Raw genomic sequence first — 72,089 nt, forward strand, 5'->3', positions numbered from 1 at the left:
CCTGTTTGTTTTTTTCTTCTTCTTTCATATTCACTCTCTATCTCCCATACTCGCTTCCTGTTCCTCTCTATAATCTATATCTCTCAACAAACAGAGCACTCTCTGTGTTGATCTCCATTCCTCTATTCCTCTCTGTGTTTCACCTTCTCATTCTCGCCCATCTCCCTGTTCATCTCACTTTCTATCTTTCTGTATCTTTCACTCTATCAATCCCGCACTCTCACTCTCTCTCTCTCTTTGCCTCTCAACCTCTCTGTCTCTTGTCTCTCAACTCCCTCTGTTTCCCACACTCTCTCTATCATACTCTACCTCCTTCACTCACCCTCTATCATACTCTACCTCCCTCACTCTTTCTCTCTGTATCTCTCTCTCTCTCTATCTGTATCCTTCTCTAACTCTCTATCTAAATCTCTCTCTCACTCTCTCTTGGTCTCACTCTCTCGGCCCCACCCTCTTTCTCTATCTATCTCAATCTCTTGGCAGCAAAAAAAAAGAGAGAAAAAAGGAAGAAGAAAGCGGGTCAGATCGCTGCGTCGGCAAGATTTTCAGATTTTTCGGTTCTCAGATTCGGCAGGAACTCCATCACAGGTTGGTACACTGTTCTCAGATTTTTCCAAGATTGTTTGGTATTTTTTATGTATTTTGCATGATTTTCAAGTATTTAATTGAATTTAAATGAATATTATATGTGTGTGCTAAAAATCATGATCTGCATGAGTGTTTCAAATCCGTTTCGTCCCGAAATTTAATACAATGTTCCACTTAAATAGACTAAAATAACTGTCGGATCGGATCGGACATTGGATCAAAGGTTTTCAAAAATTTGAGTGAAGAGTGGTATTTTATTTAAAATAATGGCTGAATAATTACGAAATTCGAAAAAATAGCCATCTCAGGATGATCTATTTTTTGGAATTTTAAATTTTTCTTGTGTTCATCACATCAGAACAAGGTTGGAGGACATTTTCTCGAGTCGTAATTTTCTCGAAAATCGTGTTTAAAAATAGAAAACTCTTTAAAAATATCTTTTCGACGAAGAAAAATAAAATATATACTAAACGAATTCCAAAATTAATGAGATTTCGTGGGAAATAATATGATACTGATACATTCTACCATGAATTTTTGAGAATTTTTAGAATTTGTTTGGTATATTATTTTATGCTTTCTTTGAAAATTATCAGATTTTGGGGGAATTTTTACTGACATCAGACCACAGATAAAATTCTTAAAATTTTTACAGTAGTCTTAAATTCCATATTTATTGTTTCTGTAAAATTTTCAATTGGTTTGGATCTTGTTTCCTATGGGATGTAGTGTTAATTCATAATCTAGGCTGAAAATTGAAAAATCCGAAATTGATAGTATATAGTTTCTACAATTCATGAAAATCTCACCGCATGCTATATTTACTCATATCTTATTTCTGTAGAAACTTCATTGAATTTAGATTTCTATTTCTAGTAGTTTCTGTGTTATTTTGGCAATCTGATCAATTAATTGTTAAATCAAAATTAAATATGAGCTTCATGTAAAAATCTGTAAAAATCTTTTAGTAAGCTACATTTCATCATATCTTGCTGCTGTAGAAGTTTCAACTCATTTTGAATTCGTTTTCAACAGTTTCACTTGTAAAATCACTCATATGTTTAAAATTGATAAAATTCATTGAAAATCCGAAATCAATCGAAAATCATCTGAAAATCTCTAAAGAACCTTAAATCTCTGTCACATATTAACTCCTTAATCCATTGAAACAGAAATCTTAGGATCTTTAGATTTCCCTGGAAAAATGGCCAGTGCATCTATAATCGTATCCCAATTGCAACCGATTTTTGACAATTTGAATATTTAAGCTATAGCACGTTGTTGGCTCCGAGGTTACTGTCCACGGAAATCCTGAGATATGCCAGGCAATAAAGTGCTATAACCTAAGTATTAAATTGCACAAGAAAAGAGCGCACGATTCCCTTCCTTGGATGCTATCCTGCGCCGAAATTGGTGAACCCTAGAACCATTGGTAATCCTTGAATGTCCAGAAACCGAAAATCCTTGAAATCTGAAATTAACTAACTTCAAGAGCTTAAATTGATTTGTCTCGTATCTTTGGGAACCGTTGGATCACGGTTTCTGTCATAAGAACCCTTAGAGCCCAATTTAGGAACACTGGTGTCGTGTCTTGTCCTAAGTTTTAGGGAGTCTTAGGTTTTAGGAAGTCCTAGAGTTAGGAGTCCAGCCTCATCACGGACGCTTGCTATGGATAGCAACCGTGTCATAGGTCCAGTTACACTAGTCACCCAATCTTTCCCTAGGACAAGCCTAGTTACCTAGGATGTAGGTTAACCTGCATTAGTCTAAGGGACAACTTGCATTTAGATGAGAATCATATAGCATCTTAGATGAAATCTTAAGATAATAAAATTCTCAACTTGAATTAAATAACTTCTCCTAAAACTGTTGAAATAGTCACTCCAGTCTAGATCGGTGTCTTAGTCGAGTTAGGCATAAGTAGCTTAGCTTAGGTGTACCGAACTACGTCGACTCTGATCCCAGTGAGGCTTGGGTACGTAGGCAGCTTGGATGTCTGATGGCATACCAACCGCGAGTCGGCACCACAACAAATTGTGGTGTTTTGTATATTAATTTTCTTGTAAATGCTTAATCAAATCACTTAGGATTTTCCATGAAATTAGAATTTTAGGAGAACTGTCACTTAGATTGAATCCAGACAAATAAAGAAATCAAGATACACATTTAGGATTCACATTGAAATTAGATCATAGGATACATGTCCCGTAGTTAGCACATTAACATAGAGTTGAATGAGCCATTTAAAATAAATTTAAAAGAGTTAGCTTTTGGAATCGAAGACCGATTATCGGGCAGGAATGGTGCATGTGGTGGATAACTCACCATACCTTCCATTCTCGTAACCAGGTAGCGAGTCTAGATTTCTGGTTAATCATGGGTCCTAGATCCCACATCTAGGTGGCGACTCTGTCAGTCTCTTTTGTGTGGAATTCGGATTGCCTTAGTGATCCCAAGTTCACATAAAAGATGAATTAAAATCAATAATAAAAATGCACACGCCAATCGCGTGGGTACGAGAGACCAAGAGAGAGCGTGGCGGCACGCGCCCCACCCCTCTCGCGGGATCGGGTCCCACAGTTACACTTAAACGTTTACAGACTTCAGGGATAAAAAATGTTTTTTATTAGGTGAAAAGATGTCTGTTAGAGGGAATGGGCGGGAGGGGTAATTTGGTCCTCAAAAAAGTTGTGAACAGTGAAAGCACTTCACTTTGGTCGTTTTCAACTCTCCACTGCTTTATCGTGAATAGTACAAGAAAAAGCTTTTTTTAGGTCATTTTCCCTATATTGTATCTTAACACCATGCGCTCAAAGAACTCCTTGAAGAATGATCAAATGTCAACCTATACTGAGTCCAGCAACATTGGAAGAACACTAAGCAAAATCCATATGGGCCGAAGCACGATCTCTACTTAAATAAAACAATTCATCACTTCCAGCCTTGGTCGTTCACCACCTTGTAACTCATAAAAGTGCAGGTAACATTTTACAATTCCTTGATGATGTCTTCGTTATTCCCAAATCTAGATCCATCTACCCGAATAGCGCTAATATGATTCCCTCTTGCGCTAATATGATTCGCTCTTCTCTTGGCACTAACGATCCCATGAAAATAAGTTGTATTCTTGTCTTCCTTTTCTAACCATTTGGCCCTTGATCTCTGCCTTCATTGAATCTCCTCTTGAATTAACAAGCCATTGTAATCATCTTTTATCGCCACCATTCTCTAACTTTCCTCCTATTCAATCGGTCCCACCACTTCCCTGTGGATGAATTTCTGCATATGATACAAGAGAGTAGCTTTCATGAGAGTCGCCTTTTTACTATTCCCCTTCACCCATTTTTTCAGCTTATATTTGATGTAACGAAGCTTATTATGGATAACATCAGCCGCCCCTGAAAGTGTAGTCCCATTCTACCACTCCTCCCATCTCTCAAGCATTTTGTGGAACTCAAGCGAGGAATGGTCAAAGTGAAAAGGAGGGGGCCCCAAGATTGTAGCCGGGGTCAAGAACTATAGGAGACTGGTCTGAGATAGTTCTAAGAAGTGCAAACTTGTATACATAGGGATCCTGCTTAACCAACCTGGACATATCAGGAATCAATCGATTCTACTTGTACTCTTGTTTGTAGACCAAGTGAATTACGCTTCACTGAGAGGAAGATAAATTAGTTCATGCATGCCTATGGAATTTGAGAAAGCCTCCATGTCAGGAGTAGTCCTACTTCCAAACTTTTCTTCAACGAATTTGGTGACATTGAAATCCCCTCCAATGAACCATGGGTAAGGATACCTGTGCCTAGTACCATTCAATTATTCTCACATCCGAGGACAATCCGCCGCTAGATTAGGCCCGTACACTCCTGTGAAGGACTATACCCATCCATCTTCTAACTTCCTTAAAACCATAATCACTGAAAATAAGCCCTGAAGCTCATGAACTAGATCGAAAATTGAGCTATCCCAAATCATTAGAATTCCTCCCACCATTCCCACATCATTAAGAGCAACACAATCCCAACTGATTCTACACCCCATATTTGGTATTCTGAAAACGGACAATTTGGGGTTTTAGGGAAGAGAGATAATTTTTCACCTGGACTTGTTTTTTCTTGGGCGTCCAACCCCCGAATGTTCCAACTTAGGATCTTCACGGATCACCATTTGGCCTAGGATTACCCTTAGAAGTTCTCAAATCTTCTCTTCCTCCACCTTTGCTGTTGGATCTACTAGCTGTAGGACCATAAAGATTTACCGAGGATTGTAAGTAAACCATTTCCCAGTGTTATCTTCTTGATGTATCTAGATGATTTTCCTCCAGAGGATCTCTCATTTCCTTCTCTCAAATTTCTGTACCGAGGAAGCTTTTCTTTAATTCTACTTAATGTCATGAAAAAGATAACCCCATTGTTCTGATAATTTGATACACATGGTTTTTCAACAGTTCCTTCAACCCCTCTTCCAAGTCTACCCAATTAAAAGAGTAGTTGTCTTCCTCATTAACTGCAACCAACTCTAATTGTTGAACTTAATTTCCACTAACTTCTGAATCCTAATGAAAAATTCTCATTGACCTCTTCCCACTCTGTATTTCCTTTTCTGCACGACTTTCGACTGGCACTAAAGTCTTGGTTTTCTTAGAATTCTTTGTCACTATCTTCTTAATTTTCCATAGTGTTTGGATCTGACAGAACTTCCTCTTGTGAAAAAGAGTCAATCAGCCCACTGTGAGCTTCATTCCCCCAACCTACAAACACCCAAGAGCAGAGAAAAATCCATAATGACTTCCCGAGGTAGGAGATTGGGGCCTCTAATGGTTGAGGAGGATCTCAGAATTGAGTCTGGATTGGATGAAGATTTGGATGTCACAGGAGACAACTGCATCAACGGCTCGGGAGAGGCCTCCTTTGCTAGGGACACATGATTTGAATGGGAAATATCCGAATGAGCATGTTGAAGACTATGGATGGGAGTCAGTTGGACAGCCCTCAAGATGAAGCTTCATGACTGAATGGGAACAATACAAGATTACCTACACTTTTAGGGGCCGTTTGGATACGCGGATTTTAGAATCTTGGATATCCTCAAAATTCCGAATGGAAGAAGAAAGAAGAAGGAGATCATCAGTCGTTTTGGTGGGACCTTCTTTTTTTCTCTCTAATTCACATTGGGAACTTTCGCACGCATTTTCTTAATTATTATTTTAAGTGGCGAAGGAGACTCCACCCCTTCATTTCCTTGCAGACATGTCCAAGGATCTGGTGAGGGCAATGATGGGTGATAAGAGCGGTCTAGATGAGGGTGGCAAGCTCCTGCTGCGATTGGAGATTAACCCCAATGGTTGCTTCGATTTGAGGCAATTAAGATCGAGGGTGCCAGTGGGAGCAATGTCGAACGTGTGGGCCACTACGTTTGGAGATTAACCGCAATGGTGGCTTCCTCCGATCAAGATCGGGGGTGCTAGTGGGAGCAACGGAGAAGGAGTGGGCATTACAGAATGATTGGTAACATGGGTTCCTTGTTGGATATTTTTAAAATATTTTATTTTTTAAAATAGAAAAATGTGTTTTTTTCAAACTGACACTTCTTTTTGTGGTATCTCCAATAAAAAAACACTTGTGTTGCCAGAAGATGTTATTTTTAAAAATGAAAGGGTACCTTAATTTGAATGGGTGCCTTCATATCCTTTCGTCTTCTATAAAAAGAATGGTTGATGTCTCATTTTAATGTCTTTCTCCTCTTTTCCTCTTCTATATTTCTTGTTTTATGAAGGGCACAATGGTTGCTTTGAACTTGGGGTGTAGCCCTTGCTCTTAGTTTAGACATTTTATCCTCGAGACTTATTTCCATAGTAGCCATCTGCATAAGTGAGGAAATTAAAGTCTTTCTTTGGGTCTGTTCTGTTGCTTTCCTTGGATTGGAATCTGTCGGAGGTGATGTGGCAAAAAATGAAAAGAAAAGAAAAAGAAATTGAAAACGAAATTAGAAAAGTGTCGTTCTCTTGTTGAGAAGAAGGGTTTTGGACAAAAAAACAGAGGCCATAATTTTCAACCTCTAGCTATTTCAGTGGGTCTTGTATTTGCTTCAAGCTCCAACTATTCTGGTGAGCATCTTGTTGCAAAAGGGTATTGGGCAAAATAGGGGCCCCCATCTTCAAGCTCCAGCTCTTCCGGTAGAAAACAGGGCCCATCATCTTCAACCTCCCGATATTCCGATGGGTATCAGATTTTCAAGGTTTACAGACCTATGGAAGGTAGAACAGATCCTTTGCTATTGACAGACATAGCAAATGCTAAAAAGGGTTCTGTTTTTAGGCAGATGAGATGGTGAGGTCATTCCTACAGACCTACTTACAAAGACGAAATGGCATAGCAAACCAAACAAATCCATTTTCCCACATTCCTTACACCAAGACGAAATGGCAGAGAGAGAGAGAGAGAGAGAGTTCAGATTTTCGATTTTCAAGAGAAAATATGTCTTTTCCGCTCTTATTGGACGGAAAGATGGCTGTTAATTTTAAGTTAACACGTCAGCCAAGATGGAATCCACATAAAATCCCTTCGATATTACTTTTGTTCAACGGAATGCCCAAAAATTGTCTTTTATGAAAAAAGGGGCATTTTCCTTTTCTTTTCCCACTGAAGTTATGCAAAAAAAGACCCAAAGAAAGCTTCGGCTTGCCTTGCCTACTTCTCTTTCCTATTCTGTTTTTTTGTTCTAATAGTTTGTCCGTCCATCATACCAATTTGTCCCAACATTCTTGACGATTAAAAATATCTTCAAGGAAAACAACTGCCCATTCCGAATCTGTAAACTCATAATTTCTATCTTAAGGGGTTTTTCTAAAAGATTCGCGATATCACTAGGAAGACGTTTAAAATACCACACATGAGTCACTGGACATGCCAGTTTGATGTATCCCATTTGATATCTATCTAGATGTGATCCAAGCGGGTTCAAGTGCCTGAGGAGCGTATCTACCGAAACAAATATGATTGCCTCGATAATATATTCCCTTCATTCTTCCTCTATGTTGTTTATGGAATCTGATTCTTTTGGGGTTATAGTTGATGGTTGTTTCTCAACCCCATCTCTACCGCAGAACCGGGACTAAATAATGACCTGAGGTAGTGTTTTGGCCATGATTGGGGTTTGTTGGGACCCGGGTAGAACTTGCCCTCAAAAGCTAGCTGTTAAGGGAAGGGAACCCATTCCCTTGTAAGCCCATCCACATCGTTACACTTTTCCGATGTGGGACTATTTTGCGCTTTCACGTGGAACCCCCCAACAATCTCCCCCTCCACGTGGAAGCACCGTGGACAATCTCGCCCCTCCACGCGACAGGAACGTGGGAACTACGAGATCTTCCCCGAGGGTTTTTTCCATCCTCGGAGGCATACCTGGGTTACGGAGATCTTCCCTGAGGGATATTTCCATCCTCGGAGACAAAACCGGGGTTACCACGTGCCCGGCTCTGATACCACTTGTTGGGACCCCGGTAGAACTCGCCCTCAAAAGCTAGCTGTTTAGGGGAGGGAACCCATTCCCTTATAAGCCCATCCACATTGTTACACTTTTCCGATGTGGGACTATTTTGCGCTTTCACGTGGAAGCCCCCAACAGGGTTTGCATAGTTGGTGGTGAATGATAGTGCCCGGCGACTGACTACTTGGTTTTAGGGATTGTCGGTTTTTAATGAGAAAGGATGCGAGAGAATAACATGAAGAGGAGTTTGGAGTTGTAGCGGTGTGATCGATGGGGGTCTTGTGGTCATGATAGTTGGAAACCTCTGATGCCATGAAAAGTAATGGATTTGATTAATGTTAGTTAGACAATAATTAGTACTTATATAAAATGCTTATGGATAAAGGAGAAATTATATGATGCCCGACCGTCAAGTCACGTGAAGGTGGTACTTCAAAAGTACCACCCTTGATATTTGATCCAACAGCAGCATCTTAAAAGTGGGCTGCTGTTGGATCACATATCAAGGGCGTGCCGTTTTGACGGTACTTGGCGGTCGGGCACCATATAAAACTCTGGATAATGATGGTAAACGATAAATATAAGGATAAGAACCAATTGCCTAATCTACTGCAAGGGCCTCTCATCTAAGTCATCAAATACTTATGATCAAATGGTTGAGATATCACACTAACACCCTCTCCTTCTCTCACCACGTGATAAAGTAATATTGCATGGGACAAAATTTATGGTTGTCAAATATGGCCTTCCCATATTTTTTTTCACTGTTTCTTAGGATTTCTCATGGTTTTTTTTCTACTGGTCATATTGTCAAGTCTCTCACTCTCTCCCCACCCTCCTTTTTCGTAATGGGGTAATATCTTTTCACCATTACCAAACATGCACTTAACATTTGTCCATAGAGAGGAAAAGAAGAACTTGGGATAATTTGCTATGTTTTAATATTTGGTCATCGAATGCAACACCACCGTGTTACTGTGTATACACCTCACAACATTTACACATATTTATGCGTATTTCAATACCTAGACCGAGGACTCAATTACTAATGCTTATAATATTACACATCAGTAATTAGCTGGTAGTGTGGGACCCACACTACACTATGGCCCCATTAGCTAGTAGTGTGGGACCCACACTACACTAGGGCCCCACCCTTCAAATATTCAGTGAAGACGAGTGCGACCAACCCCAACATTGCAAATCTTCCATTCCACATCTCAGCATCTGATGTCATCACACCTTCCGATTTGGACTGCACAGTCACTCCCTTAAATAGAGGTATCAAAGAGGCTATAGACAGCAAGACGGTGGACCCCACAAACCACGTCAAGCCTCCATTCGCCAACTGGGACACCACGTCATCACCTCTAGCCAGCTCAGCTCCCAATGCTGCAACAAACCCGATCATAGCCAGTCTCCCATTGATTCTCTCTGGCGCGGGCCCACTGAAAGCCAACAGGTCAGAAAATTTGGTGCTGACCTGTCAAAACATAAGTCAGTCAGCTTGTGCATCTCAGGCCCCTCTAGTGCAAAAAAGAGTAGTCATAGATCCATTAAAAGGGCTGTCCCAAATAAAATAAACGGCGAATATATCACTTCCCTTTTATGACTGTTAATATTTATATAATTCCCAAAAAGATATCAACCCCCCTAACAAAACAAACTTTTCGAAAAATGAGAGTGCCGCTGTCAAAATATATGGGTGCCAATATAATTTCCCGGTGTAAATGTAGTCCAACTTGTGCCAATATATGGATTCATTTGTTTGTAATGGTTGTGGGTTTTAAGTCCCATTTCCCTTCCTTTTCATGGACTTGAGAAATTATCATAAGATTCTTAAAGTCATCATGAAAAACTAGTTTTTTTTTTCCGGGAATGGTGACGAAGGTGTCTTCCTGTTTTAATATGTGACTTATTAAATATAATTGATATTTTTGCTGAAAATTGGATTTTTAGTGACAAAAATCATAAAAAGCAAGTTTCGAAGGTGCTTTTGCAAATCAAAATAATACGGATAAATAATGAAATAAATAAAACACCTTTGGAGTTGGAGTTGGTGAAGGTGTCTGTGATGATGAGCGAGGCGATCGACCCTGCCACGTCAAGAAAGTAATATTCAGTTAAAAATCCAACAACAAAATAAAATTGTTGAATAATAATAATAATAATAATAAGAGTGTTGGTAGCAAAATGAGAATTCCATTTGAAAAAAAAAATGAGAGCCTCTCTCGTGACATGTGTCCAACAAGACGCAATAAGACAGAATGGGCATAAATCCTCACAAAAGTGAAAAATTAATTTGAAATTAACCAAATAATCGGTTAATTTCACCATCTTCTTTATTTTCTAAATGGGTCCTGCTTTAGAAGTGTTTTCCTAATAATAATAAGCGATTTGGTAGGCAATTTCACGCCTCACTTTTGCTACCTCGGATGAATTAAATGAACAAGACAAAATCTGTTAAAAAGTGAGTATGTGTGGGTCTCCTTTTCTGCAAAGGTGGCCTTTAAAATGGCTTTATGTAGAATTAACCAACAAATCGTTAATAATAACAATAAGGGAAATGATTTCTGCACTCCAATGTTTTTTATAAACAGGTGCTCCAATTTTTATCGTGTATTATTTAAAGGACTATCAGAGGAATATTACGGTTTTCAAAAAGCTCTTTAAGACCTTTAAATACTACAAGACAAAAAGTGGAACGCATGTTTATCAAAACAATGGAGCGCTGAATTCATTTCCCTAACAATAATACCAAAATTTTCATTGTTGCTAAAGAACATGAGATAAATATTTACTTGTGCGTTGCAACGAATATGTGACACATAAGCAGCTCTTTGCTGAGGACCGGACGAGACAAGTGGCAAAGAGGCGGCCATGAGGGATTGCAGAGTTGCTGACATGGCCATCTGTAATGGGATTCGTTCAAAGATTCGAGTGAAGAAATGAGAGTGAGAAGGAAGCAAAATATCAAACACTATGGAAGTAGAGAGCTTCTTTCCATTTTCAGAGAGAGTTCAGGGTTTTTTATAGCGGGAATTATGGCTGTTTCCGTGTCCACGTCATGTCTTATTTCCTCCATGAGTTTGAAGTCACGTGGGCATGCACCGGCTGTTCCACTAACGTGGGCAAAGGGAACTCCGTGAGTGAAAAGGAAAATCAAGTTTTGTGATTATAATTTTTGGCTTTTTTCCCGAGGCCACGTCGTGGTTCGTTCTCTCCTTTGGTTTTGTAGTCATGTGGATTCCAATCTATTCACATGCACCAGTTTGGTCCAAAGTGCGCTCGTCGGTCAGGGCAATTGTGTGGTGTGTGTGAGTGGAGCATGCGGGCATGCCAACCTCTCTCGAGGCAAGAAACCGGAAACTCAGATTCGAGGGGTTCAACGATCGCAACATTTCTGTCCCATGGATTGGATTTCAAGCGATCGAGAAGAAGAGGGGAACGATATTTCTTCCTTGGACTCCTCTGCATTTTGCATAGATGAAAAGGACCTTTTTGGTACAAAGCGACACTAAATGTAGGGGTGTTGACACGCACAGAACACGAGCAACTCGCGACTAGTGAATCCGCGCAGAATGCAAACGACTCTCAGGGTTGATAGGCTATTCGACTCAGACTAAATGATAGAACGACAAAAACAAAACATCAGTGCGAGGGATTGTTGGATTTTTAAAGTATTTTAAATAAGACAAAGTTTTGTTAAAAGACAAGTCTTATTAAAGACGAAGTCAAATGTAAACAATTGCTTTTGCTAGACTTTAAAATTGGAGGGAAGATTCAAATTAAAGTTTCCCTCTTTGTTTTTGAAAAATAAGAATCTTTTGTTTAAAAGGGGACTTAAACCCAAGACCTTGTAGTGTGTGTGATTGTTGTGCTCTATAAACCAAGGCAAAATAAATAGTCCCACATAGGAACTTGTGAGAAATCTTCTCATCCATATAAGATGGAGAGTTGGAGAGAAAGGCTTGGGCCTTCAAGGGGCCTTAGAATTTATTGGGTCTTGGGCTTTTAGAAGAGCACAAGCCAATGTGTAAATAACACATGCACGCGTGCCTTGCCAGGCCGTGGCCTGAGGTCCGGCTTCGGGTTTAAATAAAAATTATCTTTTCTATTAAACAAAACAGTTATATTTTTACCCCATGTTTTGTTAAGGACACCCCATTAATTACAAATCCGTTTCAAATTACAACGGTCACAAATATAACTTTCGGAGAGAAAAACATTTTGTCTTTAATGGTGTCTCTTCCAACAGACACTTCTCTGTACGTTTTCTCTCCTTTGATGGCTCTTCTCAACGGACACATTGAAACACACAAATTCCTTATGTTTTCTACTTCTTGCAAAAACTCTGCTTCTGTTTGTTCTTCCTCTGTTCCATTCCCATTTAAGCACAGTTCCGTTGGTGATTCTAAGTGGACCAGTCAGCGAGTGCACGTGGACTTGAGCCAATTTTTGCTGTTTTATCATGGAGCGTCGATTCGCAGATCTCGGTTGCACTGGTAGGGGACGGATACGATTCTTAAGGAGAGTGATCAGTGACACGACTCAGCCTTATTCTTTTCAATCTGATTTTCAAAGGATTCTCTACCAAACAGATAAGTTCTATTTTATTTCTGGTTTTCAAACAGATTTTTCGCTTCAAGTTGCGGACTTTTGGGATCGAATAGACCATAGATCAAATCCTTTATTTATTTTTTCCAGCAGTCTTAAGAATCGTATTTCAAATATGATCCTATGGCTTCTGATAATCCAAACCCAAGTTTTGTTCTTCCCATCTTTGATGAGAATTCCAATCCAAATTCTGTCGTTCGAACACCTGTTGGGAACAAAATTCTCAATACTGTTCCTAATTTTTCCAAAATCGAACGACTAACTGGTTTGAATTACAAAAGGTGGAAACAACAGATCTTGTTTGCTTTGTAACAAATTGGTGTTGCTTTGTCCTTACCCAACCAAAACTAAATGAATATACTGCTGATTGAGATAATGTAGATTATATTTGCAAAAACCATTTGTTGAATGGTTTGTCCAATGAACTTTATAATGTCTACTATTCCTATGAACATGCTGCTGATCTCTGGAATGCCATAATAACTAAGTATGAATTAGAGGATCCTAGAAATAGAAAATATGTGATAGGTAATTTTCTGGACTTTGCTATGGAAGATATGAAACCTATTTTTGCCCAAATTGATGAGTATCAGTTCCTTATTGGTGAATTGCCTAAGGAAGGTATGAAGTTACCTGATACATTCATGGCTGGTTCTCTCATTGAGAAACTGACATTGTCTTGGAAAGATTTTAAAATCGGAATGAAACACAAGACAAAGGAATAGACCTTAGACCAAGTGGTTGTTCAGGTTAAAATTGAAGAGAAAAATAGACTTAAGGATAAGAAACTAAAGGCCAAAGAGTATACCTCTAAGGCAAACATTGTTGAAACCAAGAATGATGGGTCTAAGAATCTGAAACCTAAGAAGGATAAGAACTTCAAAAAATTTGGACCTAAGAAGAAATGAGTCTGTTTTGAATGTGGAAAACCTGGACACTACAAGAAGGATTGTCGACACCGAAAGACTGGTCCGTTCAGTGTTAAGGTTAGTACCTAGGCAGATATGATTACAGCAGTTGTGACGAAGGTGAACTTGGTGAAAAATCCAAAAGAGTGGGTGCTGGATACAGGTGCTACCAAGCACATATGTAGAGACCGAAGTTCCTTTCTACAACTTCACTACAGTTGATGGAGGAGATCAGATCTATATGGGCAACTCATAGACCTCGAAAGTCATGGGCAAAGGCAAGGTCCTACTGAAGTTAACTTCAGGAAAGATACTTGCATTGCAGGAAGTGCTGCATGTGCCGGATATACTGTGGAACTTGGTGTCTGGCGCGCTCCTTTTGAAGCAGACAAGGCTATCCTTAGTAAAAATAATGTGTTTGTAGGAAAGGGCTATAACGCCAATGGTCTGTTTGTACTGAATGTACTTGAAATAATGAATGAAAAATCTTCTTCTTCTGCTTACATAGTTGAGTCTTTTGATATATGGCATGGTAGATTAGGTCATAGAAGTGCACCTTATATTAAAAGACTATGTAACTTACGTTTAATAAATGAGAAAATTGAACCTACTAAAGGAAAATGTGTGTTTGATAAATTAAATAACCGCAACTGCACGGATCGTGTAAATACGGGTCGAACTCAGGGAAGAGAAATCTAGTTGTCAATCCTATTCTTGTACCGATTAGAATACTAGCTATGATATAATGTTGCCTAGCAAAATCTCAGGATTTCCGTGGACTTGACCTCGGAGTCAACACTATATATAAGCGTGCATTCTATTCCATCTAAGAATCGAATTCAACTAAGATCTTTTTTATTTAAAATCCTAATTTAGGCAAAGTGTACCAAAATTCTAATGATCTTTATTAACTACTTATCTAATCTAATTAGAAAACCAAATTCTAAGGGCTTAAGTAAATTGAAAAATTGCAAAAGTAATTTGGAATAGTGTAAAAACTTTAATTTAATATAAGAGAATAATTAAGGTTAGAATCCACCATAGGTTTGGATAAAATTGATTAATTAAAACAATCATTTGAAATAGGTTGAAAATCCAACTAAACAGTCAATAAATAATAAGATCTAAAATATGTCATTATTTATGAGTATTTAATCGAATTAACCCTCTAATTTATATTACTTATATAGAATTTAATCTTTATCAATCAACAATCATCCATACGAAAGGGGAAAGCCAATGGCATGGATGATTGGGATTTGTACAAAAACAAAACCCTACATAATTTGTTATATAATCTACTTGTTTTAATTACTTCTCTTTCTCCTTCCCCATGGCTTCATCTAAACCCTAAGTATAGTAGGTTTAGCTACTCATGAAGAAGAGGAAAGAAACACAGAAAATAGAGAGGAGAATTGGAATTGCCATTAAATAAACAAAGAAAGCTCTACTTTAATTGAATTTGAAACAAAAATACATTGAACTAATTCTTGGAAAAAAAAACAAAAATAAAAGAACACTTAGTCTTTTCGCAATGATTGAATCCTTGGCCGAGAGATATGACGATGCCGGAACATAAACTTGAAGAAGAATAGTGTTGAACCAAATTTCCAAGTAGGAGAGATCTTTGTTGATGAAAATTTCAAGTATTACAAACTAGAGAACCAAAAAACATATGAAAGAGTGAGAGAGCTTGAGAGTGGTAGAGAAGTAGAGAGAATGGAGAGAGTGAATGCTTAGAAGGATCGGCCCCCTTGATTTATTAGAAAAAATATGTATATAGAGCAATGGCTCTTTTCTTCCATGAAGCTATTTTGGGTCAGTTTGCCACCATCATTGCTTATTTTGATACCTTCCTTTTCTAACATTTAATCCTTGCCATTCATTTCAACCACATAGATGGTGGGTTGTGATGGATATTGGATGACTAAGCAGCTTTCCTTTCTCACATCTAAATATTGCTATTCGTTTTCAATTTCTTTTATGCCCATCCATTTTATAGAAAGCACAAAATGGTAATAGCACTGATAATAGTATGTTGCTGCTCTTTTAAAACATGGGCATCCTAGATTTCAAAATTTTGTAATATCTTCTACTTTACACTTGCATCTCATAAAAGCCATGTTTCCAAAAAAAAAAACGATACCTGCTTCTTATAATGGAACGTGGACAAATTCCCCAAATTTAAGAAATATGCCCCGTCACCATATTCCAATAAAACCAGCCGAACCATCTTTCTCAGCCAATCAGCCCATTAATTCAATTTGATTTCCTTAAGATGATCCAGACCATCCAATTTAATGGATTACAAAGTAAATTGGATGCACCCCTTACCTCCTTTTCATGGGCTGATCTCAACCGTTCACTTATTGGGTGGTGGATCGTAACTTAAATCATTATTATGGAGATTTAAACTATATCAAGATGGGTAAATATATATATATATATATATATATATATATATATATATATATATATATATGAGAAAACGGTTCCTACACATATGTGTAGATAAGTTATCTACACACTACCTTAAAATACAGTGGGGGCCACATTATTTGGGAGATCCAAACCATTCATTTTTAAGGCCCTCACATAGATAGGGTGTCCACAAAAAATCAGATCCATAGGATCATCCTAACCATTCGAACTGTGGAGGCAAAAAATGGACTAATTTGTGAAGGTTTTAAGACATCCATTTTACCTCCACAAATCGTAGGGTTGGAATGATCCTATGGATCTGATTTTTTTGTAGACACCCTATCTATGTGAGGGCCTTTAAAATGGATGGCTTGGATCATCCAAACAATGTGGGCCCCCACTGTATTTTAAGCTAGTGTGTAGAGAACTCTCTACACATATGTGTAGGAACCGTTTTCTCATATATATATATATATATATATATATATATATATATATATATATATATATATATATATATATAATTCGGTTATCTCAACCACCCAATTAAGTTGTTTGATCCTCATCTTGGGCCCCACTTGTCAACCGATCATTCATTCTTCCCCAAAATTTAATTTTTCACATTAGTGGGCCCCAGTCCAAGTTAGCTAACTGCCCATAAAATTAAGATCTTGATAAGCGATGATCCCACTCATATTGCCGAATCCCACTTTTCCTTGAAATAAGAGAGAGATAGAGTGTCGGTTGAATCTCTTTCTAATTTTCCTAATTGGTTGCTTTGGATGATCCCAACCGTCCAAGAGATAGCCACAACGTAAATGGGTTGCCATTATCAGATGGGAGTCTAAAAATAGATGACCGACTAATTAAAATGGGAGAAAGAAAGGTCTCCAAATTGGAAGTCTATATATGTGAAAGCAAGAATCCCACACATGAGCTTGCATGGCTTGCATGGCTTACAAATCTCACAGAAGCCATTTCCAATATAAAAGCATCTTGTGTTCTTAGACGTGTGTTCCACTTTAACTTGTGTTCCAATATAAAAGCCATTTCCAACTGGGTCCCACTTTAACTTGCAATACATGGCATCATTCCTCTTTTGTTTCCAGCAATAACCGATTCTAGCAACTTTTCAATTCGTTTCCAGCTTCTTTTTAATTCCAGCAACTGATTCCAGCAATAATCCCCATTCCAACAGGTTTGAATTCCAATTCCAGCAGCAATTCCAATTTGATTCCAGCTTCTGATTCCAGCAACTTTGCTAATTCTAACAATTAAATAACAGCAAGTTCCCATTCCAGCACAATTCCAATTCGATTCCAGCTTCTGATTCCAGCAGCTTTGCTAATTCCAGCAACTTGATTCCATTCCAGTTCAGCAATTCTAGCAACTTGATTGCCTGAAATTCACTTTTCTCTGAAATAAGAAATAGGAATACTTGTGACTTTAAAGAAAATTCTATTTCTTTAGAGAACATGGTAGGCCCCACTCAATCCTTGAGATATAGCTAGAAATTTTGACACTTGTAACCCTTCAATTTATTCCATGCAACAATCCAAACCCTCCACTTTATAGCCTACCATGAAATTCGATTGCACCCCTAAACTATTTCAATAATATGATCCGAACCATCAAAATTATATATCTCGATGTGACTTGGTCGTGGATCCACTTGTGTAGATCGTATTTGATTTGGAAACCTCATATAGGACCGAATCATCAAATCAATAAGCCTTGCATTTCTTAGTCTTAAAAAGATCCAATCCTTCTAAATGATGGGCGTTGTGATAAATGGGTTGCACTTTCATTTTCTTAGCTGCATTTTCCCTGGAATACAGTAATGACCCTGAAACACCAACAACAAACAAAATACCTTAGTAGTACTAAACAATGGAATATGCATGCTTTTACTACCTACAATTCACACATAACTGTACTCATCAATGTGAAATATGTGTTGAAGCAAAATTCACTAAGAAACCACACTTTAGTATTGAAAGAAAAACTGAATTATTAGAATTAATTCATAGTGATCTAGCTGACTTCAGAAATCTTGAATCTAGAGGAGGTAAAACGTACTATGTAACCTTTATAGATGACTACTCTAGATACACTAAAGTATACCTTCTTTGATCCAAAGATGAGGCTGGACAAGCCTTTGTAAAGTACAAAAATAAAGTGGAAAATCAATTAGACAAAATGATAAAAAGACTTAGAATAGATAGAGGTACAAAATACTCTATAAATAAGTTCTGTGATGATAATGGTATTATCTATGAAACCACAGCCCGATACCAACCCGAATCAATTGGTATAGCAGAACGAATGAACAGAACCTTAAAGGATATGTTCAATGCTATGTTGATGAGTTCTGGTTTACTCTTGAACTTGTGGGGAGAAGCACTTTTATCGACTTGTTATATATATAACAAGATACCCCTAAAGAAAAAGGGTCATATACTATATGAATTGTGGCATAACAAGATGCCTAGTTTATCTCACTTGAGAGTTAGGGGTTGCTTGGCTAAGGTTGGAATACTTGAACCTAAGAAAAGGAAACTATGACCTAAAACTTGTGACTGTGTATTCATAGGATATGCTTAAAATAATACTGCTTATAGATTTCTAGTTTTGAAATCAGTTGAAAATATCCTAGAATATAACACTATAATTGAATCTAGGGCTGTTGAGTTCTTTGAACATCACTTCCCTATGAAGAAAGAAATTCCTAAAGTACCTAGTAATGATTCAAGAAATCAAACTGAAACTGAAAATGAATTGGACCCTAAGTTTCAAGAACTCAGAAAAAGTAAAAGACAAAGGAAAGAAACAAATCTAGGAGATTGAATGTACACCTATATAATAGATAAAGATCCTGTAACTTACTTTGAAGCTGTAACATCTCCAGATGCTGTATTCTGGAAAGAAGCTATTAAAAGTGAATTAGATTCCATAATAGAAAATCGTACATGGGAATTGGTGGACCTCCACCTGGAACTAAAGCACTAGATATCAAATGGATTTTTAAAAAGAAGTTAAGACATGATGGAACAATTGATAAGTTTAAAGCAAGGCTAGTAGCTAAAGGCTTTAGACAGAAAAAGGAGATAGACTACTTTGATACTTATTCTCCTGTTGCTAGGTTGTCCACCATTAGGATAGTATTAGCTATAGCTTCTATTCATAGATTAGTAATACATCAAATGGATGTAAAAACAGCTTTCTTAAATGAAGATTTAGAAGAAGAAATTTATATTAAACAACCTGAAGGATTCATTGTAACTGGACATGAAAAGAAAGTTTGTAAATTAATTAAGTCACTGTATGGCTTGAAACAAGCACCTAAATAGTGAAATGACAAATTTGATAGTGTCTTAATTACAAATGGCTATAAGATAAATGAATCTGATAAATGTGTTTATAGTAAGTTTAATGGTGATAAAGGTATAATTCTGTGTGTATATGTAGATGATATACTGATTATGGGTACTAGTTTGGACATAGTTAAATCTACTAAGAGATTTTTAATGTCAAACTTTGAAACCAAAGATATAGGTGAAGCTGGTGTAATTCTAGGAATTAAGATCATTAGAAAAGAAAAGAAAATAATATTGTCACAGTCTCACTATGTAGAGAACATTCTTAGGAAGTTTGGACAATATGATAGTTCATCTGCAAAGACACCTTTAGATTGTCAGGTTCACCTAAAGAAAAACAAAGGTGAGATGGTATCCCAAAAGAAAACTCAAGGATTATAGGTTCAATGTCATATTTGATGAACTGTACTAGACCTAACATAGCACTAGCAGTTAGAAAACTTAGTCAACACACACATAGACCAGGACCTGAACACTTGCAGGCTTTGACTAGGTTGTTGAGATACTTAAAATGTACAATGAACTTTGGACTGCATTTTAAGGAGTATCCTACTGTCTTGGAAGGCTATAGTGATGCGAATTGGATCCCTGATTCAAGAGATTCAGTGTCTACCAGTGGATATATATTCACCCTTGGTGGTGGTGCGATTTCTTAGAAATCAGTTAAACAAACATGTAGTACAAGTTCCACTATGAAAGCAGAATTTATAGCCTTAGCCCTAGCAGGAGCTGAAGCCGAATGGCTCAGCAATTTTATGGCAGATGTGCCTTTATGGCCAAGGACGGTTCCCTCAGTGTCTTTACACTGTGATTGCCAAGCTGCTTTAGCCAAGGCAAAAAATAAGACCTATAATGGCAAAAGAAGGCATATTTGCCTGAGGCATAATTTGGTAAAGCAATACTTGAGTGAGGGAACAATAGCACTCAACTTTGTAAAGTCGGAGAGGAATCTGACAGATCCTCTGACAAAGCCACAAATAAACAAAGTGGTTTATGAGGCATCGCAAGAAATGAGGTTAAAGATCGTGGCATGAATCATTAGTGATGGACACCCAACCTATGTGAAAGGAGATCCCTGAAATTAGGTTCAATGGGTACTAACAAGTCACCGGATGGTTGTTTAACACTATCACCCCTACTCCTTGATGCAAAATGAAAGAAGATAGTGTTCACTGCAAATGAGGTAGGATGAGTTACAGACTCTTAATCAGTTCATAACCTATAATGGGTGGTATGTTACTTGCAGTGCATACTTGATGACTGACCTAAGTGAATGTGGAGGTGAGGCCGCTTCCAATGAGAATTTAACGAGTAATTCTCTAAAACATTCATGAGAACCAAGAGGGGAACAAGGCCAAAATGTTCCAAAACTGTGAATGAATCACCAAGGAATCAAAGGTAGGGTGTGGGTGACAGGTTAGTCGGTTACACCTACGAGGAAAGGTTGAAGGAGTCTAACTCTACCCGTACTCAGTAACGTAATCTGTTTATCCTAAATATTGGTTGAAGTCCAAAAGATACCGGTATGAATCCACTCTATTCTTCTAATGTGCTCAGATACTTTCGGTTTTCAAAACTGTAACTATATTTTGAATCTTGTGGGAGATTGTTGAATTTTTAAAGTCTTTTAAATAAGACAAAGTTTTGCTAAAAGACAAGTCTTATTAAAGACAAAGTCAAATGTAAACAATTGCTTTTGCTAGAATTTAAAATTGGAGGGAAGATTCAAATTAAAGTTTCCCTCTTTGTTTTTGAAAAACAAGAATCTTTTGTTTAAAAGGGGACCTAAACCCAAGACCTTGAAGTGTGTGTGATTGTTGTGCTCTCTAAACCAAGGCAAAATAAATAGTCCCACATAGGAACTTGTGAGAATTCTTCTCATCCATATAAGATGGAGAGTTGGAGAAAGGCTTGGGCCTTCAAGGGGCTTTAGAATTTGTTGGGTCTTGGGCTTTTAAAAGAGCACAAGCCAATGTGTAAATAACACACACACGCGCGCCTCGCCTCACCGGGCCGAGTTATGGCAATGGCCCGTGGCCCGAGGTCCGGGTTTGGGTTTGGGTTTAAATAAAATTGTCTTTTTTATTAAACAAAACAGTTATATTTTTACTCCATGTTTTGTTAAGGACACCCCATTAATTACAAATCAGTTTCAAATCACAACGGTCACAAATATGACTGTTGGAGAGAAAAAAGTTTTGTCTTTAATGGTGTCTCTTCCAACAGACACTTCTCTGTACGTTTTCTCTCCTTTGATGGCTCTTCTCAACGGACACATGGTGTCTATAAAAGGGGATAAGAGAGCACTGTTTTGAAACACACAAATTCGTTCTATTTTATGCTTCGTGCAAAAACTCTGCTTCTGTTTCTTCTTCCTCCGTTCTGTTCCCATTTGAGCACAGTTTCGTTAGTGATTCTGGGTGGAACAGTCAGCGAGTGCACGTGGACTGGAGCCAATTTTGGCTGTTTTATCTTGGAGCGTCGGTTCGCGGATCCCAGTTGTACCGGTAGGGAGCGGATACGATTCTTAAGGAGAGTGACCACTGGCACGACTCAGCCTTATTCTTTTCAATCTGATTTCCAAAGGATTCTCTACCAAACAGATAAGTTCTATTTTATTTCTGGTTTTCAAACAGATTTTTCGCTTCAAGTTGCAGACTTTTGGGTTCGAATAAACCATAGATCAGATCCTTTATTTATTTTTTTCAACAGTGATATTTGAATTAAAGAGAAGTGCTGAAAAAGTAAAGATAAAATGCTAATGCATGTTTGGATTTGGTTATGGGACCTCTTCCTTAGAGACATACGTCTCCTTATATAGCTTTATTCGCATAACCGTTCCTCATTACTCCACATTCTTCTGGGGGGAACTTTTTGGTAACTACCTATACTGGGTTGCTTATTCTCACGTCCTGTATTGTCTTGGTGGTTATCAACCACCTTCCCACGATTGGCAAATGTTGTCCCACATCTTTGAATTAGTCTAATCTGATGATATCTTGATAAGTTGGTTTCACGTAACCAATTTGCCTTTAATGAGAAATGTGCTTTGATGGAAAATCTCCAATAAGTACCCATCCTTCTAGGCTCCAATGTATGCATGTTGTTCCACACATCCATCAGATGTCAGCATGGCATATAACTCCTTGATTTAGTCCAAATGAACCGCCACATAGCGGTTTGGTCTCTTCTGACCAACTGACTCCCTAAAATGGGTGTAAACATTGCGCCCCACATTCCTTTTGTCGACGAATGGAGACCGATGTAATCTCACTTGAATAACAAGTTAATTGGTAACATCCATTAATGTGGTATTCCTGGCTAATTTACACTGTCGTTTCATATTCTTGTCTGAGGGAAAATGCCTTCTGTATCATTCTAGTATGATTTCAAATTCTTAGGAAGCGGGAACATCTCAATCAGCACACCTCTTTATGCGTGTCATTACCTAGTTCATCGCACCCTTCTTATAATGATACTAAATCGGAATAGGTACTTCGTTGCTTTTGCCCAAATATCGGTCATGCGGTCATGTCATTATGTCATCTTGGACCGATATAATAAGTTCTAAAATCCCTCCCTCTCATCATGAATTTTGGCAGTTGAGTGAGGTCATATGTTGCCTCGAGACTACAAATGTCCCTTTAAACTCGGAGAATGCACTTAGAAAATGGCTGGAATCATGGTTCTCTTTGACCCATTCTTCTTCCATCGCGTCATTTTTTACCGAATTATTGTCTTCTAATCAATAGATATTGGAAAAATGTAACACCTTTCATCCTTATTCAATCCAACTCTGTGTATATATACGAATTCATTATCGTAGAGAGTTTACCTCTATATCTGAAGTTCCAAATAACTCTGGTGATCCTCACAGAAGGCCATGTCTATCTTCTCTCTTCTTTCTGCCTATTTGACCTACCCCACTGTGTACTGTCGTTCTGACAAAGGAATGGGTGTTGATTTGCCTCAGGACATTGATGGTTTTACTCCTCTCTCCTCTAGACAAAATTCAAGACGATGGGAGAAACCTGAAGGATCAAATTAATCCGGTGGAAACTGGACCGTAAAGCCACCTGTAATGGGAATGACAACAAACCATTTCTAGTATCTGCCGATTTTTTGCCCGATCAGGGTCGTTAGATCTTGGAGGGGGCGAATATCCACTCACCTTGGTATGCTATCGAAGATCCCCTGCTTAACATTATTGGCTTTGCTTCCAAGATTTGCTGGGTAAAGGCATTATCGTGGCCGATTCCCTTTACTTTAGCAAAGGTCTGGTATCCCACGGTACGAGGTCAGCAACTGTCTTTAGATTCCCGTGACGTAGCTAGGGTGAAGGCATGAAACCCTTCTGTCCATTGCCGGACCTCTTTCCTAGAAATGGGCGTTGGAATTTCAAAAAAGGATATGCCCATTTTATGAAGAAGGTGGCATCATATGCATGGAATTACCCCTAGAATTTCTATTTAGCCAGAAGTTGTAATTCGGTCATAGTGCCGCTCACTTTCTCTTGTACTAGATAGTGTATGTAAACTCTTGTAATTGGTTGAGCACCTTGGCCATTTTAATTTCCTTTAAATTGATCAGTCAATTAGGTTGTTTTCAATAGTCCTCAACTGTTAGAGTGTATGCCCTAAAAGCTAGTCATATTAAAACTATTAATTAATGATAATTCATTGATTCATGACATCTATTACGTACTTCCATGAGTGTGTGATGTGATTCTTGACACATGTTTGTCCTTAAGTAGCATCATAGGATGGTTCATGCACATAGAGACTATGTGGCAGGGAGATATCACCATCAAGTTCTTTGGAGACCTAGAATGTCCCTTGTTGGGGTTGAGATTGGACATTTCGTACCTGTACACAACTAGCATTGATCTTGCCTCCATACACGTATTGGGTGGCCTATATCGATCACTGAGTAGTTGATCCTAGGCAGGAGGAATGGGTACGCTGATTGTATCACTCATTGAAAGGATCACTTTATAGAATAACTTGTGGATAAGGATTTGGATAAGGTTATTCTGTCAGATAGTACCCCTGGATATGTCCTTAGACCTGAGGAGTCATTTCGGTCTATGGGCGTGCCTTACGACTTTTGTCTATCTATCTGCAATTCAAATATGATTGCCAGCGTTGGTCTTCGGATAAACCCATGGGATCAATAGTAGGGGTGCAACTCGGGTCGGGTTCAACCAGAAAAAAGGTCGGGTCGGGTTGAGTTTAGCTCTAGTTCGGGTTCGGTTTGAGTTTTCCCAACCCGGGTTGAGTTCACATAAGGTTCGGTTTGAGCGCTTTAGCAACCCGACCCGAGTGAAACCTGACATTTTTATCAGTTTTTATTTTTAGTATGCTTAAAGAGTCGGGTTTGGTCGGGTTGAACTTGGTTCGGCTTGGAAAAAGGGTTCCTCAGGTCGGGTCGAGTCGGGTCGGGTCGGGTTGAAACTCGGGTCGGGTCGGGTTTGGGTTGAGTAAATGGTTCCTTGGGTCGGGTTCGGGTTGGCCTTAACCCAACCCGAGTTGCACCCCTAATCAATAGTGATGCGTAACAAGGAATCCTCCACCTCTCTTTTATGGTTATGTTCTAGTGAGCATGTTAAAACATTCATTTACCCTCTGTGCAAAACTTAAGGGTGTTCCAAGAATTAAAATATAGGCAACTATCCTCGTAAGTTGTTTTTGTGTTGCCATCTATTTACCCTGAAAGAGGCAAAAGGGCATACACTCAAGGAGGTAATAATTAGAAACAAAGTAATTCGAAGTCACGTTGAGTGGAAGTCGGAGAAGTTACCAAAATACCTCTTAGTCATGGAAAATGATCAAAATTCACTGTATCGGGTAAAAATGACCAAAATACTCTGTGTCTTGGAAAATGACTGAAATACCCCTATATCTGCTGAAAAATGACCAAAATGACCCTAAGTTATGGAATAACCCCAAGTCATGGAAAATGACTAAAATACCCCCATGACATAAAAGATGATCAAAATACGTTGTATCGAGTAAAATGGCCATAATACCCTTGCGTCATGAAAATGACTGGAATACCCCTATTTCGAGTGAAAATGAACAAAATACCCTTTAGTTAAGGAAAATGACTAAAATACCCTGAAGACATAAAAATGATTAAAATACCCCCATATATGGTAAAAAAACTAAAATGCCACTGAGTCATGGAAGATGACTAAAATACCCCTGTGACAAAAAAATGATCAAAATACGTTTTATCAGGTAAAAGTTACCAGAATACTCTGGTGCCATGGAAAATGACCAAATTCCCTATATCGGGTGAAAATGACCAAATACCCTTAAGTCATGGTGGCGTGGGCTGGAAGGCATCACAACTTGGAAAGTTTCCAAGTCCAATTATTCAGCCATATTTCTTTGAAAGAACACCTTTCTTATTTTAAAAGGCCATATTTCTTTAAAAGCATATATTTCTTATTTTAATAGGAATCCTAGTGTAATTGCTATATAGGAGTTTGGGAAAGTTGCAACATGTTTCTTATTTATTATGTAGGAATTTAGGAAGGTTGAGAAAGTAGAATTTTAGGGTTTTAATTACAACCGTTAGATTAGATCAAGGGCTTAGAGAGGAGTTTTATTTAGAGTATGAAATAATGCTTTTATAAATACTGAAGTGCAAGGGTTGTTTGCACAATTGACAATTATTTTTCTGAAATAAAGTATTTTGGCTTTCTTCTTAGAAGAAATCTTGTTCTTTGTGCATTCGAAGAATAGCTCTTCGTGGATTTGACGAGCACCCTTCGTGGATTCGAAGGTTTATTTGATCGGTGGTTGACGGAGATCAATCCTCGACTTGTTCTTTGCACTTCCGGCTACGTCAGGTGGTATCAAAGCCTTGCTATTTTCCATGGCTTCCCACGGAGAACGAAAAAAACAATCGACCGTGATGGTAGAGATGTTCAACTCTTTACAAGCTACCATTAATCAAATAGCGGAGCAATTGGCATGGTTGAATCCTATTGAGCGCCGGCAACCCCAAATCGATGACGATGATCAGCAACGGGACGCTCAAGCTCTAAATCGAGTTCAACATCCCCGCACTAGAGATACGTATTTTCCTGACAATGATTACTCTAACGAGGAGGAATTTGTAGAAATAATTCGTCCGAGGTATGCTCGTGGCCGCGTTCCACAAACCGTAGCTCGTGATCGCGAATATCGTATTAAGGTGGATTTTCCCGAATTTAATAGCCAACTCCACATCGAAGATTTTCTTGATTGGCTTGCAACGGTCAAGAGATTTTTCGTCTACATGGAAGTTCCCGAGGAGAAAAAAAAACTTGTAGCCATCAAGCTTAAGGGAGGTGCTTCGGCATGGTGGGAACAACTACAACATTCTCGTACAAGGATGGGAAAGCGACCAATCTGGACGTGGGCACGGATGCGTCAAATCCTTCGCGAGACTTTCCTTCCCACTGATTATGATCAGGTACTCTTTCAACAGTACCAAAATTGCAACCAAGGTAGTAAATCGGTGCGAGATTATACGAAAGAGTTCTACAGGCTATCGTCTACAAATGATATTTCGGAGACCGAGGCGCAACGAGTGGCACACTACAAAGGAGGTCTTCATCAGGCAATTTATGATCAAATTACCCCCCACCAGATTTGGACGTTGTCTGAAGTGGTAAAGTTGGCGGAACAAGTTGAGACCATGATCAATAAGTCGACCCATAAAGATTTTTATGAGAGTCAAACCGTGGTAGAGGCGCCTCAAACGATGATTATGACAACAAAAGAGAAGGCTATTTTGGATCCTCCTGGTTGGGTAAGCAAGTTTGCCCAACCGTTCCCGACACGAGGAAGAGGGCGCGGTGATGTTCCTACTACTTCAGCAATGACCCAAAATCCACGAAGGGTCGTCCTTTGAATCCACAAAGAACGAAAAAAATTACAAGTCTTTAAGAGAGATTGTAAAATAGTTTTATTTAGCTAAAACAAGCAAGCCGATCGAGACATTTCCAACACAAGGAAGAGGATGCGCAGATGTTCTTTCTACTTCGGCAACGACCAAACTCCCATGTCATAATTCGTTTGAGTCACAGTTCGAGCAACAGATCATGTGCTGCAAGTGCAACCAATTGGGTCACAAATCCGATCAGTGTCCCCAAGGTGGTCGCTGTACTACACATCTCACCATTGGTGACGAGCTTGAAGATGTTGATCAGAAGCAGTGTGATATAGAGGAACAAAATACGGAAGATGACCTTATTCCTACCATTTGTCCTTCCGAGCAATACTTAGTGATGGATCAAGTTTTATGTCCATCAAAAGTAGAGGAGGACCTCAAACCCTTTCAAGTGGAGCGACAATTATGTTTGGTACTAAAAGAATCCCTTGTCAAATCAAAGAAGGAGAAGAAGAAGAAACGAATCTACAAAGGTGTCAAAAAGAAGAAAAAGAAGCTCGACGAGTACAAATCTAGGTACAATGCTGAAAGGGCCAAGCGTCAATTTAGTAAGGTCTTCGAAGTTGGAGATTCTATGATGAAATCATCAACAAACTTGAGGTCGAGTTCTCTTCAAGTGGACGTGAATGGCGTGGGCTGGAAGGCATCACAACTTGGAAAGTTTCCGAGTCCATTGAGTCAGCCATATTTCTTTGAAAGAAGACCTTTCTTATTTTAAAAGGCCACATTTCTTTAAAAGCATATATTTCTTATTTTAATAGGAATCCTAGTGTAGTTGCTATATAGGAGTTTGGGAAAGCTGCAACATGTTTCTTATTTATTATGTAGGAATTTAGGAAGGTTGGGAAAGTAGAATTTTAGGGTTTTAATTACAACCGTTAGATTAGATCAAGGGCTTAGAGAGGAGTTTTATTTAGAGTATGAAATAATGCTTTTATACATACTCAAGTGCAAGGGTTGTTTGCACAATTGACAATTATTTTTCTGAAATAAAGTATTTTGGCTTCCTTCTTAGAAGAAATCTTGTTCTTTGTGCATTCGAAGAATAGCTCTTCGTGGATTCGACGAGCACCCTTCGTGGATTCGAAGGTTTATTTGATCGGTGGTTGACGGAGATCAATCCTCGACTTGTTCTTTGCACTTCCGGCTACGCCAGGTGGTATCAAAGCCTTGTTATTTTCCATGGCTTCCCACGGAGAATGAGAAAAACAATCCACCGTGATGGTAGAGATGTTCAACGCTCTACAAGCTACCGTTAATCAAATAAAGGAGCAATTGGCACGGTTGAATCCTATTGAACGCGAGCAACCCCAAATTGATGGCGGTGATCAGCAACGGGACACTCAAGCTCTAAATCGAGTTCAACGTCCCCGCACAAGAGATACGTATTTTCCTGACGATGATTACTCTAGCGAGGAGGAATTCGAAGAAATAATCCGTCCGAGGTGTGCTCGTGGCCGCGTTCCGCAAACCGTAGCTCGTGATCGCGAATATCGTATTAAGGTGGATTTTCCCGAATTTAATGGCCAACTTCAGATCGAAGATTTTCTTGATTGGGTTGCGGTGGTCGAGAGATTTTTCGTCTACATGGAAGTTTCCGAGGAGAAAAAGAAAAAAACTTGTAGCCATCAAGTTTAAGGTAGGTGCTTCGGCATGGTTGGAACAACTACAACATTCTCGTACAAGGATGGGAAAGCGACCAATCCGGACGTGGGCACGGATGCGTCAAATCCTTCGCGAGACTTTTCTTCCCACTGATTATGATCAGGTACTCTTTCAACAGTACCAAATTGTAACCAAGGTAGTAAATCGATGCGAGATTATACGAAAGAGTTCTACAGGCTATCGTCTAGAAATGATATTTCAGAGATCGAGGCACAGCAAGTGGCACACTACAAAGGAGGTCTTCATCAGGCAATTTATGATCAAATTACCCTCTACCAGATTTGGACGTTGTCTGAAGCGGTAAAGTTGGCGGAACAAGTTGAGACCATGATCAATCGGTCGAGCCATAAGGATTTTTATGAGAGTCAAACCGTGGTAGAGACGCCTCGAACGATGATTATGACAACAAAAGAGAAGGTTGTTTTGGATCCTCCTAGTTGGGTAAGCAAGTTTGCCCAACCGTTCCCGACACGAGGAAGAGGGCGCGGTGATGTTCCTACTACTTCAACAATGACCCAAAATCCACGAAGGGTTGTCCTTTGAATCCACAAAAAATGAAAAATATTACAAGTCTCTAAGAGAGATTGTAAAATAGTTTTATTTAGCCAAAACAAGCAAGCCGACCGAGGCATTTCCAACACAAGGAAGAGGATGCGGAGATGTTCTTTCTACTTCGGCAACGACCAAACTCCCATGTCATAATTCGTTCGAGTCACAGTTCGAGCAACGGATCATGTGCTGCAAGTGCAACCAATTGGGTCACAAATCCGATCAGTGTCCCCATGGTGGTCGGTGTACTACACATCTAGCAATTAGTGACGAGCTTGAAGATGTTGATCAGAAGCAATGTGATATAGAGGAGCAAAATACGGAAGAAGACCTCATTCCTACCATTTGTCCTTCCTGACAATAGTTAGTGATGGATCAAGTTTTATGTCCATCAAAAGTAGAGGAGGACCTCAAACCCTTTCAAGTGGAGCGACAATTATGTTTGGCACTAAAAGAATCCCTTGTCAAATCAAAAAAGGAGAAGAAGAAACGAATCTACAAAGGTGTCAAAAAGAAGAAAAAGAAGCTCGACGAGTACAAATCTAAGTACAATGCTGAAAGGGCCAGGCGTCAATTTAGTAAGGTCTTTGAAGTTGGAGATTCTATGGTGAAATCACCAATGAACTCGAGATCGAGTTCTCTTCAAGTGGAGGTGAATGGCGTGGGCTGGAAGGCATCACAACTTGGAAAGTTTCCAAGTCCATCGAGTCAACCATATTTCTTTGAAAGAACACCTTTCTTATTTTTTTTTTTTGAAGAAAAAAAAAGTGACAGGGGTGCAACACGAGGACTTCCCAGGAGGTCACCCATCCTAGTACTACTCTCGCCCAAGCACGCTTAACTTCGGAGTTCTGATGGGATCCAGTGCATTTGTGCTGGTATGATCGCACCCAACACCTTTCTTATTTTAAAATGCCATATTTCTTTACAAGCATATATTTCTTATTTTAATAGGAGTCCTAGGGTAGTTACTATATAGGAGTTTGGGAAAGTTGCAACACGTGTCTTATTTATTATGTAGGAATTTAGGAAGGTTGAGAAAGTAGAATTTTAGGGTTTTAATTACAACCGTTAGATTAGATCAAGGGCTTAGAGAGGTGTTTTATTTAGGGTATGAAATAATGCTTTTATAAATACTCAAGTGAAAGGGTTGTTTGCACAATTGACAATTATTTTTTTGAAATAAAGTATTCTGGCTTTCTTCTTAGAAGTTATCTTATTCTTCGTGGATTCGAAGGATTATTTGATCGGTGGTTGACGGAGATCAATCCTTGACTCATTCTTCGCGCTTCCGGCTACGCCACATGGAACATGATCAAAATAACTTTATGACATTTACCCTCTACAATATGTAATCTTGGAACACTAGAAATAAAATACCCCCTTATTTACTCTGTACACTAGAACAATGAAAATTAAATAAACGGCAAACCAATACATGGTAAGTAAATTACACCAAAATGGTTTACCCTGAAATAGATTCCTCCCTCATATTTATTCTCACTAGAAGAAACCCTAAAGAAAATTCATTTACAATTTCGATCTCAGCTAGGCCCTTTAAATAATGACTGGCCAGTCAGTTTGATAAATTGTCTATCAAAGCTTTCCAAAGGCATCGGTTGTTTTCAAAACGAATTTGCAAATGCATTTGCGTGCCCAAACTTGATAGATATTAAGGTATACCATTGAGTGGGCCTAGGGGTAATTGAAGTCCAACCCTCATAGGACCCAACTTGGTAAATGTAGGATTGCAGGAAGGACATGCACATTGGATGTGCTCGGGTATTTGATCTAATGGTCTTCTCCAGGGCAATGTTCTGGTAGGAACCACTTGCCTAATGCGATCGTAGTTTAACTACATTGCGTGATATCGCAATGGGGCCCATGGTGGACCCTGCAGAAACAACCATTGGATCCCACGACGATCCCACTCACAACTTGCTATACTCTTATGGATTGTTGGACAATCCGGATTTCAGATTTGATCGTACGCATGGAATGGATCGGATCCATTGTACGAGATATAGTGAGGAGGTGCACATACATAGGGTGCATACACATGATATTAAAGAGGAGATACTTCATATTATGTATGAACATATATTTGATAATCAATCGACCTACCTGGTTGTTCTAATGAATCTAGCATTTAGTAACTTCATTACTTCCACCTTATAGTGTCCTCGTAGGGAATAAAATACTTTAATCACCATCGAAGGAGATGAGATTTACTTCGATCCCATCGAAGTTGAGTTTCTAGAAAATACTCAAAAGTTCTCAAATAACTCAAAAGCCTAAAGGCAAACTTTAATTCAATCAGTCAAATAAGTCCATTGCAATGTTTTGATAGTTTTTATTTATAAAAAAAAGAAACCCTAAAAGATGACTTAAGACCTAAGCAACTAATCTTACCTATACAACTAAAGTAACTTGGAGAAAACCAAAAAACATGACTAAAATAACCCTATAATAAAAATACCTCAATAGACAAATACCACGCCGGTAAATAGGCTATAACTACATCAAATAACGTCAAAATCACGTGATCTTGGGCTCGGTAGATAGGTAATAAAAACAACCTTTCTAATGATACCAAAATCAAGCCAAGCGAAGAAGATTTGAACCTTGAAAATTAGACTACAGATAAAATGATGAAAATATAAGTTTGAGAATAAGAAACTTAGTTTCACGCCGCACGTTCAGGATCTTTTTCGTTCACATTACTCATCGTAGGTAGGTTCCTTTGGTCAAGTCTGGTGTTTAAAAGCTCACGCTTAGAAATAGATGATTGGATGATTGATCCATTGTCGACAGTAGAAATTCCTCCCTGCAAACCGTGTTCCTGGCATTCCTTTCAACCGAGACCACAAACCCTAACATGTAATGAGTGTTTTGAAAGAGGAAGGGGAGAAAAGATGACAGTAGGGTTTGATTTCTTTCGAAAAGGATAGGATGAAGATCTTTATTTGAGGAGAGAAAAGGAAGGGATAGGAATGAAATTCGGGCGCACAAGGATTTTTTCGAAAATAATTTTTACCGACGGTCAATCAAGGCTGTTTTTTATCATCTGTTTAGTGGTGGTTTCCAAAATAGCTGGTAAAAAGGAAATGTTTCAGGCATAAAAACATACTGACAATTTTTTATTGACCGCAAGTAAAGGTGGCATTTTACCGATGGCTCCCAAAACGGCTGGTAGAAACAACCAGCGGTTTTTTCTGGACCTCAAGTAAAAACCTATATATGCAGGCGGTCATTTAAGGATCATAAATAACTACTTTTTTATAGTGGGTCCTCATGGAATTAGACAACTACTTTTTTATAGTGGGTCCTCATGGAATTAGACATAATGGGTACACTTGTGGTACCAATCTAATGAAATTTGAGATGACTCTCTTAAGCACGCATCTCAATGAATCGAGACACCTTAAATAAATAGAGTAACTATTTCAGCTACCTCAACTGAAATAAAGGAAATAAAAAGTAAAACTTTGAACTATAAGATGATAATTTATAGAGAGAAGAAGAGATGGGGAGAAAAAAATGAGGGGAGGATAAAATGTAAGAGAAGGCAAGAGAAGTTGATAGAAAAAATGAGGGAAGTCAAAAATGTAACATGAGAAAATATGAGAAATTAAAATACAGGGGTGCCATTAACAAAGTTGGGGAGGATGTGTTGACGTAAGATGTGGGGTGAAAATGTCTTTAATGAATACTAGTGGGACCAACCGTGCGATGCACGGGGCAAGGGTGAAAGTTATAATTGCACGGGGCCAGGGTAAAAGTTATTTTAGATTAATAGGATTGGGTATTTAAATATAAGGGTGTCAATTTTGGCTCGGGCTCGGAAGCTCGCTCGAGCTCGGCTCGAATCCTTAACGAGCCGAGCCCGAGTTAGGCCAGGCTCGGCTTGGCTCGGCTCGGCTCGTTAAGGCTCGTGTCATGTCAACATCATCTGAAAATAAAAAACGTAAGTATGTCATGTTAACATCATCTGCAAAAACGAACGGTTGTGAAAAATCGGAAATTAATTTTTTTCCCGTAATTGTCATACATTTTAGCCTTTTTTGGTATTTTTTTTCTTAATTGTCATAACTTAGTGCCTTTTCTTGGTAATTTTTCATTTTAAACTTTATAATTCAGATATTTTACTTTTTGTTTGTAATCATTACTTCTTTTTTTTTATTTGCTTTTGCTAGTGTGCGAAACTTTATAACCACTTTATAACCCCGGCTCGACTTTTTTTTTTTTTTGCTTTTGCTAGTGAACTGTGCGAAACTTTATAACCCCGGCTCGATAAAGCTCGCGAGCCTGGCCGAGCTTGACCGAGCCGAGCCGAGCCCGAGCCAAGCCTGAGCCGAGCCTTTGAGCTTAACGAGCCGAGCCGAGCCTGGCCAAGCTCGGCTCAGCCCGTTTACACCCCTATTTATATATGAACATGGGGCTTGGTGGGAAATGATAAGACCAATTGGACGTTGTCCCTACTTCCACTCACAAACGACTTTTTAATATTCTCTCTTTTTTCATCCTCTTAACCTAAAGTGAAATGGTTAGAATATTTTATTACTAACAAATCTTAAAATTTGATCCTAATCTTAACCCGTCCTCAGCCATCCAAAAATTAGGAAATGAAATCTAAAGACAATAAACCTTACTCTACCGTAACACCTAAAAGTTTTCTCCCTCACACGTTTCCAAAACATAAAATAAAGACTTTTATATACTAATCAAATAAAATCTCTAAAACTTCTCTCAAAATAAATAACAACCCTAATTAAATAATCTCTTAGAATCTCTCTTAAATAGAAATTATTAGCAATAAAAGAAGGGAAATGTTCAGCACTACTGTATTTTGATGAGGGCACTCCTCACTTTATTAAAAGTACGGTATGGCCCGCACCATAAGATGATCCAAACCGTCCATTAGATGGACCACAGCCTAAATAGGTTGTGCCCCAAAAATCCCAACCCTCTAACTTTCAGATCGGAGGGTTAGGATCAACCTATGGAAATAATTTTTGGGGCACAACTTATTTAGGCTGTGGCCTATCTAATGGACGGTTTGGATCATCCTATGGTGCGTACCGTACTTTTAATAAGGTGAGGAGTCCCTCATTAAAATATAGTAGTGCTGATAACATTTCCCTAAAAGAATCGGGAGTTTTAATATTGAATCAAACCTCCAACAAAATCTCTAATAATTACCTATCCATATCCCAAATTTTCTCCAACTATATCTCTATTTTCTTTAATCTCTAAAACCTAGATCTTATTGGGTAAAATTCCCAACTCAATCTAATCTCAATGAAATCTGGATCTTCCCATAACATTCCTAAATAACCCACCTAGCTTAAAACTCTCCATAAATAGCTATTGATAGGATTCAATTATATTTGCTTAAATCTTGATTTTCAAAAAATTCAAAATTAGGAATAAATTTTGCTTTGAACATCCCCAATAAATAGATACTCCTATAAATAGAGAAGAAAGAGAAACCAAATTGTGATTGAGAAATTTAATTTCACTCAGCAGTTAGTGAAAATGGTAACCCACTTAAAAATCTGCTCTATGATAGATGGCAGAAAAATCAGCGCCATTACAACTACAATAGAGGAAACTACTATACAATAGATGAAAGGTGATTTGTGGTTCTTCGGATATTGCATAGAATTGCAATCACTAAGATTCTTTCTGTGACTCGTACAGACTCAGTGAGGCCGACCCAATCCAAAATCAATGCTTCTTCTTGCCTTATTAATGAGCCCCACATTAGGTGTCATCCGTTGCAAGAATCAAAGCATGCCCCGAATTGAGTAGCCAATTTCAAAGAACCCCTGCAGATGGATAAATTTTAGAATAATTTTAGAATGGTAGGAATAGTTTAAAACACATGTAACTCTGTGTTTTTATTTCGGTAAGATGTGTGAACAACATTCAACATAGGCAAAGCAGCAACTGCTGAAAACCAAGAGCAAAGGAAAAGCAAAGACTGGAATGGCAATAAGAAAAGAAAGAAAAAAGATCTAGAATCGAATTAAATAGAGCAGGAAATATGGGAATAGTATGATCTGTGAATTCAAGATAAAAGTAAACAACAATAGTTGTGTTTCTTACCTTAAGATCCGAAAGAAACTGCTACGCTCTCGCCGGAGGAAGGGCTTTACCGCATGATGAAACCCTCTCCTCCAAAATAAACTTTCAGAACCACGTCACCGGAGGAAGGCCTTATCACCGGAGAAGGGCTTTGTTGGCATAGGTTTAGGGAGAAGAGATGGAAGACTGAAGGGGTAAAAAGGCAGAAGGCCGCTCTAGGTTCTCCTCGACAAAGAAGGGAGAGGGAAACTGCCAAGAGTCTGGATGGAGAGGGTAGGAGACAGAGGGCTAGTTTATAGGTAGAGGAGTATGAAACGACGTCGTTTGGGAAAATGAGAAGTTGCACCGTTTAGAAATAGGAAGCGTTTGTTACAGAAAGGAATAAATGTGACGGGCGTTTTCAATTCTGATTTATGAATGTCACGTCAGGACTATTTTTTCCATGTAGATTCGACGGAGGAAGGGGAGGGCTGCCACCTCAGCGGTGAACAGTAAACCTCCCTTCCTCTTTATTATATACTAGTAAAAGAACCGGTGCGATGCACAAGCCGACAAAGAACTGTACGGACCACATCATAGGTTGATCCAAACCGTCCATGTGATGGAACATAACATAAATAGGTTGTGCCCCAAAAATCATTTCCATAGGTTGATCCTAGCCCTCCAATCTATAGAGGTTTCCATAATTCCTCTTAAATCGGATGGTTAAGATCACCCTATAGATATTTTATTAAAAAACCATAAAGGAGGGGGGTAAGATTGAAATTATGTGGCTTTAATGGGTGCCTTTGTTAAAAAGCATAAAGGAGGGGGTAGGATTGAAAATATATGAGTTGAATGGGTGCATTTGTTAAAAAAAAGTCAAAAAAGTGATGTATAATTCTCATAGAATTTTCAAAAAATTCTCTTATTTTCTCTTCTACTATATAGTACTAGTAAACCGACAAAGAACAGTACGGACCACGTGATAGGTTGATCCAAACCGTCCATGTGATGGAACACAACATAAATAGGTTGTGCCCCAAAAATCATTTCCATAGGCCGATCCTAGCCCTCCAAGCTATAGATGTTTCTATAATTCCTCTTATCTTAAATCGGATAGTCAAGATCACCCTATAGTTTTTTAATTAAAAAACCATAAAGGATGGGGGTAAGATCGAAATTATACGGCTCTAATGGGTGCCTTTGTTAAAAGCATAAAGGAGGGGTAGGATTGAAATCATATGATCTAATGGGTGCCTTTGTTAAAAGCATAAAGGAGGGGGGTAGGATTGCAATTATATGAGTTGAATGGGGGCATTTGTTCAAAAAAGTCAAAAAATGTAAGGTGTAATTCTCACGGATTTTTCAAAAAAATCGAAAAAACTCTCTCTTTTCATCCCGGCTTATTATAGTAGATACTAGTCAAAAAACCCGTGCGATGCACGAGCCGACAAAGAACTGTACGGACCCCGTCATAGGTTGATCCAAACCATCCATGTGATGGAACATAACATAAATAGGTTGTGCCCCAACGTCATGCGATGCAGGGACCGGCAAAGAACTATACGAACCACGTCATAGGTTGATCCAAACCGTCCATGTGATGGAACACAACATAAATAGGTTGTGCCCCAAAAATCATTTCCATAGGCTGATCCTAGCCGTCCAATCTATAGAAGTTTCCATAATTCCCCTTAAATCGGATGGTTAAGATCACTCTATAGATTTTTTTATTAAAAAACCATAAAGGAGGGGGTAAGATTGAAATTATGTGGCTTTAATGGGTGCGTGCGATGCACGGGCCGACAAAGAACTATACGGACCACGTCATAGGTTGATCCAAACCGTCCATGTGATGGAACACAACATAAATAGGTTGTGCCCCAAAAATCATTTTCGTAGGCTGATCCTAGCCCTCCAATCTATAGATGTTTCCATAATTCCTCTTAAATCGGATGGTTAAGATCACCCTATAGATTTTTTATTAAAAAACCATAAAGGAGGGGGGTAAGATTGAAATTATATGGCTTTAATGGGTGCCTTTGTTAAAAGCATTATGGAGAGGGTAGGATTGAAAATATGTGAGTTGAATGGGTGCATTTGTTAAAAAAAGTCAAAAAAGTGATGTGTAATTCTCATAGAATTTTCAAAAAAATCAAAAAATTCTCTTCTTTTCCATCCAGCTTATTATAGTAGATAGACTACCGTTGAGATCTATGAAGGATAAGCAACAGTACGGCATCTTGGGCTTTGTAGATAGCAGTGGTGAAAGGTAGGTCATGAAGTGAATAAATAAAAATGAAAATGTGTTGTCACATCAGGGGACAATGGGACCTTTTTTCTTCTCTCTACTCACATTGGGAACTTTCGCATGCATTGCTGTAACTTATTATTTTGAGTGGCAAAGGAGACTCCACCTTTTTTCCTTGCAATCATCTCTACAGATCTGGTGAGGGCAACGATGAGCCATCTTATTTTATGTCTTTTCTTTGAGCCATTTCTTTGAGATTTAATAGCTTTTAATAAGTGATTTAATAGCTTTTAGTAATAGAAGATTTGCCAAAAGGTGATAAAGAGGACTTTTTAATATAGGATTTCGCTTTATATATATATATAGCATGGGTTCGTTCCCTTCAAAAAATAAAATCAATGGGTTCGTTCCCCATTTCTGATCTTTTCTTTGAGCCATCTTTTTTTTCCTCCCTAATCTTTTTATGTTTTCTTTTGCAGTGCCACGAGGCTGTCTACTGATCGCTCTTCGTTGTCAAAAGCTGGGCAGTTCTGTATTTAATAACTTAAATCTTGGTAAATACTATTATTTTGGTATGAGATGTGGGTTGAAGTTGACAATTTTTTGCCTAGAGTATGATATTCTATATGGGTTGTAGAATTTTAGTGAAGGCCATATTTTGGGAATTTATTTTTGCCGGATAATTATTTGTAGTCATTTTTTTGGCACATGATTAGTTTGGATTTCTCTCTGAAATTGGGTTGTGCTTCGCCGGCGACGACCACCTTATACTCACACGATCAAGATATAAGGGTTTTTCCTCTGTATGTTATAATAGTCTATCATCTGTAATTGAAATTTTGACATTTGTATTTGTCTTTAATGGTTATATGGCGGTTGGGGTTTTGGTTAAGCATGAAACTTAATTTTAATTTAAGGGTTTTTAATTAAGGGCTTTCCCTATAAATTTTGTTTGTTTTGTGCAGGAAAATTTTAATTTTGCTGATTTATACCACAGTCCATTGATTATTTTACTCGACCATTTTCTTTGTTTTGTTTTCATGTTTTTAATTAGGGGCTTTGCATCTATTTTCAGGTTTTTTAATTGATTATTATATATCCTTTCTTTTCTTTTTATTACTGTATCTGTAATCAGATTTTTCTAATCGAGAGATAGAATAAACATTTAGGATCTTACTTAAGTTAATTTTAGCTCCATCTTTATGGTGATTGGGAAATTTTTGGGCATTCTGCAATCCTTTAATAAAGACTTATCACCTGAAGGTTATTCGTATGGACATGACTTTCTTAAATTTTCAAATCTGGTACATGGCTCTGTGAAGTTATCTTTTCTTAAATCTTATATTTTCTATATCTATATACCAAATGTTTGTTGCTTTTTTCCCGCCTATGCGTGCTTTACCTTCAATTTGGGTCTCCAATACATTATACATGTTAGGCTATTCAGCTTTCTTCAATACATTCCACTAAAATAACATGTTATAATCAAAAAGAGAAATCAGGGTTTTTTTTTATTGGTTTATATAAATGATGTTTCAGAAATGTTTTTAGAGGGACCTTCAATTTATGATGATACTCTAAATTAGCCATAATCATATCATTTTACTCTAAATTGTGGGAAGAACAAAAATATTTCGAGAAAAAAGTTGTGTCAGAAATGTTTTTTCCTGCAATTCAAACGTATTATTTCTTCATATTGGCTTATCTAATGCAATATTCATTTAAAATGCATGTGTGCTTTTTAAATGATTTGATGCTTCCCTGGGTAATTTTTTACCATTACAAGTTGAATTTCACAATATTGGATTAAGGCATAAGCATATGTTTGTTTACACTTCCTTCTGAATTGAAGGAATTCTAGCTATATTCAAGTTGTTTTGGGTAGATCTATTATTCTTTTATAGCTATTTTAGGAAAAAGTATCAGATACAATTTGAAATAGAAGGCCATTGATATGATTCTTTGATAGCCATTTTTAGCCGCATTAGGGAAAGGAAAGTCATTTCTAAAATTTTCCTAATTCCAATTGATGAAATTTTGATGATTTTCACTTGGGCTCTCTTTAGATTGCAGGAATTTTTTGGAAATGTTTGGAAAGGTCAAAGCAAGTTCCTACGACTTTTTATTTTTTGGAACGATTTATGAATCTATAAAAATTTACGTTTTTTACACAGCCCGTATTTAAATTATATGAAAAACACTTCTTTTGAATTATAAGAAAAATTCACCGGCCTTGATAAAAAATATGATATATCTGTTTATGGTGGTATCCGTGACATTTGGGGTCGAACAAATATTCTTTGATGTATAAAAACTCTCCAAATTATTCATGGATTTTCTTGGAATCTAAACAAGATTGGTTCAATGGCTTTATTTTCTAGGTATGCATGTCATAGAAGCTTTAATCACACGTGGGTTAGTTCAGTGGCTTAATTTTCTTTATGAATGCTTATTTGTTTGTTTGTTTTTCCCGTTCCCGTGCAACGCACTGGTTTGCAACTAGTATATAAGAAAAACAGAATACTGCACTCTGTGAGTGCGCCAGGTGGCACTCATATGCCTTCTCATCTTCCCTTCTCTTGTAACTCCTCTTCGACTTCCACTATTTCCGTTTAATTACGTGCACCACATGGCACTCACATGCCTTCTTATATTCCCTTCTCTTATAACTCCTCTTCGATTGCCCACTATTTGCGTTTAATTCCAATCAAAATCTCTGAAATCATGGCATCTAATTCATTCCTACCGATCCGATTCAATTTGTCACCTAGAAAAGAATATGCATCCTCTGTCAATATTTATGATAGAAATGGATCTCTATAAATGGCTATTATTCAAGATTCATTTCCAAACCCCCTAAGTTCGGCTTCTATTCGTTTCCAAATGCTACAACCTTTCTGTTTCTTTCAAAATGCATATACCCTTTCAAAATCCTTATCACATCTTCCTCTTCTCCTTCCCTCAATCAGTCCCAGAAGCCCAAACACATCATACCCCCTCATTTTTTTTCTTTTTCATTACTGGATAAGTATTTCTTCAGAAATTCCTCTTCTCAAGACCCTGAGCTTGAAGCCAAATCTAATGCTAATGGTGCATGATATTTTTTTCCTATAAAATGTTTCAGTTTCATTGATTTATTTCAGCAATGGAAGTAGATGCTTTGTATTTTTTTCCTACTTCAAGGTTTTATCGATGTAGAAGTAGGAATTTCCCAAACATGTGATGTGTCTTATCTGATTTTAAGAGTGGCAATATCATCTCCCTTATTAAGCTTACATGATAATTCTCTTCTCATGGTACTAGTTTGTTTATTTGTTTAGCTTTTTTGGCCCCTTTTTTTAATTCTGTATTTGGGTGAGCGAAGAAAGCTTTAGAGAAGACTCTAAAGTCTAAATATCATTTTTTGTGGGCGATGAGAGAGGACTACCCATTAATTTCCCATGAGGATTTCATCCTCATCGAATAAGTTGACTACAATTTCTCCTCCGGTTTTATTTGATGTATATCTTTAATATTTGGTTTTGCATGTTTTACCTAATGCAGGGAAAGCTTTAGAGAAGACTCTGTTGTTACTTGAATCATTCCAAATCCATCGTACATTATTGCTCAAACCTAAATCATGAGTTTTGCAAAGAACTAAAATGCGTTAAAACCTTCAAATGTAATGAAATAAAACCCTAGGAAACCCCATAACAAAAACATTAATATTCATGGAATTAAAATGCCTCTTGTAGTTACCTTTGATGTTTCGATATTAACGGGGTTAGTATTAACTTGGATCAGCACCATATACAGAGAATAAGTATTAAATATGACATGGATCTCTTGCCTAGAAAAGATGAAACCCCTTGCATCATGAAAAGCATTCAAAACCAAATATAAAAGATATACATCAACCAAAATCAGAGGAGGAATTGCAGTCAAACAAAATCAGAGGAGGAATTGCAGTCAACCTATCCGAGGATGAATTTATCATGGGAAATGAATGGGCAGCCATCTTTCATCAGATATTTACGGGCCGTTTGGTTATGTGGATTTTAGAATCCTGGATTTCTTCAAAATTGTAGATGGGAGACAAGTGAAGAAGAAGCCCATCCGTTTCGCTTCTCGTTAGAAACTTGGATTTTAAGGGCGAGTTCAGCAAGACTTCACATTCTTGCCCGATTAAACGGGCGGAGTGATGAGAATCTTTAGAAACGGTTATTTATCGCTTATTATAATTTTATTTTGTAGTCGAAAAAGTAGGCAAATTTTTAGAAACCTTAGCGGGTCACACAGCGGAACGATATTTTTGAGATTTTTTGGCTTTACTCATTCTCTACCCCTAAAAAAGGGGGAAATGTTGTAAAAGAAATAGTTGCTGAACACGCCCCTTAAGTAGCAAATCGAGGTTTTAAAAATATCTCCCCCATCAACAGATTTCTAAAACCTGGATACATGTTATGATCTGCCACTCTCTTGTTTACGAAAAGAATGGCGAGAAATAAAAAACCGTTGGCTGGTCCACCTTCTTCTCTTGTCTCCCATCTACAATTTTGAAGAAATTCAGGACTCTAAAATCCGCATATCCAAACAGCCAACTGCGTTTGGTTGCCGGTAAAATTTTTATCCTACGAGCTTTTTAATCCCAACAGTGAGGTCAATGGGATTTGCTAGGTTGTTTTTTCCTACAATTCCTAAAATTCCCGCCAAAATTTAAGGGTGTCATTACCAAATATGGGAAGTGAGGAGAGAGAGGGAAGAGAGAGAGAGAGAGGACATCATTCCCTAGGAAAGAAAAAGAGAGGACAAGGAGTTTATGTCACACTCATAAGCAATCATTACAATAGTGGGAGTAAAAAAATTCCAATGCTAAAAGGCAACCAAACATGGGATGAGACGAAAATTTTACTAAAAACTTCCTAAGTTTTAAATTTTACTAGCAACCAAACAGACCTAAAGTTTTATCAAATGATTTCTATCCTCAATTTGGTCTCAAATGTCGGTAAATGTTGTATGGTTAAAGGTATAAATTGAAGCTTTGCTCTCATTTTAGTAATCTATGCTGTTTTAATATTATGAGGATGTTTTATTATATAAGATATCACTTGCCATTGTAGGGGATGAAATTGGTTGGCATTTTTCAGTACCTCTTCTTTGTTAAACAACTATTATATTTTAATTACAAAATTTTCTTTTTCTTTTTTCTCCATTTTTAGTAATTAAAATCTTTGTTTCTAGAAATTTTATTTCATGTCTTTTTTTCCATTCACTTTATTCGATTCTTTGTTTTTCGTTCCCGTGCTATGCACATGTCTTCAAGTAATTTCTTTTCTATTCTCGTAACTGGGCCCACAATATTCCATGGAATAAATTTTTACAGTTACCAAACATGCCTTAACATTTGTCTATAGAAAGAGAGGAAAAGAAGAACTTGGGATAATCATCGCACCACCTCTGTGTTGCTTTAATATTTGATCATAGAACGCACCCTCTCTGTGTTACTGTGTACACAGTTACACACCTTACAACATTTACACATACCGCTGCGTATTTCAATATCAAGTAAGTGTCAATTACTAATGCTTATAATATTGCACCTTAGTAATTAGCTAGTAGTGTGGGACCCACACTACACAAGGGCCCCACCCTTCAAATATTCAGTGAAAACGAGAGCCACCAAACCCAACATAGCAAATCTTCCATTCCACATCTCAGCATCTGATGTCATAATCCCATCTGATTTGGATTGAACAGTCACTCCCTTGAATAGAGGTACCAAAGAGGCTATAGACAGCACAACGGTGGAAACCACAAACCAAGGCAATCCTCCATTTGCCAACTGGGCCACCACATCATCACCTCTTGCCAGCTCAGCTGCCAAGGCTGCCACGAACCCGATCATAGCCAATCTCCCGTTAATTCTCTCTGGTGCGGGCCCACTAAAAGCCAACACGTCAGAAAATTTCGTGCTGACCTGTCAAAACATAAGTTAGAGTGAGGTGCATCTCATAATCAGACCTACTTATTTGCAAATATAAGGACTTTGTGAAAATTGAAACTTAAACTATCAAAATATGGGAGTGCCAATATAACTTGTCTGTATATTTGGATTTTGAGTCATAAAATGCAAATTTAGAAGGAGCTTTTGCAAATCAAAATATTACTGATAAATAAAGAAATAATTGAACACCTTTGGAGTTGGAGATGGTGTCTGGGATGGCTGAGGTGATTGACCCTGCCACATCAAGAAAATATCATTATAAGTTCAAAATCCAGCAACAAAAATAAAATTGTTAAATGATGATGATTAATAAGACAAAATCTGCTAAAAGTGTTCATGAGTTGGCTTTACTTTCATGAAAAAGTGGAGTTTTTATATAGTGTAAGCCCTTAAGGAAATGATACCCCCTCCCGCCCATGAAACCACAACACGGATAGAATCCCCCCTTTAATGGTTCACTGCTTGAGGATAAATTCACACCCTTTAACGTTTTTCTTTGCCTTTAAAACTGAATCATGTTAGGGGTGGGGGTATATCATTTCCCACGCTCATATTTTTCAAAAAATACTGTACATAGGATGATCCAAACCGTCCATGTGATAGAACACAACGTAAATTGGATTATCCTATGATGTGGTCCGTACAGCACTTTTTTAAAAAATATGGAACTATAATGCTCTGTATGGTTGCCAGGTTTTTTTTGGTCCCGGGAGTTATGTGGGAGAAAAAAATACCCTGGGAGATAGGTGGGAAAAAAAGAGTCCTGAAAGTAGCCTGGTAAAATAAAAATCCCATGTTTGGTTATGTGGGAGAAAAAAATACCCTGGAAGATATGGTGGGAAAAAAAAAAACCTTTGTTTGGTTGCTTGAACTGTTGGGTAGAAAAAAATTCTTCTCAAGCTTATTTTTGGTTCCTAGGTTTATTTTTGTTCCTGGGGTTATCTTGGGATGGGATGAAAAGGCAATCATTACAAAAGTGGGATTAAAAAATTCACCCCACAAGTAATCATTACAAGAGTAGGATTAAAATAAACCTAGTGCTAAAAGGCAACCAAACATGGGATGGGACCAAAATTTAACTTACTCTCCCACAAAACTCCCAGGAACAAAAAAAACCTGGCAACCAAACAGAGCATAAGGGCTTCCACCATATAAAATCTAGCAAACGTGAGCTGCAAAAAAGGGCTTTTTGCGAAATTGCCTCTCAAATCTCTAATAAATGCTAAACTCAGGGGCAACCTCGTAAAAATCAACTAAAAAAGTGCCCTCATTAGGCGCACGTCACCAAAGTGCATTTAAATCAACAAAAAATCACTTTGATGACGTGCAGCCACTCTTAGGGCTGCAACTCGGGTCGGGCGGGTCGGGTTTTGGAGAACCCAACCCTACCCGAGAAATATCTCGGGTCGGGTCGGGTCGGGTTTTTTTTCGGAAAACCCACAATTCCCAAACCCGGCCCTACCCATGATAAATCTCGGGTCGGTTCGGGTCGGGTCGGGTTTTTTCATGTTGACGCAAATTTTTAAGGAAAATTCTTGTTTGGCAAGGCAACTCAACTCATAGAAGCAGAAATTACACTCACATTACACTTGAATCAAACAATGATGTAATTACACTCACATCACACTTGAATGAAATAATGCTGTAATCAAACAATGTTGTAATTACGATCAAACAATGCTGAATCAAACACTTGAATCAACTCAACTCATAGAAGCAGGAAATTACACTCACATACAGTAACAGTGGGTGCGTGGGTTTTCACTTTTCACTTTGGGATAATTACATTTACACCCCCTCTAGTTTCCGACACATCCACTTCCACCCCTATAGTTTAAAACGTGACAAATACACCCCTGTAGTTTCAATTTGTTTAAGGTTTGCCCCCTCAGCTGAAGGTTTGTCCATAGATTGAAGGGTTAGGATGATCCGATGGAGCTGATTTTTTGGGCACACCATATCTATGTTAGGACCCATCAAATGAACGCTTTGGATCATCCAAATAATGTGGGCCCCTACCCGAATCCAAACACTACCAAAAAATCATCCAAATAATGGGGGCCCACATTGTTTGGATGATCCAAAGCATTCATTTGATGGGTCCTGACATAGTTAGGGTGTGCCAAAAAAATCAGCTCCATCGGATCATCCTAACCCTTCAATCTATGGACGAACCTTCAGCTGAGGGGGCCTACCTTAAACAAATTGAAACTACAAGGGTGTATTTGTCACGTTTTAAACTATAGGGGTGGAAGTGGATGTGTCAGAAACTAGAGGGGGTGTAAATGTAATTATCCCTTTAACTTTTAACTAACAATAGAAAAAAATGTACACACTATAACTTATATAACTCGGGTCGGGTCGGGTCGGGCCCCTTCAAACCCGGCTCGACCCGAGATTCATGCGGGCTTTTGAATGCTGAACCCGGCTCGACCCGAAACCCATGAAACCTGAACCCGACCCAGGCTATTTTCGGGTCGGGTCGATGCGGGTCGGGTTTTACCCGGCTCGAGTTGCAGCCCTAGCCACTCTGAGCTGATTTTTGCAAGGCAGCCTTGCGTTTAGCATACCTCTAATAATAATAGAACTAAAATTTTATAAGTAGACTAAAGAACATGCGAGATCAACATTTACTTGTGCATTGCAATTAATACGTGACACATAAGCAGCTCTTTGCTGAAGTGGCAAACGGCCAGACGAGACAAGTGGCAAATGGGCGGCCATGAGTGCTGACGTGGCCATCTGTAATGAGATTCGTTAACGAAGGAGTCGAGTGAGTGAAGAAATGAGTGCAAAAAAACCCGTAACAAGTAGAAATGTTTAATGCAATTTCAAAGAGGGTCGACGGGTGTTTTATAGACAGAATTGTGGCTGTTTTGGTGTCCACGTCATGGCTTATTTCGTCCATGAGTTTGATGCCACGTGGGCCTCTTGTGCTGCTCCACTGACGTGGGCAAAGGAAACTCCGTGAATGAAAAGGAAATGAAGCTTCATTCATTGTTATAATTTTTTGTTGTTTTCGAGGCCACGACAGTGGTTTTGTTCTCTCCACGCGGATCCCAATTTTGTCACATGGACCCGCTGGCATGGTGAATTACATGATCGACAGCAGAATTTATATTTTACATGGACTCGAGGTGTAGAGGGGTTTCGTGCCAGTAATGGCTCTAATCATTCTTAACCTTTTCCTCTTTGCCCACACTAAATCCGAGGAGGACCCTTCGAAAAAACCTTCCTCTAGAGTTAGGACTTTGACCTAGGTAGAGAGTTCTTTTCTAGAGTTAGAGGTTTGTCCTTGATGTTTTTTTTATTTGTTGTATGCTTGTTTTAGAGTTAGGAGTTTGTCTTAGAGTTATAGGAACACCTCCGTCCGGTCAGTTGGCGATCCACATCACCGACTGATGACTAGAATAGGATGCGTTAGTCTGCCATTTGTTGTCCTTAGGAAATACAGCCTAGTTACACATAGGTTGTAAGAACCACCTGCGTTAGCTTAGGGCTAACCAAAACTACAACAAAATGAGTCCCTATTGTTTGAGTGCAAGTTTGGAAGGGATTGGGCGACTCGGCTACTGTTCGGAGGGTTATTTTTTTTTGGACAACAAATAGGGTCTAGGTCAAGAAGGGTGTTTGGGCTTTGGAGAATTGATTGATTGTCCTTGCAACTAATAATGGGGGTTTTGATAAGATTACTTCGTGTAAGCCCAATGGTTCACACTTTGGCATTCCTATCTTCTTTTGATGATTCTAATACACAAGTGATTTTATATCACTAATATGTTTGAATGTCTAAGTTGTAGATCATGATTGTATTAAGACAAGATTGCTTGGATTAAGGCCAAAAAGCTCTCATTGGACCGCATTAGGAAGGCCAAAGATATCGGAGATCCAAGACGCATGAAGACTTGAAGCATCACAATTGAAGATCGAAGTCGTTTTAGAATGTAAAGATCCAATCCTAGTTTAGGTGTTTAGAGGCATAAATAAAGTCATCTCATACACCCTAAAATGTTTAAGAGATTGTCATTGTGGTGTTCCAACACTTTGGAACCCTCATAACAATCCCAACTTGGTGTAGAGTTGGAAGCCCAAATGAATAATAAAACAAGAATTGAAAATCTGCTGGAAATAGGCCTCTCGAAACTCCGAGAGATTCTCGGAGCTCCGAGATATGGTCCAGTAACATTTTCCATCTTCTATTTCAATTCCCGGAACTCCGAGAGAAATTCTCAGAACTCCGAGACCACTATTTTGGGAAGAAAAATAGCCGTTGGAGATTTTGCCAGATTTACCACTATGCCCCTCAAACGGTCATATTTGGGTTTTCTATATATATGGGTATTCTAAACTTCCCAACCATCAATCCTAACACTCTAAAAACCTATTGGAATATCCTAAGAGTGAATCAAGCTTGTTTATGCCTCTCATCCTCTAAAATTAGGATTTGGATTATGGCTTCAAATTTGCACATCTTCTACAAACCTTGTAAACCCTTGTGAGGGATTTTTTGTTCTTTCTTTCTTATTCAAAAGATTGTATTCGAGTGAGTGTTCGAAGAAGCGGAGCCCACTCTCCGTGGTGAGGATTGCCACCAAGGTTAAAGGCAATTGGAATTGTAATTGGCACCGATCTTCGCCGAAGTTAAGAAATCAACATAGTGAAGCCATCAACGGGTTTGGTTGGTGGAGTGGAGTAGGCCTCGCGTTTTGAGGACCGAACCACTTTAAATCTCGGGTGCATTCTCTCTTCTCTCTTGCTTTATATTTGCATTGCACTTAGGATTTAACTTGCGTGCTTAATTGCCTTTTTGATCTCTTAAATCTTCAAAATTGGGTTAGAGTTTTCAAAAGATTAAAACTTGTTAGGAACCTAATTTTACCTCCTCATAAGTTGCAATTAGAATAAGTACTCGGGCCTACCCTTGGAATTTCACTTCGTGAGACAAAGAGGGTTATTGGGATGTGATAAACAAGTGAATAAAATGGATGAAAAGCAACCTAGGGAACTTGCTGAGATCTCTTTGTAACTGATCAAGGTGATGACCAGTGAGTCTACCAAATTATCTAACCTTGCATGGAACAAGGTATTAAGGGAAGAAGATAAACCTACAGAATTTCTTCAAAATTCAAAATGTTGTAACCTTCACAAAGAGAAACATACACACTGCCACAAGAGGAAAAATCAATCGTCCAAGTCTGCCCTCATTTCATTTCTTCATGTTCTTATATAGAACTTTACCCTTACAACCACATTAAAAGCAATAAAAAAGATAAATTTGGCAACATTGGTCATCCTAAATGCTTGTCTATTACAAGAATTAGAAAAAGAAAGAAACTAGCTATATTGGCAACCCACAATTAATATTTTCCTTCCTTCATCATAGCTAAGCCAAAATTCAAATTCCATGTAATTATCTTGTTACCATAGCTGGTGACCTCAGTAGTCAACTTTCAAATCCAACCCCATGATATTAGCATTGGCTTCACACGGTTACAATTCTACTCCCTCCATAAGAGCTAAGACAAAATCAAATCCCATAAAATTATCTTGTTGCCATAGTTTGAGACCTCAATAGTCAACCTTCCAATTCAACCCCTTGAATGTTTTATTGTCTCCTTTATTATCTTCATAATTCCAGGTGGCTCCCTAAAAGAAAATTGTCATTAATTACCCTTAGTTTTTATAGATTGATGATCTCACATCTTTACTAATAAGGGTAATGTTTGCACGTGCAAGCTCTCTCCACAATGGAAACTTGGAGCACATGATTGGCAATTACAGGCACAAGATGAAAGTAATTTCTACTTTAGAAAACAAGATAGAAATGGCCGAAATTAGAGATGGAAATATTTGAAACTTAAAAAATGATGGGTGTCTTGATAATGTCATTTCGACGGTCCGATCATTGATTAGGTGGCAGGTCATCGATCTAAGAAATTTTGACAGTCCAATCATTGATCGAAAATTTCCAACCGTTAATCGGAAGGATCCGATGAGATGCGCCTGCATCGTACCCCTTTCTTCAAAAGAACTCGACCACGAGTTCCCATCATCCTTGTGAAGGGATGCTCCGCCGGGATAAACAATGAAGATGATCCGGTCTCGTATATTGTGACGCCTCCCTTTGCAATCATCCTCATTTACTTTTCTACTTCTTTCATCATCTTGTTGATAAGAGACATGATTTAAGAAAGACCTGTTCAGCAGAAAATCAGCACCAATGTATAGTGTATATGAGGTAAAAGGCTTGTGGTGCTTTCCAATGGGGTATAATTCATAGAATTGCTTTTGAGGTGTGCTAAAATCTGTTGGCAGCAAGATTAGAATTTCATGTGTTGTTATTTCAGCACCATCGTTAAGCAAACCAGGGCAAAAAACATCCTCTTATCCTATGCTGTAATTCTCCATACTTTCGTCTTTTGTATGCATAGAATCCACTTCTAGCCCATGAGTCTCATCACCAATGTCATCAAGCTCAATTCCTTTACTATCCGTCTCTAAAATAATGACCTCCTCAACTTCTCCTTGGCATTCAACTCGTGAGGGATTATCATGTGCGCTTCCCTCGATACTTTCACCACATTGTTCACTATTTTCTTGCAAACATAGGGACTGCGTTTGTGTATGGCAGCCTTAGGTGCCTTGGGTGTAATTTTGAAATCGATGGCAAGAAATGAAGGAACTATCATTGGTAGAAAGCTTAGAAGTTACCTCGGCTGGCCATGATGGTGGTGTAAGATCTTATTTGGGCAATCATTGATCTAAGATCGACGGTCTAGATTGAAGAATGAGATTAAGTGTGAAATTATTGGAATTACCTGTTTCCAAAGTGATCAATTAAGGGTATAAGGGTAATCAGTGCATCTCATCCCTATCGAGACATGGATGATTAGTGCAGCCCTAGATACAATTATATCCGTTGATTAAATAGATTAAGTCAACTAGAGTTCTATTGTGGGTGTGACCCTATGAGATCTTTATCTATAAGTAAAGGGGTTAGTCTCTGCTGCCGTCTAACCTGTCATAAGGAGATCTCCTCCACGAGAGATCAGGCAAACTAGAGAGGAAGTAGAAGATCATCCCATTCGGTCCACCACCATGGGAGATCGAGGTAAGCTTCACATTCCTTCTTTTGTATTCCAGTTTATTTGCATAGCTTTATTTGCATAGTTCTAAAATATCTAAAGTTTAACAATTGGTGTTTAACAGGCTTGTGGATCTTCTGGAACCCATTACGGTGTTTAATAGACTTGTGGATCAACTCCACAAGGTTGACGAAAAGTTGAAGGAAGAAGACAAGGCCCTTTTGCTTCTTACTTAGCTTCCTGATTCGTATGACAACCTAGTGACAACTTTACTGTATGGCAAGGATACAATAAAGTTAGAGGAAGTCACGACATCGCTCTTATTGAATGAGATGCAAAAGAAACATGTTCTTGGTATAAGTGAAGAGCATGGGTTGGTTGTTCATGGTGGAATCAAAGAAGAAGGTCGTCTGACAGGGGATCTGGAAAAGGCAGGTCAAGATCCAAGGTCGACGGAAAGGGAGTGCAGTGTTACTATTGCAAAGAATATGGCCACATCAAGTAAGGTTGTCCGAAGAAAGCTGACCAAACAGATAATGGTACTATGAATACAGTAGTGGTGGTAATGGATGAACAGGGTGAAGAGTTTGAAGATGTTCTCACAGTCTCCACAGGTTAATTAGACTTCTCCTCATAATGAGTGGATTTTAGATTCAGGATGCTCTATTTATGTATGCTCCATGAGGGAATATTTTGATACATTCAAGGAGACAAGGGCAGGTATAGTGTCCTTGGGTGACGAGTCTACTTGTGACATCACGGGAGTTGGAACGGGAAAGATCGAAATGTTTGATGGAGTGGTTCGTACTTTGCGTGGTGTGGCGTATGTCCTAAAGATACGTAAGAATCTAGTATCACTTGGCCGGTTGGACTCCAGGGGTTGTAGGTTTCCAAGTGCAAGTGGATCCATGAAAATCACACGTGGTTGTATGGTTCCGATGAAAGGAGAGAAGTGTGGCGGATTGTATCGTCTGGTCGGGGACACGGTGACTAGTGTTTCTAAGATCTCGATGGCTAGATGGAAATAGGGTAATGGTGTGCACACATGTAAGGTCTCTTTCGCAGTTGGTGCAGAGACATGTTTCCAGGTTGGATACGATGGTGAGAAGGTGACAGTACCTGCATTGGGGAGGATGGATCGAGATCCCTCTCCAAGGTTGACTAGGTGAGTCAACGGGTTAGCAGTTACACATGTGCATTGGCCGTGTTGATCGAATCAGGAGGTGTCAAAACCAAGGTGATTCAAGGGAGTGTAGTTATTACTTCAGAAGGATAATGGTGATTTGTAGGGTTGCAACTCGGGTCGGGCGGGTCGGGTCGGGCCGGGTTTTTTTGGGGAAAACTCGTGATTCTTAAACTCGGTCCTACCCGAGATAATTTCTCGGGTTGGGTCGGTAGGGTCGGGTCGGGTTTTTCCGCATTGCCGCCTCCAACTTCATTCAATGCTCTCCTTTTTATTCCAAATTGTCCTAATTTACTCTAAGCCCACTTTAAACCTGATTTTAACATATTGATTGAAACATGCTAATAATAAGTGATAAGATTAGACAAAGTATGATTTAAATATTTTCTAATTCTCAATCAACTCGTTAGTGGCTAGACTGATCTGTAAGCTTTGCAAAACACAGGTTCTGAGGTTCGATAAAAAAAAGAATGCAGTCATGGCCTCTGTTTGCCTATAGAGAATGACATAAAATTATTTTTGTGGTGGTGATATACTGATATGTATCCTACAAACATGTACATGAATGGAAAGCATGAACAAAATGGACAATCAAATATGAGTTAAGATGCTACTGTAAACAAATTAAAGAACTACAAAGATTATTTTATGCAAGAAATAGACCTTCTTATGACTTAGATGGCCATAAGAGCAATAGGCAGTTGAGGCACTTGAGTATCCTAGAGAACCATATTACACAGTTGTAAAAATCCTCTTTACACATAAACTAGGCTAAAAAATCTCACAAGACATCACAAAGAAATACAAAGATACATTTGAAAAACAACACAAACGCCCAAAGGTGCATCCATTCCTATCCTTGAAAAAAGAGAACTTCAATTAAACTTGAAAGAAATATCTGTGCACAAAAGAGAAAGATTGCAAAAGATATTGCAGAACTAACCATTTGCCAATGCCCCCAATATAAACTCTGAAGAACACAAAATGCCCATAGATACACCGTTTTTAACTTCAAAAACCAGCCATCAGACCCAGAAAAAATAAGAATCTGACCCCAAGAGCGGCAAATATACAAAAGAAGGGCTAAAGACAAATCCACAGCAGATTCTAACCTCAACAGGCATCCGATTATGAAAAAAATGATAGATCTAACACCACTCAATAACCCTCATCCCAAAATCAGTAGAGAAACAATAGTATGCTGATGGAAAAAAATGATGATTGCAAAAAACCCAGAGCAAAAGATTTTTCTCTGGAATCTAATAACTGTTACAAAGAAAACCCACAAAAAACTTCCATGAAGAAACCCCAAAAAATTAGGCAATCTAAACCCCAGGAATCTTCCATTACGAAAAAGAAAAAGCCATTACCTAGAAAACCCAACATTTATATTCTTCAATTGCAGAACAGCCTGCAATACCTAAACTAGCAATGAAGCAAAAACTTTGGCTGAAAAAAAAAATTCAAAAACCCCCTTCTCGCTTCTGCTCCGAGAGAGAGAGAGAGACCTTGGTTCCCTTCGTTGGTGAGATGAGAGGGGAGACGAAGGCGGAAGTCAGAGAGAGAGAGAGGGGCTAGGGTTACAAATTGATTTCTCCTTTTTCATTGGTGAGATGAGAGTTACGGCCTTATACCCATATCGATTTGACGATAAGTTATAAGTTATAATATTAAAAAAGTAAAAAATGCGGGTTTTCGGGTCGGGCCGGGTTTTCCACCTTTAAAACCGGCCCGACCCGAGAATCACTCATGCTTTGCAAAATGAAACCCGGCCCAACTACTTACCCGACCACTTTAAATCCTACCCATGCTTTTTTCGGGCCGGGTTGATGCGGGCCGGGTAAAACCTGACTCAAGTTGCAACCCTAGTGATTTGCGGCGATAGCGGACCGGTGGCGACATCAATGGAAAATCTTCAGGTGGGTGGGAAATAAGCCAAGGTGGAGATTGTTGGGACAGTTGCCTTATTTCCACCCACAGTCAGTTGCTTGGGTGGAAAGGCAAGAGGCAAAAAGGAAAGGTACCTTTTTAGGTTTTAGGGAAAACCTAAATACCAAAAAGAAAGTGGGTTTTCTCCAGAGGAAGGACAGCAAGAGAGGACGAGCAAGAGGCTTGGGATGTGACGGCTACCCTAAGGGAGAGAGAGAAAAAAGAGAGAAGAAGAAGGAAGAAAAGGGTTTTTTCTTAGGTTTGTTCTCTGGTTCCTCTTGGTTTTCTTTCTGGTTTTCTCGAGGTTCTCTTGTGTATGAACTTGGGTTTGAGAAACAAGGAAAGGGTTGCAGGTTTATGGGTTTGTGATTAATCCATTGTAATCCTTGTATTTTATTTTTCTCATAGTGGAAGATCGTGTTTCTCGCCCGTGGAATAGGCTTGGCCGAACCATGTAAAATCTTGGTGTTCATCATGTGGCTTGCTTATTTGTTTATTTTACTTTCCGTTTAATTTGTGCACGATCGGATTGGAATGCCCGGCAAATTTTCTTAACATTTTACTTTTTTTCCTATTTTTATCATTTTATTTGTAGTATTTTTTGGGGCGTCATGACTTGTCTATTTAGCTTGATTTTAGTGTTTTTAGAAAGGTTTTTCGATTATCTATCTAAAGAGCCCAAGATTACGCGATTTTGGACTTGATTTGGCTATTTTATAGGTGGTTTTAGGATATGGTAAGTGTCTATTACAGGATTACTAATTTAGGATTATCTTAGTCATATTTCTTGCTTTTATTTTTATTGCTTTAGATAGAAGATGGAGGATAATTGCTAGATAAGTAATTAGGGTTGCTATTCTAAGATTTTGACTCTCTATATTATGTAACGTCATGGGAAAGAAAGAGAGATTGAAGAAAGTTTATTTTTAGGATCTCATTTGTGAAGTGAGCAGTGGCTCTTTCACATGGGTGAAGGAGCTTTGCTCCTTTCACGTGTTATATTGAGTCTTTCTCCAAACTGTGGCATGGATTTTCAAACTCCCACGAGATTATTTTAGTCGATGCTCGTGTTGATCTTTATCTTGGTTTTGCCGCTCCACGCTTCCTATGTCAGTTGGTATCAGAGCACAAGGGATCTCTGACGAATGCACGACGGGATGAAGAATTCATTACAACTAACATCGGCCAGCCTGATCGAGCCGTGGAGAACAAAGAACTCCAACAAAAAGTGAAGACTTTCATACACAGTTAGCACTGCTCGAAGCCCGCATCCATGAGAAGACGACCATAGATCTGAGAGTGCCTTTGAGAGCCCTTTTAATGGCTATGCTTCATGTAAGAAATCATTATAAAAAAGGCTTAATGTACTGTATCAAGAAAAGATGAAAAAAGAAAGGAAGAATGGAAGGTTGGTGTAACGCATTAGATTTGGAGGACGATGGACGAAACTCGTGGTCTAGTTTTTTTTCAAGTGGGGGTGAATAATGCAGAACGTGCGGCGTTGAACAAATCTTTTATTTTTTATTTTTTATTTTCTATTTTCGTCCTTTTGTTTATAGTATTTTTTGGGGTGTCAAAACTTGTCTATTTAGCTTTATTTTGGTGTTTTTAGAAAGATTTTTCGATTACCTATCTAAAGGGCCCAAGATTACTCGATTTTGACTTGATTTGGCTAAGTTATAGGCAGTTTGAGGATATGGTAAGTGTCTATTACGGGATTACTATTTTAGGATTATCTTAGTCATATTTCTTGCTTTTATTTTTGTTGCTGTAAATAGAAGATAGAGAATAATTGTTAGGCAAGTCTTTAGGGTTGCTATTTTTAAGTTTTGGCTCTTTATATAATCTAATGGCATGAGGAAAGAAGGGAGATTGAATAAAGTTATTTCGAAGACATCACTTGTGAAGAGAGCATTGGCTCTTTCACGTGGGTGAAGGAGCTTTGGTCCTTTCACGGTGTTATATTGGAGTTTTCCTCCAAAACCGTGGCATGGGTTTTCAAACCTCTACTGGCACGTTTAGATCGCCAGAATCGGAAACAAGAATGGGATCTAATTCTTTTTTCTTGGATTCAAGTGTTTGGCTCCAAACTCGGTAATAGAATGAGAACATCCGGCGGAAAAAATCTCGGAATATCGGGGGGCATCTTTTACCCACCCCAAGCAATGGTATTGTGATTCCCACGCACACTCTCTCATCCGAAAATCCCTCTGCCAAAATCTCTCTCCCCCTCTCTCTAAATTTCTTTAAGCTCCTAAAAAAAAGCAATAAAGAAAGATGGAGAAATCGATTAAGATTATATGCCATCTTAGTCTTGTTCTTCAAGATCCAATCTTTTGAGTTCTCATTTCTCAGTTTTTTCTCTCTCTTAGTTTATGCGTTGCAAATTCTCATCTCATTTTTTGATTTTTGCAAAAGACATTATGGGTTCGGTTTTTTATTTATTTATCAGGATTTGTTCTGTAGTTACAGAGTTGTGATTATCGATTTTCACCATTTGTGGGTTTGGGTTTTTATTAGGGTTTTCTCTCCTAGTTTCAAAGTTGTCAACTGATTTTTCACAATTTGTTGATTTGGGTTTTTATTAGGGTTTGATATCTCAGGCATGTGAATACCAATTTTCACAATTTGTGGATTTTGATTTTTAGGGTTTGCTCTCCTCGTTACCGATTCCTTCTTTTCTCTGTTTACCCAAACACTGCTATTGGAATTCACATTCCCTTTACCGTTGGAATTGGAGTAGAAATGGAATCTAATCACAATGCCGATTTCTTATTCCCTCTATCCAAACTCACCCTTCGAGATTATTTTAGTCGCTGCTGTGTTGATCTTTATCTTGGTGTTGCTTCTCACGCTGCCTGCATCAATCATGGATTTGTGTTTCCCACAGTCATCACACTAGCTCGGGGGATATATATCGAGATATTTTCGTCTTTCATTATATTTAGGAGTGATTTCCACTTTCATAATTTTTCACGAGTAGATTCTATATTACTCTTCAACCCTTGTGTCAAACTGAGTTGCAGAGCACCATGGGCATTGTCGTAGATGTACGATTACCACGGAGTCATCACCCTGGCCTTTTATCACCACTTGAGAAACTCATATTACACGGGGAAAAAAAAAATTGGTTGTCAGACATGGCCTTAGCATATTTTTTTCACTGTTTCTAGTGATTTCTCGTATTTCGCTACTCGTCCACACTCAGACCGCTATTCTTTTTCGAAATTGGGCCGATCAAATAGTCCATGGAATAATTTGTCGCGGTTACCAAACATACACTTGACATTTGTCTATAGAAAGAGAGGAAAAGAAGAACTTGGGATGATCATCTCAATGTTTTAATATTTGGTCATCGAAATGAACCACCTCCAAGTAACTGTGTGTACACCTCACAACATTTTCTCAAACCTCACTAATGCTTTTATAATATTGCACCTTAGTAATTAGCTAGTAGTGTGGGACCCACACTACACAAGGGCCCCACCCTTCAAATATTCAGTGAAAACGAGAGCCACCAAACCCAACATAGCAAATCTTCCATTCCACATCTCAGCATCTGATGTCATAATCCCATCTGATTTGGATTGAACAGTCACTCCCTTGAATAGAGGTACCAAAGAGGCTATAGACAGCACAACGGTGGAAACCACAAACCAAGGCAATCCTCCATTTGCCAACTGGGCCACCACATCATCACCTCTTGCCAGCTCAGCTGCCAAGGCTGCCACGAACCCGATCATAGCCAATCTCCCGTTAATTCTCTCTGGTGCGGGCCCACTAAAAGCCAACACGTCAGAAAATTTCGTGCTGACCTGTCAAAACATAAGTTAGAGTGAGGTGCATCTCATAATCAGACCTACTTATTTGCAAATATAAGGACTTTGTGAAAATTGAAACTTAAACTATCAAAATATGGGAGTGCCAATATAACTTGTCTGTATATTTGGATTTTGAGTCATAAAATGCAAATTTAGAAGGAGCTTTTGCAAATCAAAATATTACTGATAAATAAAGAAATAATTGAACACCTTTGGAGTTGGAGATGGTGTCTGGGATGGCTGAGGTGATTGACCCTGCCACATCAAGAAAATATCATTATAAGTTCAAAATCCAGCAACAAAAATAAAATTGTTATATGATGATGATGAATAAGACAAAATCTGCTAAAAGTGTTCATGAGTTGGCTTTACTTTCATGAAAAAGTGGAGTTTTTATATAGTGTAAGCCCTTAAGGAAATGATACCCCCTCCCGCCCATGAAACCACAACACGGATAGAATCCCCCCTTTAATGGTTCACTGCTTGAGGATAAATTCACACCCTTTAACGTTTTTCTTTGCCTTTAAAACTGAATCATGTTAGGGGTGGGGGTATATCATTTCCCACGCTCATATTTTTCAAAAAATACTGTACATAGGATGATCCAAACCGTCCATGTGATAGAACACAACGTAAATTGGATTATCCTATGATGTGGTCCGTACAGCACTTTTTTAAAAAATATGGAACTATAATGCTCTGTATGGTTGCCAGGTTTTTTTTGGTCCCGGGAGTTATGTGGGAGAAAAAAATACCCTGGGAGATAGGTGGGAAAAAAAGAGTCCTGAAAGTAGCCTGGTAAAATAAAAATCCCATGTTTGGTTATGTGGGAGAAAAAAATACCCTGGAAGATATGGTGGGAAAAAAAAAAACCTTTGTTTGGTTGCTTGAACTGTTGGGTAGAAAAAAATTCTTCTCAAGCTTATTTTTGGTTCCTAGGTTTATTTTTGTTCCTGGGGTTATCTTGGGATGGGATGAAAAGGCAATCATTACAAAAGTGGGATTAAAAAATTCACCCCACAAGTAATCATTACAAGAGTAGGATTAAAATAAACCTAGTGCTAAAAGGCAACCAAACATGGGATGGGACCAAAATTTAACTTACTCTCCCACAAAACTCCCAGGAACAAAAAAAACCTGGCAACCAAACAGAGCATAAGGGCTTCAACCATATAAAATCTAGCAAACGTGAGCTGCAAAAAAGGGCTTTTTGCGAAATTGCCTCTCAAATCTCTAATAAATGCTAAACTCAGGGGCAACCTCGTAAAAATCAACTAAAAAAGTGCCCTCATTAGGCGCACGTCACCAAAGTGCATTTAAATCAACAAAAAATCACTTTGATGACGTGCAGCCACTCTGAGCTGATTTTTGCAAGGCAGCCTTGCGTTTAGCATACCTCTAATAATAATAGAACTAAAATTTTATAAGTAGACTAAAGAACATGCGAGATCAACATTTACTTGTGCATTGCAATTAATACGTGACACATAAGCAGCTCTTTGCTGAAGTGGCAAACGGCCAGACGAGACAAGTGGCAAATGGGCGGCCATGAGTGCTGACGTGGCCATCTGTAATGAGATTCGTTAACGAAGGAGTCGAGTGAGTGAAGAAATGAGTGCAAAAAAACCCGTAACAAGTAGAAATGTTTAATGCAATTTCAAAGAGGGTCGACGGGTGTTTTATAGACAGAATTGTGGCTGTTTTGGTGTCCACGTCATGGCTTATTTCGTCCATGAGTTTGATGCCACGTGGGCCTCTTGTACTGCTCCACTGACGTGGGCAAAGGAAACTCCGTGAATGAAAAGGAAATGAAGCTTCATTCATTGTTATAATTTTTTGTTGTTTTCGAGGCCACGACAGTGGTTTTGTTCTCTCCACGCGGATCCCAATTTTGTCACATGGACCCGCTGGCATGGTGAATTACATGATCGACAGCAGAATTTATATTTTACATGGACTCGAGGTGTAGAGGGGTTTCGTGCCAGTAATGGCTCAAATCATTCTTAACCTTTTCCTCTTTGCCCACACTAAATCCGAGGAGGACCCTTCGATCGACTTGAGATGGATTCGAGCAGTAACAATCCCTTCGACACTTCATCCACATCAAATTAGTATCAGAGCATCCTTTCGAGACTTCACCTGCATAAAAAATGGTACCAGAGCTAGTTCACAATATTTCCTAATCTTATGGGTCCTGGCATAATGGTTTACACGGAATTTTGGTAGTGTGTTTTGGTGCTAGTGTTGCTTTGGATTACTTTCCATTGATTTCAAGGTTTTTGGTAGTGTGTTTTGGTGCTAGTGTTGCTTTGGATTATTTTCCATTGATTTCAAGGTGTGGCTTGATTGTGACGACTGTCGATCTGATTTTACCAATGCATAGGAAATTCTTATTTAGGATGATCAGGAGATTTTGACATTTTTATGTTAGACTTTATTTAATTTAGAAATTAATGCGGAACTTACCTCCGGCCATGGCGATTAGATTTGAAGATCACGTATCCTTCAATCTTTGGCAAATCACGAACACAAACCACGATCTCCGTTGCGCACGAACAAGAGAGATCTTATAATCTTAAGAAGATCTTAAGGCTCGATCGATGGAATCACAGGCACATATTTTTCTCTTAGATTAGGGACCCTCTTTATGATGGAACTTTAGCTATAACCAGTGTTTAAAAGCTCGGTTTCGACGCAGAATGCGGCCGAAGAAAATCCTCGTCGACTCGACCCGGACACGGTCAAGGACGCGGTTGACGCGGCCAAGTCAGATGAGTAGTATTTTTTTTATAAATATAAATGAAAAAATTCAAAGAAAAAACTTAAAAGCTATTATTTTATCTTGGGGGATTCCCGTAGATATGATTTTATCTAGGGGTTTCTAGTAGTTATCCCTTAAATTAATCGCACAAAACATTTCAGTTGCCCCCTATGCATACCGCCCAAATTTTTTTGACTTTTCAACATCAAAAAATCCATCACCGTTTATAATATTGGGAAAATGACCAAATAGAAGGGGTTTCTACTGACTATGACATTTGAAGAGGGGTGTTTTGTAAATCACCAATCAAGAGTGCATATGACTAAAATGCCCTTGATTCTCTCTCTCTCTCTCTCTCAAATCACTTTTTTGAAATGATTACATTTAGAATACAAATCCCAAAACCCACCTTTTTCTCTCTTCTTCTTCTTCCTCCCACTTACGTACGTATGAAAGACCCAAAAACCTCCATTTTTGAAACCCAAAAACCTCCATTGTTGTAATAACCGGTAAAATATATATATATATATATATATATATACAAATAAATAAAAAAATGGCCTCATAGGTGGGTAATCATCGGCCATTACTCATTTTTCCCCGAGTTAATCGGGCATGAGGACATCTGGCATAATGGGGCATACGCGATTCGAACCCAACGCTGAGCGAGGATTGAAGGCTTCCTACCACTAAACCACCATCCCAGATGTCAACTAAAAATGATTAGATACTTACACATATTAAAAATTACCAATAGTCACTATTCATAATTACTATTGACAATAGTCACTATGCAAGATTACTATGCAGAAATACTACGTAAGATTACTATGCAAGTTCACTATTGAGATAAACTATTCAAAATTACTATTCACAGTAGGACCCACCGAGTACTATTCACAAGCGGGTCCCACCAACAGTGGGTCCCACATCAGCGGGCCCCACAACAAGCAGGACCCATAATTAGCGGGACCCAACGCCAGCGGGACCCATCACTAGTGGGAACCACTACCAGAAGGACACACCGCAACCACTTTCATTAACTCGTTGGTTAAGCGGGTCACTCCACAACCACTATCATTAATGAGTAGTTGCGCTTCACCGACGAAAATAATAATTAAATAATATTAATCATTCTATTACTATTCAAGCAGCCTTTACTATTCATTTATTTATACCTTTACTATTCCTATATTTTTAAAAGCATTTAAGAGAAGCATTTAAGAGGGTAGTTGTGAATTTAATAATATAGTATCTAGCTCTCATTTTGTTATTTCGACAAACCCTAGTAGAGCTAAAAATTAAGAGAGATAGGGAAAAAGAGAGAGAAGAGAAGGAAAAGGAAATCCACTTCATCACTACCAAGGTAAGTCTTTCATATAGATAGTTAAAGTATTTATTGTGGGTAATATGGTTGGTTCTACTACCTATGTAAATATTAGGATAAAGCATGCATAAGAGGCGATAACTCGCTATAGATTATGCAAGTTTTATCATCTTATTTGAACGGTGAAATGCTAGCATAGTAACCGTAATGTAAACTTTAATCAAAGAAAGGCGAACTGCTGAGCATAGTAGCCCATCTTATTTGAACGGTGAAATGCTAGCATAGTAACCGTAAAATAAACTTTAATCAAAGAAAGGCGAACTGCTGAGCATAGTAGCCTATCTTATTTGAACGGTGAAATGCTAGCATAGTAACCGTAAATTAAACTTTAATCAAGGAAAGGCGAACTGCTGAGCATAGTAGCCAAGAAATAAACTAAACCAAAGAATGGTGAACTGCTGAGCATAGTAACCTGTGGGGTCCACATGAATAGTCACATGTGGGGTCCACATGAATAGTAACATATGGGGTCCACATGAGTAGTAACATGTTGTGGGACCCGATCCGAGAGAGGCGGGGGGACGTGCCCCCACGCGAGTCTCAGGATCATCCACGTGAAGGAGAGCTCCACCAAGGAACTCTCGAAAGAGTGCCCCTCACAGCATGAGCGGCGATGTCAAATGAGATACCTCTCGATTCGGGGACTGGCCCGGATTCGAGACGCACCTTAAACAAAGAAAGAGTCGCCATCCAAGGAAATGGGCCCTGGATCCCATGCTGTGCTCTGTCGCAACAGATAACCAGAGATACAAAAGGTCCGTGCCTGATGACGAATGGGGAAGGGATTAGGCGCCCCCGATTCGCCCAAGTGCGAGCACCTGGTCTCTTATGCCATTTATTATTAACTTTGAAGAATTTTGGGTAAAAATCATGTGAAATGGGAACGAATATCCCCGAGATAACGTCTAGCTAATCATGCATGTCTCGGAGATGAATAAGAAGCACACACAAAAAAAGATGAATGGCATGCCACCTAAGAATAGCTAGGTTATGAGTGTCATGCCTGATTGGTGTCTAAGTTCTGGTGGACAAACACATGCATGCTACAACTAAGAGTATAGGATCTGTACATGAAAGTAAGAAAACACAGCAAAACACACAACACAACACGACTCCACACGACAAACTCTAAACTCTAATGCGAAAATTGACTCGGACCAAGATGGCCATCCATCTTAGCTGCACTACGTATCCCGGCCTCGGGAAGAATCAGAGCCAACGTAGTTCGGCGACCTATGCTAGACTACAATGCCTAACCTTCTAGGACTGCTATCCTAGACTCGATCAACTAGACCTGACTAGTTTTTAAAGCTTCTTGCGCCATTACTTAAGTTCGAGTGAATGGTAATTTTTAGGACTCCCTATATGCCCTAACTAATGCAAGTGGACCCTACACCCTATGTGCGGCTAGGCTGTGCGTCCTAAGGAAAACCGTGAGCTATCTAAGCGCGTTCTAGTCTAGCCATCGGCTCGACTAAGTGTCTAACCGACCACAACCTGAGGCCTCCTAACTCTAGGGACACTCACACGACCAGACATGACTAATCCACAAGATCAGAACAGACTCCTAACTCTATGGGAAGATCTTTCGAAAATTGTTTGCAAGGTTAGCTTGAAGAATTTTTGTATTTTGGGAAGATTTGAAAGCTTATGGAAGCTTTTGGAATTTGTGAAAGTTGTGAAATTGTGAAGTTGTGAGAAATATTTACAAAAAAGGTGACTGAACTCAGGATGCCAGCTGCACGCCTGAGCTGCCTACGTACCCCTCAGCTAGGGATCAAGCCATCCGTAGTTCGGACCAGATTTTCCTAACTACACTCTAATGACTCGAGACTTTTGAGATTTTTGATTTTTCAGATGTGTTTGATTTTTTTCGACACAAGAGGACAGAATCCTATCATCACAAGGGGAGGACAGAGTCCTGATATCCCGCAAAGGTTGGACAGCATCCTATGCTTTGCGGGAGGAATGAACAGAATCACGACTCTGCAAGGGTTGGACAGCATCCTATACCTTGCAAGAGCGGATAAAACTTACGCGACTTGATGAGAGGATGGACAGAATCCTAACCCCTATGATGATAGGACAGACTCCTGAAAGACTGAAGGACCGACTCCTATGCTGAAAACGGACTCTGGAAGATGGAAAGGCGGAATCCCAAACTTTATGAAGGGATAGGACAGAATCCTAAACCCTCTATGACAGACTCTAAAGAGGAAGAAATCCCTTAACCTGGGAAAACTCTAAGGCAGGAAGGGAAGGGGTTGGCTCAAGATACATTCCGTCATAGCCTACCCAAAGGAGATTAGTTCTTTGAATCGATGGAACTTTAGACCTTGTAAGGAACCTTAAGAATGGCATATATGCGAGGTATCCGAGACACGAAACAGATTGCGAAGATGATTGTAATTTCAAGGCCTTAAAAAAATATGAACCCGAGTAATGTGTAAACCCTGAATGGATGAGCAACTAAGCTCCTAGGGAGGAATAAAGAGGCAATCAATGGACATTACCGCTTAATACATCCAAACTGATAGATAATCAAGGTGGATTCATAGCCAATGAATCATGATAACACGGGTACTTAGGGTACTGTACGAAAGATAGAGAAGAAATGGGCACCAGGTTCAACACATCTGAAAATGAATATATGATGGAATGAGATGGGCCCCAAGGGTACTGTACGAAAATATTCAGAATCCAATAAATTTAAACATTGAGCTTCGCATAGTTTGTAAAATCCAACATACAGACATTGTTAGTACCTTGAAGATAAGATCATTGTCCCAAATTTACTCATCCTACTACAGTGAAATGGTACACACCTCTTGCAGAAATGATATTTGATATAAGAAGGCAGCCACTTCGAGAGCTCACAGAAATTGATTGCAATAGAAAACAAAACGAGTTTTGTGCATTCGTGATGAACTCTCAATGCAAATGGTTGATAATTCTAAAAAAAAGTTCAGAGAAGTAACGGCTAGCTGAATTTATGCGATCAAAAGAAATGAAGAGAATACTTCATTACTTGGGATTAGGACCTAAGAGATTAGAGCAATAGCATTATCTTACTTCCCAAATCTGCAAGACCATATGATGGTAAAAATAAATGCAGGAGAAACGAATATCGCATTGATCCAAAGGAAGAACAAAGATGTTACCTGACAGTGCTCCGAGTCTCTCGTCTTCTTTTTTCTTTTTATCCAAATCAGCTCCACAGCCCTGGGACCTGAGGCTTCTGAGATAAAATCTCTTACCACAAAGACAACTCTGTGAAGAAGGCGGCAGTGGAAGTGAATGTCCACCGAATTTTGCGGGTTTGCCGAGGTGGACCCGGATGATGGGGACGATGGGTCACAAAAATTGGAATAAGAAGAGGCTTTTTTTAAAACGAAATGGGTTTTGACCCAACGAGAAGGTGGCTGGAAGTTGAGGGGTGGGAGAGATGTGATCGAAGGAAGCAGAAGAAGGAGAAGACACTGGTGATGAGGGTTTGAAGGGGTTTTGGGTAGAAAATGGGTTTAGGTGGTGTGGTAGAAGAAAAGAAAAAATAAAAATAAAAATAAAAATGGGGGTGGTCGGAGGTTGCAGAGAGGATGGGCGGCGGTTCCTTCTCTTCCCCCTCTCTGTTCTCTCTCTCTCTCTCTCTCTCTCTCTCTCTCTCTCTCTCTCTCTCTCTCTGGGTATGGGTATTTATGAAACAAAAATGGGGTTTTTCAAACAGATGTGGGTTGGATCGGAGATGGGGTGGGGGTGAAGAAGAGGGTGGTTGGGGTGCGGTTGCGGCTTGGAGGTGGGCGGCTGTGAAGTGGGTTTGGATGGGGTGTGGTTGCGGCTTGGAGGTGGGTGGCTGTGAGGTGGGTTTTAATGGGGTGCGGTTGCGGCTGGTGGCTATGGGTTTCGGTTTTTGGGAGGTGTAGAGAGTGGGTTCGGATTTGGGGGTTGTGGAAGGTGGAGGTGGAGGATGGTGGAGGATTTTCGAAGGGTTTTGGTGGCTGTTGGTGGTGTGGGTGGTGGCGGTTGGCGGTTTTTTCCGAAATGGGTTTGGGTTGTTTGGGTTTTAATGGGGGATTTGGGTTGGGGATTGGTGGGGGTTAGAGATGGGGATCGTGGCCGATGGGGGTGGAGGAGAGAATGGGGGGTGGTGGCCGACGGTGGGAAGGTGGTGGCGATTGGTGTCAATGGAGGTGGCGGTGAATGGGTTTTTCTTTTATTTTTCTTTCGAAAAGGGTTTGGGGGTGGAGGAGTTGCAGAGGTGGCTCCGGTGGGAAGATGGTGGCAATCGGTGAAGAAGGTGGTGGCTGTAATGGTGGAGGTCGCGGCCGATGGAGGTGGTGGCTCGGTGGAGTGGGTTGGAGGTAGAAGAAGGTGGGTTGCGGTGGAGGTTGCAGAGGAGGTGCGGTGGTGGGTGGCTGTTGGTGGTGGAGATGAAGGTAGAGGACGGTGGTGGTGGCGCCGGATTTTCGAAATGTATAAATGGGTTTCGGTTTTGGGTTTGGGGTGAAGAATGGTGGCTGGCCGGAGTGAGAATGGTAGTGGTGGTGGTCTGTGGTGGTTTGGGTGGAGTTCGGTGGTGGTTTGGGTGGAGATGCGTTCGGCCTTGCCGGATTTCGGCCGGCAGTGGTGGTGAAGAGGAGGGTGAAGAAGAGGAAGGTGGGGGCCGATGGTAGGCTTGCCGGATTCCGGCAAGCTCGCCGGAGAAGAAGGTGCTCGGTTTTTTTTTGTTTTTTTTTTTTTTGAAATGGGTTTTGCTGATGGAGGCTAGGTGGTTGTAGAGGTTTGGGGAGGAAGGTGGAAGATGGCCGGAGTTGGGAGAGGTGGTGGTGGAGGTTGTGGCAGATGAGGGGAGGAGATGGAGGGTGGCTGTGGGTTTTTCCCTTACCTCTTTTTTTCTCTTTTTTTTTTGTTTTGGAATCTGCCTCTCCCTTATGCAAGAACTCCCTTTGTTCTTTTATACCTAGGGTTAAATCCCTACCTCTAATCCTAACCATCTATGTGGCATCTTCCTTTCCTTGGTTGTTCTCAACCCTTGATCCTCTCCATTGCCTTTACAAACCCTAGAAAATCTCTTTCTAACCTCATCCTACCCACACACTTTCCTTGCTGATCCTATGGCTTAGAATTATTACTTCTTAAGCAAGCAATGTGAACATCCAAGAATACCCTTAAAGATGGGTTGATTTCCTCTTCGCCCAAACCCCTATTTTGAAGAATGATATACTTGCCCCCCCCCTTTTTGCTCTAGACAGCCCCATCTAGTGTATTTTAACTACTCTTATCTCTACAGGGGGGGTGGCTCGGGTAGAAAAAGGGGGCGGAATAAATTTTCTTCTTCTTTGATTTGCCCATGGTAAGCTAGTATTGGCACACCCATGCCCTGCTAATTCATCCTCCCTTTTCATATTTCTTTAAACTACGCCCAGCTCGAGCTCGAGACACGGGTTGGGATGCGACTTGGGTTGATTCATTTAATTCGGGTTGAGATTTTCAACTGGCAATCGGGTTAGGCTCGGATTAATTCCATTCATTTTCCGCCTGACTTCGGGATTTCATTCGAATACGCGGGTTTAGAGCCCTGTCAAAATGGGGTGTCTACAGATGCCCCTCTTCGGCAGAGGGCGCTTGTCGCGCGAATGCCAAAGCCGAACAGACAACACATTTTGACTGGCCCGAAGCTTCAAACAAAAGGGATGCAAGAGGATAACAAGGTTGATTGACGAGACAGATTCTCATCGGATCAATCAAGAAAGAAATAATAAGATGAATTGACGAGACAGATTCTCGAAAAGAACACTGAGATGGACTCTCAAGGGATAGTGAGACAGACTCTCACAAATTGCAGAATGGGATGAATAGACAGCCTCTAATTAAGCCACTCAGGGATTTGGAGATTACAAGGCGGAATGATTAGACAGTCATCATGATCAAACCTGAATTAGGATCTGAGAAGACAGCATCTTGACAGATCAACAAAGCGGAATGATTAGACAGCATCATGATCAAACCTAAATTGGGATCTGAGAAGACAGCATCTTGACAGAGCGACAAAGCGGAATGATTAGACAGCATCATGATCAAACCTAAATTGGGATCTGAGAAGACAGCATCTTGACAGATGAACAGAGCGGAATGATTAGACAGCATCATGATCAAACCTAAATTGGGATCTGAGAAGACAGCATCTTGACAGATGAACAGAGCGGAATGATTAGACAGCATCATGATCAAACCTAAACTGGGATCTGAGAAGACAGCATCTTGACAGATGAACAAAGCGGAATGATTAGACAGCATCATGATCAAACCTAAATTGGGATCTGAGAAGACAACATCTTGACAGATGAACAGAGCGGAATGATTTAGACAGCATCATGATCAAACCTAAACTGGGATCTGAGAAGACAGCATCTTGACAGATGAACAGAGCGGAATGATTAGACAGCATCATGATCAAACCTAAACTAGGATCTGAGAAGACATCATCTTGACAGATCGACAAAGCGGAATGATTAGACAGCATCATGATCAAACCTGAATTTAGAATCTGAGAAGACAGCATCTTGATCAGATCAACAAAGCGGAATGATTAGACAACATCATGATCAAACCTGAATTTAGGATCTGAGAAGACAGCATCTTGACAGATCAACAGGGCGGAATGATCAGGATCATTCCCAATTTGAAAATTTGATTTGGAAGACGTGTTCAAGTTTCTCAAATCTTGATTTGTTAAAGCTGATATCTCAAACATCAATGCATGCTGGGTATCTTTTATGGTCTGACTTTCATCAGGACATAAAAGATGCCCCTAGTATAATTTCGCTTCCAGTTCAGGAGTCTTAACAAAACTCAAACAGATTCAAGCTTTCTTTTATGAAACTTGGATTACAAAGATTTTGAAGGTACAAGAGACGGACTCTTGCCGAAAGGTCTACCACTTTTATGCCAATAGCAGGGCTCCGGGCCTCAAAGGCTTTCAAAATGCACAAGAGACTGATTCTGTCTGAAACACTTTCAATTTTCTGCCAACTGTCAGAACTTCAGGTTGCAATGGTTTTCAACTTCCAAGCAGACTGATTCTGCCTGACACGTCTTCAACCTCCTGCCTGCTGCAGAAATTTCAAATGGGCCTGAGAGCTTGCCGCGCTTCTAGACCATGTATATGTCATTTCGCCTTCTGGAGATGCGACCACCTGTTACCCCAGCGTTTGAAAGGATACTGGACCCAAACAGGTCATTTTGGGACACACCTGACCCGACTGAGTAGATGACTTTGACTTGACAAGAATGACCTTGACAACTGCTTGACGAAGGACTTTTGGTGAGTACCCAACCGAGTTACAAGACTGACTTTCAGGAAAGACCGAATCTGCTTCTTAATTTGATAATTGTTTTAAGAGGGTACAGCTTACCACTCTCGGAACTCTTTGAATACCGTGTTTTAAGGTGATTTCGCCTCTTTCTGGTATTTAGTCATGGTTATTATACCCTTTGGGTTGCTCGGTTTTAACCCCTAGCTTAGAGGAATATCAAAGGAAGCCTTGCCGGCACTATTCAGACCTTGAAGTGATGCCGATACAGGTATGAAAGTCTTGCTAGCTTCTGAAATTTAGTCCTTTACGAGAAGTCACTGCCATGACCAGACTGCCCCTTTGGGTTTTCAATCTGGCGGACCGCTTGCCTTAATTTTTGCCTGGACTGCCTGCCCTTGCAGGTTTTCCGTCCAGCAGGCTCCGCACCCTGATTTTTGCCTAAGCCGCCCTTTCGGGTTTTCAACTTAGCGGGCGAATGACCCTAACTTTTGCCTAGACCGCCCTTTCGGGTTTTCAGTCTAATAGGTCTAAGACTCCATTATTATTTTTTCTTTTTCTGTTTCTCCACAAAACTTTGCCTTATCACACCAGGAGGACTTCTAGGTGGATTAGGGTTTGAAAGAACTGGATCAGGGTGTTTACATTGACTGGACCGAATCTAGACCCTTCCAGATAGCCTACGTACCTCCAAAGAGTGAGGATCAGGTCCGCGTAGTTCGCCCATTGGGGACTTTGGGTTGAGATTGTTTTGATTTGACTTCTCTTTTTTTTTTTCTTTTTGAAAGTTCTCTCCTTTGTTTTTTTTTTCTTCTTTTCAACCGTTTTGAAAGATTTGACCGAACCCGACGTTGTCAAGTTGCCTACGTACCCTGTGGAAAGGGATCAGGTCATGGCGTAGTTCAGGCTTTGCATCTTTTATGGCGTAAGTCATAAAAGATGCCCCTGGTTTGAGGGTGACAAAGAAATTTTGATTTTGCTTATTGGCTCAAAGGGTTTGCAAACGGTCTTTGACTTTTCTCTTTTGTTTTTCAATTGGATTTTTGGATTTGAAGCTCAGATCGACCAAGGACGGCCTCCTGGTGTCTTAGGCATAATATTTTTTAAGTTGATCAAGGTTTGTGGGTTCTGTTAGTTTTTCACCATTTTGATCAAGGAGTCTGACGGCTTTTCCAGGCAGGACTTCATCGACAATGTAAGGACCCGACCAGTTTGGTCTGAACTTCCCTCGGGGATCATGGACCGGTGCCCTGTAGGATTTCAAAACGAGGTCACTTTTCTGGAGATCTCTGATCTTCACCTTCTTGTTAAAGGCTTTCTCAACTCGACGCTGATATCCCTGGACATGATACAGAGCTCTGAGCCTCTTCTCATCAATCATCTGCAACTCCTGATACCGGGCCCTTGCCCATTCTGATTCTGGCAAACCAGCTTCCATCATTACCCTTAACGAAGGAATTCTCAGCTCAACTGGTAGGACCGCTTCCATCCCATACACTAGTGAATATGGAGTAGCTCCCGTAGAGGCCCTGATCGACGTTCTATAAGCCCACAAAGCATATGGTAGCTTATTTGACCAGTCCCTGTACGTCTCTGTCATCTTGCTGATGATGGTTTTGATGTTCTTGTTTGCAGCTTCGACGGCTCCATTTGTCTGGGGTCTGTATGGTGAGGACTTGTGATGCTTAATCTTGAACTCCTCACATAGGCGTACCACTTCTTTCTTGAAGTGCGATCCATTGTCTGAGATCAGCTCATGCGGTACCCCATATCTGCAGATGATGTTTGTTCGAATGAATTTGGCAACTGAGGCTGAAGTCAGCGATGCGAACGATGCGGCTTCGATCCACTTAGTGAAGTAATCGATGGCTACCAGGATGTACTCATGCCCACTTGAAGATTTCGGAAACACCTTTCCGATAATATCGATTCCCCAGACTGAAAACGGCCACGGCAAAGTCAGAGAATGTAACTCAGAAGGCGGCACATGAATGAGGTTGGCGTAAACCTGACATTTATGACACTTCTTCACAAATGCGAAGCAGTCAGCTTCCATAGTTGGCCAGTAGTACCCAAGTCGCAGGATCTTTCTCGACAGCATCTTCCCGTTCATGTGAGGCCCACAGACTCCTTCATGCGTCTGTTCCACGAGATTAGCTGCTCGATCTTCATCTACGCAAAGAAGCTGGATTCCATCAAATGACCTCCTGAAGAGCTCATTGCCGCAGATAATGAAGCTAGCCGCCAACTTATGGAGAGACCTCCGCTCTTTTCCTGACGCTTTAGGGGGGTGCCCTTGGCCTAGAATGAGATTCTTTATATCAGTGTACCATGGCTTTCCATCTGGACATCGAGCTGCTATCTCTATAGCGTTCACATGCGCTGGAGCCCATTGTAACTACACTGCTAGAGGCTGAACTTCCATTGATGCAGAGATATCTAACATTGAGGCCAGTGTAGCCAAAGTGTCCGCGAAATGATTTCTTGTCCTCGACAGATGAGTGAATGTAACATTCTTGAATCTCTTGACCAGTGAATCCAGATGCGTGTGATACGGGATCAATCTATCCTCCTTTGTTTTCCATTGACCATTGATCTGACAAATGATCAAGATTGAGTTTCCGAAAACATCTATCTCTTGAATATGCAAAGCCAAAGCTGCTTCGAGACCAGCAATGCACGCCTCATATTCGGCCTCATTGTTGGTACACTTGAACTGCAATTTGATGGATACGGGGATGTACTCTTTC

General features: G+C 39.4%; 3 protein-coding genes, 1 long non-coding RNA gene and 1 other non-coding gene across 5 annotated transcripts; 1 reads left to right on the forward strand and 4 right to left on the reverse strand.

Annotated features, from left to right (window-relative positions):
• Positions 1-8,977: 8,977 nt before the first annotated feature.
• Positions 8,978-11,092, reverse strand: LOC143887727 (early light-induced protein 1, chloroplastic-like). Its single transcript, XM_077391894.1, has 3 exons — positions 10,878-11,092; positions 10,119-10,172; positions 8,978-9,559 (listed from the first exon to the last, which is right to left on the reverse strand). The coding sequence occupies exons 1-3, from the start codon at positions 10,986-10,988 to the stop codon at positions 9,215-9,217; spliced, it is 510 nt and encodes a 169-aa protein (XP_077248009.1). The 5' UTR covers positions 10,989-11,092; the 3' UTR covers positions 8,978-9,214.
• A 19,238-nt stretch (positions 11,093-30,330) lies between these two features.
• On the reverse strand, positions 30,331-30,449 carry LOC143888985 (5S ribosomal RNA). Its single transcript, XR_013254615.1, has one exon. It is a non-coding gene; the product is annotated as a 5S ribosomal RNA (ribosomal RNA).
• Positions 30,450-37,940: 7,491 nt separating this feature from the next.
• LOC143887120 (uncharacterized) lies at positions 37,941-38,686 on the forward strand. The gene is made up of 2 exons (XR_013254050.1): positions 37,941-38,078; positions 38,360-38,686. It is a non-coding gene; the product is annotated as an uncharacterized LOC143887120 (long non-coding RNA).
• Positions 38,687-43,293: 4,607 nt separating this feature from the next.
• LOC143887728 (early light-induced protein 1, chloroplastic-like) lies at positions 43,294-46,685 on the reverse strand. The gene is made up of 3 exons (XM_077391895.1): positions 46,498-46,685; positions 44,053-44,097; positions 43,294-43,836 (listed from the first exon to the last, which is right to left on the reverse strand). Exons 1-3 carry the CDS (start codon positions 46,603-46,605, stop codon positions 43,492-43,494), a joined length of 498 nt encoding a protein of 165 aa, XP_077248010.1. The 5' UTR covers positions 46,606-46,685; the 3' UTR covers positions 43,294-43,491.
• Positions 46,686-57,327: 10,642 nt separating this feature from the next.
• On the reverse strand, positions 57,328-59,529 carry LOC143887730 (early light-induced protein 1, chloroplastic-like). The gene is made up of 3 exons (XM_077391896.1): positions 59,342-59,529; positions 58,092-58,136; positions 57,328-57,875 (listed from the first exon to the last, which is right to left on the reverse strand). The coding sequence occupies exons 1-3, from the start codon at positions 59,447-59,449 to the stop codon at positions 57,531-57,533; spliced, it is 498 nt and encodes a 165-aa protein (XP_077248011.1). The 5' UTR covers positions 59,450-59,529; the 3' UTR covers positions 57,328-57,530.
• Between the last annotated feature and the right edge of the window lie 12,560 nt (positions 59,530-72,089).

The sequence above is a fragment of the Tasmannia lanceolata genome, unplaced genomic scaffold (assembly GCF_043159265.1).
Source record: "Tasmannia lanceolata isolate RefF3 unplaced genomic scaffold, GAP_Taslan_0.1 ptg000012l, whole genome shotgun sequence".
Taxonomy (NCBI): domain Eukaryota; kingdom Viridiplantae; phylum Streptophyta; class Magnoliopsida; order Canellales; family Winteraceae; genus Tasmannia; species Tasmannia lanceolata.

Bases quoted from the DNA above. Each gene is read 5' to 3' on its own strand.
- LOC143887730 (XM_077391896.1), bottom strand. From the start codon at position 59,449: ATGGCCACGTCAGCACTCATGGCCGCCCATTTGCCACTTGTCTCGTCT. The intron at 58,137-59,341 runs GTAAATGTTGAT...TTGATGTGGCAG, and splicing joins GTATTAATTGCAATGCACAA to GGTCAATCACCTCAGCCATC. The intron at 57,876-58,091 runs GTGTTCAATTAT...ATGTTTTGACAG, and splicing joins CACCATCTCCAACTCCAAAG to GTCAGCACGAAATTTTCTGA.
- LOC143887727 (XM_077391894.1), bottom strand. From the start codon at position 10,988: ATGGCCATGTCAGCAACTCTGCAATCCCTCATGGCCGCCTCTTTGCCA. The intron at 10,173-10,877 runs GTAAATATTTAT...TTGACGTGGCAG, and splicing joins ATATTCGTTGCAACGCACAA to GGTCGATCGCCTCGCTCATC. The intron at 9,560-10,118 runs GTGTTTTATTTA...ATGTTTTGACAG, and splicing joins CACCAACTCCAACTCCAAAG to GTCAGCACCAAATTTTCTGA.
- LOC143887728 (XM_077391895.1), bottom strand. From the start codon at position 46,605: ATGGCCACGTCAGCACTCATGGCCGCCCATTTGCCACTTGTCTCGTCT. The intron at 44,098-46,497 runs GTAAATGTTGAT...TTGATGTGGCAG, and splicing joins GTATTAATTGCAATGCACAA to GGTCAATCACCTCAGCCATC. The intron at 43,837-44,052 runs GTGTTCAATTAT...ATGTTTTGACAG, and splicing joins CACCATCTCCAACTCCAAAG to GTCAGCACGAAATTTTCTGA.